The sequence below is a fragment of the Callospermophilus lateralis genome, chromosome 2 (genome assembly GCF_048772815.1).
Source record: "Callospermophilus lateralis isolate mCalLat2 chromosome 2, mCalLat2.hap1, whole genome shotgun sequence".
In the NCBI taxonomy this organism is placed as follows: Eukaryota; Metazoa; Chordata; class Mammalia; order Rodentia; family Sciuridae; genus Callospermophilus; species Callospermophilus lateralis.
In genome coordinates this window covers 97714981-97787069 of record NC_135306.1, presented here as the reverse complement: position 1 = coordinate 97787069, position 72089 = coordinate 97714981, and the positions used below count along the sequence as shown (strand labels likewise).

The 72089-nt window shown below is 39.5% G+C and overlaps 2 protein-coding genes across 4 annotated transcripts; one reads left to right on the top strand and one right to left on the bottom strand.

Annotated features, from left to right (window-relative positions):
* Nucleotides 1-26877: 26877 nt before the first annotated feature.
* Nucleotides 26878-34436, top strand: Tmem45b (transmembrane protein 45B). Its single transcript, XM_076841584.1, has 5 exons — nt 26878-27058; nt 31158-31364; nt 32593-32777; nt 33175-33320; nt 34322-34436. Exons 1-5 carry the CDS (start codon nt 26878-26880, stop codon nt 34434-34436), a joined length of 834 nt encoding a protein of 277 aa, XP_076697699.1.
* Nucleotides 34437-37981: 3545 nt separating this feature from the next.
* Nucleotides 37982-71384, bottom strand: Nfrkb (nuclear factor related to kappaB binding protein). 3 transcript variants are annotated; one of them, XM_076846174.2, is made up of 26 exons: nt 71315-71384; nt 68863-69036; nt 66950-67151; nt 64134-64261; nt 62895-63069; nt 62230-62367; nt 61528-61601; nt 60672-60756; nt 60146-60326; nt 59796-59904; nt 59336-59462; nt 59021-59086; nt 53161-53240; nt 53008-53054; nt 51697-51757; nt 50982-51156; nt 49865-49971; nt 48876-48999; nt 48573-48652; nt 48200-48420; nt 47629-47899; nt 46752-46964; nt 43389-44156; nt 40195-40301; nt 39044-39179; nt 37982-38932 (listed from the first exon to the last, which is right to left on the bottom strand). In XM_076846174.2, exons 2-26 carry the CDS (start codon nt 68995-68997, stop codon nt 38807-38809), a joined length of 3936 nt encoding a protein of 1311 aa, XP_076702289.2. In that variant the 5' UTR covers nt 68998-69036; nt 71315-71384; the 3' UTR covers nt 37982-38806. The 3 variants fall into 3 exon arrangements, with proteins under 3 accessions (XP_076702289.2, XP_076702291.2, XP_076702290.2); XM_076846176.2 differs by having other exon boundaries at nt 62230-62331; XM_076846175.2 differs by having other exon boundaries at nt 68863-69018; nt 71315-71359.
* Between the last annotated feature and the right edge of the window lie 705 nt (nt 71385-72089).

Below are 72089 nucleotides of genomic sequence, written 5' to 3'. Positions count from 1 at the left end.
TGTGTAAAAATTAGATAGCCACAAGGCCCATTATTGGGGAGGCTAGAAAGTCAAAAGATCTATCAGCCACATATTGAGGCCACAATCTTTCCCTTGCTAGAATCTAGATGTTATAAGCCATTATCAGTATCTTTCTGGTAGTCAAATCATAATGAGGCTTTCAGTATGCAAAGTGATTTCTATAAGCAGCCCTGTAAGTTAAGAGCAAACAGAGGCATTGTGTATGTGGCCCAGGGCTTTCCAGTTATTAAATAGCTAAGCCAGGACCCCAACCAGAATTTCTTCCAGAATACCACTGCTCTCACTAGGGTATTTTTGTTGTCAGTGTTTGCTGTTTGTCTAATTTTGTGATGGGGATTTGTGATTTGTTTCTCCTCAACATTTAATATATTCTCTGACGTGAATTTAGAGCCTAAATTTAGAGACACTTTGGTCCATTTCATGCCCATCTTTGTTCAATGTAATCACAAAATATCTTAGAACTAGGTATACTTAAAGACTATCAAGTCAATCTTTTTTTTTTTTTTAAAGGTGATTCCGGAAAAATTAGGTAGTACTCCATGTTGCTTTGTTATAGGGACAAAGGAGGCAAGGCCCCGAAGCTAGCAGGAAACAGTTTTATTTGGCTGCAGCCAGGTTCATAGCTTTTGCTGTAATCAATTAATCCCCTGAACCCTGAGTTCAGGTAGTTTTGGAGTTTTATACCCAGCATGTGAGGGGAGGGGCTCAGAAGTTCACAGTCTGCAGAAGTTCACATAAAAACAGCTTTTTCTTTCACTGTTTTGGGCAAGTTAACACTTCAAGGACAACACCTGAGAAGGGGAGAGCTTCTTCTCCCCTTTCTTTTTGCCCCCTGCCAGCTGTTACCATGGAGCCCAATTATAACTTATCTTAAAAATATAGACATCTCTGTGAAGCCCCAGCTCAAGGCCAGAGGCCTTGTTTGCACATTTCTACAAACTACTATACTGGATGTTTGTGAAAAACTAGTAAGGGGTGTCCAGCACCTGGAGTGCTGGTATCTTCTCGGCCAGTGGCCAAGTAAAACAGGGCAACACAAAAATAGGAAGTTTATCTACACTGAACTCTTTTGCAGAGACTCTTTTGCTGACAGTCCTAAAATCAGTCTGGGTGAAGATTTCTGGAGAAGCCCAATTAAGTCTTTTTTGTGGAGAAAGGGGGTACCACTTCAGCTTTCCCAAATCTATTTCGCTAAAAAGTTACAGGTAAAATCTAGGTCTCCCAGAATTCATATTATTCCTCTTTCTGGCATGTGGTCCCTTGGGAATATAAACCAAGTAACTATTTTGATTCACTCTATTGATTTAAAGTCTATTGGTTTGAGCCATAGTCTTCCTGAACCCCAGTCTCGATGTTCCTTGACTTATGATGGAGTTATGTCATCATGAACATCTTGTAAATTGAAAAATATCATGAGTCCAAAATGTGTTTACTGGGCTGGGGATATAGCTCAGTTGGCAGAATGCTTGCCTTGCATGCACAAAGCCCTGGGTTCAATCCCTAGCACCATATACACACACAAAAAAATTTTAAACGCATTTACTACACATAACCTACAAACATCCTAGTTTAGCAACACAGAACAATGTAGAGCATGGTTGTTTCCCTTTGTAATCGTGTGGCTGACAGGGAGCTGTGATTGGCTGCCACTGCCCAGCATCAAACAAGAAGATCATATTGTATATGACTAGTCCAGGGGCAGATTAAATTAAAGACCTGAAGTATGGTTTTTACTGAATGTGTCTGACTTTTGCTCCATCATAAAGCTAAAAAAAATACTAAATTAAACTATCCTAAATCAGGGACATTCCCTACCTGTAGATCCTTCCAACTGTTTTGTGTTCTGTGAAGTAAAGCACCTTGTCTGTGTGGCCTCCTAAGTGATTCCTAGCAGTGTCCACTAATAGGCACTCAATAAAACATGTTGAATACATGTAAAATAAACATTTGACTAAGTATGAGATGGCACTAGAATTTCATTTAGTTATAAGTAATAGAAAATCCTTCTACAACTGGCTTAAACAAGCAAAGAGGTTTTTTTTTTTTTTTCCCCTCATATAACTAGAGATCTGGAAGTGAGAAGTTGGGAGCTAGAAAAGATATTCCAGAATGTCATCCAGAACAGGCTCTTTCTTTATTCCTGAACCACTGTTCTTTGTATGTAGCTTTCATGCTTGTCTCATTGGAGAGCTTAGCCTGCATAACAGCAGAAAGAAGGGCAGAAAGCAATGCACCAGCTGAGTTGGTCCTTTTTTATATTAATTATTGTTATTAATTAATATCTTTCCTGGAAACTCCACCCAGTAGAATTCTTATATTTCATAGACTGGAACTATGTCACATAGCCATTCCAACTAGAAAGGAAGCTGGGAAAATCTACTGTTTGGCTTGGATGTGTCATCAGTACAGCAAAACTGGAATTCTGTCAATAAAGAAGAGGGTAAAATACATATTGGGAGTGAACAACTAGCAGTATCACCATAATATACTTTATGAGTCAGAGACTCCTTGTTTCTAAATGAGTCATTTGGTTGGTTTGGTTTTTGTTTGTTTGTTTTATAAAAAAGCAATAGATAATGCAGTGAGACGAGGGGAACTTTTTAAAATTGTAGAATCTGAGGTCTACCCCCAAGAAATGCTGACTACAGTCAGACCTCCATTTCCGGGGTTCCCTATGTACAGATAAAACCAACCACAGATAAAAGGTATTGTAAATATACAGCAGGGTGGGGGTAGAGTTCTCCTGTAATCCCAGTCTCTCCTCAGGCTGAGACAGGAAGATTGCAAGTTAGAAACCAACTTGGGCAATTTAATGAGATCCTGTCTCAAAATGAAAAGGACTGAGGACGTAACTCAGTGGTAAAGCACCCCTGGATTCAATCCCCAGCACTTCCAAAAAATTATGTATATATTATATATTTTTCTATATATTTATACAATTTTAAAAAGTTCCCCTAATATTATATTATATATATAATATTATATATAGTATCATATGTACACACACACACACACACACATAGTATTATACATATTGAACATGTACTTTTTCCATGTCATTTTTCCCTGAACAAAACAGTATAACAATTATGTTCATACTATTTGTATTGTATTCGGTTTTTAAGTAGTCTAAATATACAGGAAGATGTGTATAGGTTAGACACTGCATAATTTTATTTTTATTTTTGTTTTTTTTAGTTGTAGATGGGCACAATACCTTTATTTTGTTTGTTTATTTTTATGTGGTGCTGAGGATTCAACTCAATGCCTCACATGTGTGAGGCAAGTGCTCTACTGCTGAGCCACAACTCCACCCCAACTGCATAATTTTATATAAGGGACTTGAGTATTGCAGGTTTGGGGATTCTGGAACTTATGGAACATGCATACTGAGGGAAGGCTGTATTTAGGTCTGCCATATGAGTCTATAAACCTAAATCACATAGTGGTAACTCCAGATTCTCTGAATAAGGGTGCTAGAAGGACCACAATTTAAGAGACACTAAATTTGCAGAAGTTTAGCAGAGTTTCCTTTATTTTATTTCCATCAGCTTTCTCCTTCAGTCCTCTAGAGAATATTGCTTTCTTTTTTAATTTTCTACTTGGGTCAACATAAATCAGTGTACAGTTTCAGAAGTCATTAGTTTTAAAAGATTTTCCCTGAGTTTATACTGAATTGCTTCTCCTAGCAATGCTTTTGGCTATGTTTTTCTGATATTTACCACCATGTTTCTAAATAACCTGATAATACTGTTTTCTCCTTTCCAGTTCTAGACAGCATCTATTGACATCCTTCCTTGAAAGATGAGGCTTTAGCTATTTCATACCCCATCATTCCATCTCACAATCTTTTCCCTTTCTCATAAGTTCCCAATATAATTATGTCCTGTGGGAGCTGGGTGGTGCACACCTGTAAACCCAGCAACTCAGGAGACTGAGGCAGAAGTATCTCAAGTTTGAGACCAGACTCAGCAACAGAGCAAGACCCTGTCGGGAAGGGAAGGGAAGAGGAGGGGAGGGGAGGGGAGGGGAGGGGAGGGGATAGTTAAATGGTAGAGTGTTCAAACCCCAGTACAGGAAAAAAAAAATACATATCCTAATGTCAGTAGCTAGTGTTTACAATGACTGAGTAAATATTATTCCCAATGAAGACATGTGATATACACTAACTTTTGCCCTTCCTGTCTTCACCAAACTTTTTTTTTCCTCCTGGAGTTAGTAATTGCTACATTTTCTTCAGTTGCATCACCAATTCCTGCTTAAAGTTTGACAGAATAAATAACTCTCCAATAAACATCAAGTAATCAAAGTAATCAATCACTCTGATTTTTTCTCTTGAAAACATCCCCAGTCAGTCCTCTATTCTCAGAGACTGGTTATTCTCGGGCTCCTAGTTACACTGCACTTCCCCTCACTGCCACGCTGGGAATCATGCTGAATTCCCATTTCTTAGATACCATATCCTCCAGTTCCTTGGTTTTACTGGAACATAGCTTTCTGAGAACAGCATATGGAGGCAGAGGCACATTTACCAAGGAACTGAGGAAGCTCATGGAGCTGCTACGAGTACCATGAATTGCTTCTAGTTGCCCAGTGAAAGAGAAAACCAGGTTGACATAAAGAAGCGTTTTAGATAAATTTTCTAAAGAGATATTAAAAAGAAAGATCCTTCCATGGTCCTAGCTTGTTGTGATTTCTTTTCTCATTCTAAATAAATATTCACTTTTATTCCTAATTTTTACTTTTGTTTGTAATTTTACTTTCACTTTTATTTGTAATTTTAAGTCTTTTTTTAAAGAGGGCTCCCAAAATCATATAAGTCTCAGTCTCCCAAAGACCCAGCTGCTTTTTGAGACCTTGCACATTTAAGATGCCACTTTGCTTCCTTCACACCGGATTAATGGTTTGGGATATTAATTGGAAACAATTCTCTTTCCAAATTTTCAACACATTTCTCCATTTTCTTCTACTTTATTGGGATGCTATTGAGAAATTGATGCCATTCTAATTCTGGATCCCTTGGATTTTGTTTGAATTCTGGAATTTTGTAGGATTTCCTTTTCTTTATTCCTATATTCTGGTATTTAGTGATGTTGTTATTTGGTGTTGGGGATTTTTTTTCCACTGGTCTAGTTACTTTCTAAGCCTTTTCTCTTAAAATTATATTCTTCAGTCCTGAGTGGTTTTTTCTCTCTTATATAATTTTTTCTGTTATCTCTTTCTGAAGCTTACATTACTTAGATATTGGATCTTTGGTATCTTCTATTTTTAAAAATATATCTTATATTTCACTTCTAATAAAACTTCTAGTCTATTAAACTTTACTTTCCTACCATGATATTTTTTAATTCCCAAGAGCTTTCATTGGTGGGGGAGGAGAGTACTCAATTTTCTTTTTATAGCATCCTGTTCTCATTTCACAAATATAGTATCATCTCTTTTTTATGAGAATTTTAGCTCTGTATTTTTTCAACATTTTAAGAGATTTTTTTTTCAGTTGCCTACAAAGTGTGTGTTTTCTTTCAAATACTTTTTTGGACATCGGTAGACCTTTATTTTATTTATTTATTTATATGCAGTGCTGAGAATCGAACCCAGTGCCTCATACATGCAAGTGCTCTACCATTGAACCACAACCCCAACCCCATGTGTGTTTATTTTTAAAGTGATCTTTTCTATAATTTTTGGTTCTTCATTTCACATTGCAAGCTTTATTAAAATGTTCATGGTTGAGAATAATGTACATGGTCTATGAACTTGGCTTGTAGATTGGTGGGTTTCATGTGGTATAATTAGACACAGCAGGGTTTTGGATGGCTTATCACTAAATGTCTCTAGCAACTCTTTAATGTAATCAGTTTTCAGTAGAAAAATCCCATCTCTAGCAGTCATTCCTGTTTGAGAAAAGGCCATTAATAACTTAAATTTATTTATTATGTAATCTACTTAATAGTAGAAGATCTTCTGAGGTGTTACCTTACTATAGCAAATGTCTGAGATAATCAACTTGGGATAAGTTTATCTTGGCTCACAGATTCAGAGGTTTCATTCTGCTTAGTTGCTTTGGGCCTGTGGCAGCAAATCATGGTCAGAGCAAAACTACTCTCTTAATAGCTAAGATGTGACAGGGGCTGGGCTTCCACAATCCTCCTCAAGGGCACACCTCCAGTAACCTAAAGACCTCCCACTAGGCCCCCGCTCTTAGGTTCTACTACCTTCAGTAGCACCAAGTTGGGGACCAAGCCTTGAACACACAGGCATTAGGGAGCATTCCAGACCCAAACTACAGCAAGTGAATAAGTAGTACTGGAGTACTCCAGTACTCAAAACTGAAGTTTTGTCTTAACTCTTTTTCCACTTTAATGTTACTATGAACCCAGGGTTGTTTTACCACCAAAGTACATCCCCATCCCTTTTTATTCTTTATTTTAAGAATAAAAGTTGCTGAAGCTTGCCTTGAATTTGCCTCAGTCACATGAGTCGTTGGGATTACAGGCATGTGTATTTTCTTTCTATTGAAAAATACAAATAAAAAGCCCAAGATTTTAAGGCAACGAGAGCTCTTTGAACACATGTACAACTGATTATTTTGCAATAACCACTTACAAGATATTCACTACCCACTTACAATGATGTACTTATGAATCCTGAATAAATTAGGGCCTTCAGGGATACTCTTCATCATGTCAAGCTGTTTAGAAGAAAATTCAATTAAGATGGAAATGTATAATATCACTGAATTTCTCTCTAAGAGATTATATTGGGAAAAAATACTTTCCTAATACTTCTAGAGAATGTCTTGGCAATAGAATTTAGGAAAGAATTTCTGCACTTTCTGAAGGTAAATGTAACTCTCCAAATCTGTACCACTTCTTTCTCTGTGAATTCTGACATGTGATCATTAATTATAGAACTGCTATATCACTGTTTATGCTGATAAAGTTTTCAGCCTGTGAAGGGATCAGATAATATGTACTATGGGAACAATTCCTCGCTTTGCTTTCAAAGACCTCTTAATTGGAAAGCATGTCATTAGTCACTAGATTTTCTACTATGGATTTTACCTTCTTGGGCATCTTCAAAGAGGACTATAAACTCCTGGAAATCCCAGCCCCTGGTCTTGTTATCTCTGTTCCCCAACTGTGTACAATAAAGCCATATGCGTAACAGGCACTCAATAAATACTAAACTAAAATGACCATATTATTCATTTTAAACTAGCCATTCCTACTTGTCCCTTGCTATTTCCTGTGTCTTTTATATCTTTTTACTTCACATCCCCTCACTTGCTGCCTTATCTCAAATTTGATGGCATGTAACAGCCACAATAGACTTGGAAGATCTTAAGCTAGTAGGACTCTAAGTAGAATTTCTAGGGATGAAACTGTCATCACCTTACTGAATTGATAATTATTTCTCAGGTTCTCACCAAACATGTTCCTTCATTAAGCACAATTCTATTGAGATTCTTTTCTTTCCTCAGCTTACAAGCCTTAACTATGATATTTCCTTCCACTCTCTTTGATTCAAACTGTCTCTTTGATCTGTCATACTATTATTTTTCTGTCTCCTCCCCTACTTTTACCTGCCATCTTGTTTATCTCGTACAAAGCACAATATTGTTCTAATTTCAGAATAGCTACCCTGCTAATCATGAAAACACCTTTTCAGATCTAACTCAGACTCAGGATGAAAGTCCACTCTTCTGAATATTCCTGAGACCATTTCTGCTTTGGTCTCACTTGGGTTGTTTAATTTATAATGGTCTGGGTATAGTGCTTCTCAGTCATTGCCACTAAGAACTGTGGACATGGAGGCTTGACTGAGAACAGCCTGGCATAAACCAAAATACCTCTCTTCTTCTCTCCACTCCTCCCCTTCCCTTTCCTCCCCTCCCCTCCCCTCTCCTCTCCTCTTCTTTCCTCTCCCTCCCTCTCTGTTACTTAAGATTGACTCTAGAGATACTTTACCACTGAGCTACATCTTTGAGATAGGGTCTTGCTTTTAAGTTGGGGGGAGAGGGGCTAACCTATACACGAGTCTATGGAGGAATAGTACTAAATGATCAAAGGATTCATCTAGCTCTACAAATTATGTAAGTTAAAATTCTCAGATAAAAAAAGAGATGATACTGTATTTGTGAAATAAGAACAGGATGCTGTAAGAAGAGAAAATTTAGAATTCAGTACTCTCCTCCCACCAATTAAAGCTCTTGGGAATTAAAAATATGATGGTAGAAAAGTAAAAGTTTAATAGAAAGACGAAGTATTAGAAGTATCAGAAGTGAAATATAAGATACATTTTTAAAAATAGAGAATATCTGAGATCTGATATCTAAGTAATATAAGCTTCAGAAAGAGATAACAGAGGAAGTTATCAGAGATAACAGAGAAAGAGGGAAAAAACACTCAGGACTGAAGAATATAATCTTAAGATAAAAAATGCTTATAAAAGTAACTAGAACATTGAAAAAAAAAGCCCCAACACCAAATAACAACATCATGAAATACCAGAATATGAAGAATAAAGAAAAATAAATCCTACAAAATACATAATTTTAATATGACATTTGTCTGTCTTCCATTACTACAACAAAATAGCTGAAGCTGGGAAAGAAAATAGGTCTAAGAGTTGGGAATATAGCTTATCTGGTAGAACACTGTCCTAGCATATGCAAGGCCCTGGATTCAATTCTCAGCACCACAAAAAGTAAAGAGGTCTATTTAGCCCCAAATTCTGGAGGTTAAGGTCATGGTGCCAGCTTGGCTCTAGTCAGGACTCCAATGACAGGACAGGAAACCAGAGCGTGAGAAGGGCCCAGTAACAACAACCCACTGGGCCCAACCCCTGAAAGTTCTCACCACTCTTAACATGGCCACACTGAGGACCAATCTCCCAATATGTGAACCCTTGAGGGACACCAAAACCCTTGGGGGACCCAAACCATATCCATGACATAATACATAGAAAGTGATAAAAATCAAGGTATGTACAAGGTACAGAGGTGGGGCATATGCCAAGTCTGGAGGTCCACAGAGGACTTTCTAGGGGAGATAAAGCCTAAGTACTGGAAACTGGATGAAAGTACATCAGGTCGACAGAAATAAAAAAAAGGTAAATAAGGTGGAGGAAAGACATGAGCAGAGGTACCCTGTAAGGTTCATGATGGGGAGAAATGGGAGTTGAGGCTGAGGAAGAGTCCTGGACATATGCAATGCAAAGGGATGTGGGCTGCCTCCTGAGGTGGTTAGACAATGGAAGATTTTACATTCTATAGTAGTAAATTCACATTGTAGATGATCACTGACAACAGGGTGGAAGGAGGACTCCGGGACAATAAGACCAGAGGCATTGTAGTAGTTCAGGCAAAAGACAGGAGAGCCTAAATTAGATAATTGTTGTAGAAATAAAAAGGAAAAAGAGAATACTGGAGTATTTGGAGAAATGAAATAAGCAGAATTTTGAGTGTATGGGGAACTGGGACCCTGTGGGGAATAGTGAGGGAAGAAGAGGAGACCAGGATGATTCTCAGAAATGTGGTTTTATGTGATGTTAAGCCATCCTGAGTTTGGGATATGGGAAGAGAAGCCAATTAATGGGGAAGGAAGATGGTAAGTTCAGTTTGGGCCCTGTTGACTTTGAAGGGTCTAAGAAACATCTATGTGTTAGTGTCTGTCTATAAGCAGGTAGTTGGATATATAAGTTTGAAAATTAGGGATGAAGTCAGGTCTAGAGATACAGTTATGGGAGACACTGGTGTGCAAGTGGTACTTAATCTACGGCTATGAGTTCTTGCATGGAGAAGAGGAAATGGAAGTAAGATAATGCACATGATAAGAAAAATTGCTGGGTAAAGTAGCAGGCCTAGCTAGCACCCACCTTGTTTACTAATGTAAGTGCTAAACCAGTTCACTGATAATAGATGTAAAAGGAAGGAAAAGAGAGAGGGGAAGAAAAGGGGGAAAGGAGGGGAGGAGGAAGGAAGGAGTGAATATGCCTGAACTCTTTTCTAAGAATTGAAGAAGGCAGAGAGCCCCATTCTTAGAGATATGTTTCTCAATGGCCTGGCATCTTAGAAATTTTACTCAAGGACTTCGGAGAGATCTTTGATTAGCATTGCTCTTAAGTCTCCAGAAAAAGAATTCTAAACTAAATGTATCTTTGGCTAAGCCAAGTGAGAGATACTGTTAATTACTAAAAAATATGTAACTTTTTCTGATTGTTTTAAAACAAGCAACTGGTCAGTCTCCGAGAAAGGAAACCCTTTTCACTCTAATGTACACTACTGACATGTAAACTGCAATGCAGTGTGGTAGGTGATATCTATAACCTGCACTTGACTCTCCCCTCGTCACAGCTGAACTTGCTCTAATTCCTACACTTCATTTTTGTGATATATTAATAAGGGGACTTTAGAACTAGAAAGGGCCATGGAAATTTTTTCTTCCAAACTACCCATTTTAAAAAATAATAATTATGCTGCAAAGGCTGTGTCTCACTAAAGGTCAAAAAGAGTTCACAATAGAACTTGGGCTAGAAACCAGATCTTATTACCAGAAGGCAGTGTTCTTTTTAGATGATGACAAACAATGGAATTTAGCCCAGCTTTGTTTTTCAGTCCATAATTTAGGATTCCAATAAGATTGCTTAATTTTCACAACAATTTGAAAGCAGCAAGGAATGGCCCAGATCAAGCACCACCCTCTTTATGAGGCCTTCAGTTTCTCCTATGAGTTATGCATTCTATTCTATGTGCCCAAGGATTGCTATAAGTAAATCTCACGACATGCCCAAGGATTGCTATAAGTAAATCTCACGACATTCAATCTCTGACAATTATACAGTTCTCTACTAGATCATGAAAAACTTTTTTTTTTTTGTACCAGGAATTGAACTCAGTGCCACTTCACCACTGAGCCATATCCCTAGCCATTTTTATTTTGAGATAAGGTCTCCATAAGTTGCTTAGGGCCTTGCTAATTTGCTGAGGCTGGCCTTGAACTTCCAATCCTCCTGCCTCAGCCTTCCAGTTCACTGAGATTGCAGATGTGCACTACTGAGCCCGTTTTATAAACTTCTTGAGGGTAGGGTTACTTCTTATTCATTATTTTCTTGCAACCAGTATAATCAGGTATTTAATTAGAGAGAGAAAGAGAACAGGGCTGAGGCTATCTTGTACTTAGATAACAACTGTTGCTCATGGTAGTTTTATTCCATATCATAGTGAAGTCATGCCCAAGCAAGGTTCAACCTTTTATTCTGGTCTTAGTCCTTCTGTGTTGTTCCTAAGAACCACCTACAGAGAAAATGGAAATGATGGTAGTAGCTGTCTCATTTTAAAGACCTACTTAAGCTACTGAACAGGGCTATCTATGCCTTAGATGAAGTTCAGGACCATGACCACAGTCACATCATCCTCTTAGCAAGAGAAGACTTTCAACACTAAACTTAGACTTCCCCTGCATTCTGTTACTAAGCAGCTAGTAGAACAGGAAAAGGTATTCACCTTACTATTTTCAAGGTAACAAAAAGCTGAGTCAGGTGAGGTTGACTGTGTTCCAAAGTAAACTCAAACAGAAATCATCTGAGTGTTCCTGCTAGAAAGGACAGACTTGGAAAGTATAAAAACCATACTCTGCAGCAAAGTAATATGCTATGATTGCCACATAACCTGCTTTAGCACTAACCAACACATATCCCATTCCTACTAAAAAAACCCTGCCCCCTCAAGGATTAGGTGATGTCAAATAGTCATTTTTTACTCTCCTGAGGTCAGTGACTAAAAAGCAAAGGACAGTAGTCTAACTTAAACAAGTATACTTCTCTGAGAATTCCAGGTTTCTTCCCCATAAACACCAGGACTAGGTACAGAGCACTAGATTTGGAAAAGAAATTCCCACTTATAAAACACTCAGGTCAGCTGTTAGATATTTTCAGTTAATCCTTACATGATCCCCTGAAGGTAGGTATTAATGTCCTTTTTTTAGAAAAACAAGTATGAGATTCAGGGAGGTTAGGGAACCAAGATTTTACCAGCAGAAATGACAAAACTAGAATTAAATTTAGGTCTGACACTCCATGGGTTGATATTCTATTATATGACTATATTCCCCCCTAAAGGAAAATTTAGGAACCCAGCTTCCTTTAGGAAAATCTAGGAAACAGAATGCACCTGTACTAAAATAATACTTGACTTAACTCTTTTCTAACTCAGCCTTCCATGGGTCCAGGTGTGAATTGGTTATATCTTTCTCCAGAGACTCTTAAGCACATAGGACCCTAAGATATGATAGATTTGACTTTTAAGTATACTCTTTTGGTCAGTCCTAATCCAACACAATTTTAAGACATAACATATGGGTAGGCCCATGGAGGATGATACAAGGTTTTTCTCAGTAAGGAAAGCAAAATGTTACGTAAAGAAAACAGGTAATATTATCTACCCAACTCTACCGCAATTGTCTCTTGCCTTTATATATGTTATTTGCTCTTCCTGGCACTCCACCCACACTGCCTAACTACACTTGCTTGTTTTTCAAGGAAGCTTTCATGACACTTTCCTGTAATCTTTGTGCTAGTTCTCCCAACTGAATAGAAACCCTCCCTCTGTTTTCATAACATTCAACAGACTCTACTAAAGTATTCATTATATATGTCATAATAGTTTATTAATTTAAGCAGGTTAAAGACAAGTTCCTTCTTTGAAGATTTGTGAAATCTACTTTCAAGAGTAGAAGGGTAGATAAAAGAACAGTCTTTCAACAAATGGGTGAGACACTTGATATTCATCAGTAAAAGAATGAAGTTTAATCCCTACCTCACATTGTATATAAAAGTTCATTCAAAATGGATCATTGACATAAATATAAGAGAGCTAGGGCTGGGGTTGAAGCTCAGTGGTAGAGTGCTTGCCTCGCATGCCTGAAGCACTGGGTTAAATCCTCAGCACCACATAAAAATAAATAAATAAAATAAAGATACTGTGTCCATCTACAACTGAAAAAATATTTTTAAAAATATATAAGAGAGATAAAACTATAAACTCTTAGAAGAAAACATGGGAATAAATCTTCATGACCTTTGGTTAAGTAATGGTTTCTTGGATGTAATACCAAAAGCACAAACAAAAGAAAAAAAAACAGATAAATTGAATTTCATCAAAATTAAACATTTCTGTGCTTCAGGGAACTATCAAGAAAGTAAAAGGACAATTGATGCTGGAGGTGGTTATCCACACCTGTAATCCCAGCAGCTCAGGAGGCTGAGGCAGGAGGATTATGAGTTCAAAGCCAGCCTCAGCAATGATGAGGCACTAAGCAACTCAGTGAGACCCTGTCTCTACGTAAAATACAAAATAGGCTCAGTGGCCGAGTGCCTCTGAGTTCAATCCTCAGTACCCCCCGCAAAAAAAAAAAAAAAAAAAAAGACAATTCATGCAATGAGAAAATATTTTGCAAATAATTTATCTGATAAGGGACTTGAATATGTAGAGAACTATTACAACTTAACAAGAAGACAAATGACTCAATTTAAAATGGGGGTATATGGGGTAAAAATGGGAGCGCATATCCCACTTGAATCAAAGTGTGAAATATGATATATCAAGAACTATGTAATGTTTTGAACAACCTACAATAAAAATTAATAAAAAAAAATTTAAAATGGGGGCAATAGACCTAAATAGGTATTTCTCCAAAGAAGATATGGAAAAGCTCTATAAGCACACTTAAAGGATGACCAACATCACTAATCATTAGGGAAACAAAACAATCAGATTCAAATTCATACCCTCTAGGATAATTAAGATTAAAAAAAAATACAAGACATAAATGCTGGCCAAGAATGTAGAGAAAACATCATACGTTGCGGTGTGTAAAATGGGATTGGAAAATGGTATAGCCACTCTGGAAAAGTCTGGCAGTTCCTCAAAATATTAAACTCTGAGTTACCATTGGCCTAATAGTACTAGGTAGATACCCATGAGAAATAAAACACATGAATACACATGTGAAATATGCACATAACATCATTATTCATAACATATGTTCACATATAAAGAGGTTCCTATTCAGCTAGGGAAAAATGGGACAAAGATTATAGGAAAATGTCATGAAAGCTTCCTTGAAAAACAAGCAAGTGTAGTTAGGCAGTGTGGGTAGAGTGCCAGGAAGAGCAAATAACACATATAAAGGCTGTTCACATATAAATATGCACATATCATTATTTATAACAACCCAAATATTCATCAACAGATAAATGGATAATTATGATATATCCATACAATGCATTATTATTAATAAAAAGAAATAAATCATTGATGCACACTAAAATATGGATGAACCACATAAGAAGTATGTTGAATAAAAGACACTACATGTTATGTGATTCCATATGATTGCATTTATATGAGATGTCTAGAATGGGCAAATCCACAGAGACAGTAAGCATACTAGTGATTTTCAAAGGCTGGAGGGTTGGTAGGAATGGGAAAATGACTGCTAATGTGTAAGAGATTTCTTTTTGTTTTGGCAAAAAATGTCCTAAATTGTTTTGTTGAAATCTTAGTTTAAAATTAGATAATGGTAATGATTGTACAACTGTGACTATACTGAAAATACTAAACTGTACACCTAAAAGATTGAATTTTATGGCATATGAATTATATGTCAATAAGAGTGATACTTTGCACTTATGAATATTATCAATGTCATTACTGCAAGAGTAGGTTTATTATCAAGGGAATGGGTTCTTTATAAAAGGATGACTCTAGTGTCCTCTTGCTTGCTCCTTTTTTCTTTCACCTTGTCTTTGTCCTTCCACTTTTCTGTCATAGGATAACACAGCAACAATGCCTTTGCCAAATGCCAGCACTTTGATACTGAACTTCCCATCCTTCAAGAGTGGGAACCAAAAATTTCTGTTCATTGGGTAATTTTTAATGTCTTGCCTCAGGTGTTCTGTATAGCAACACAAAATGGACTAAGATAATTATGGACAGAATGTTGGCAGAAATATGAATGTTAAAGGTACTTCTACTGATATCTTGGATAGAAATGAGTAACGTATTATTGGAAACTGGACTAAAGGTGAGCCTTGTTTAAAGTGTCAAAGAATTTGGTTGAATTACAGTCTAGTGTCGTAGAAAGTAGAACTCATATGTAACAAACCTGAATTATTTAGCAAACAAGATATCCAAGCTAAGTGTTGAAGATAATGGTCTGCTTTCTCTTAGCTGTTTATAGTAAAATGTAAGAGGAGAAAGATAAGCTGAAGAAGGAATTTTTAATGAAAAATGAACCAAAATTTGAAGATTTGGAAAATTCTCAGCCTATTCATATGGCAAATTATATATATATCTATATATATATATATATATATATATATATATATATAGAGAGAGAGAGAGAGAGAGAGAGAGAGAGAGAGAGCGAGAAGGGGGAGAGAGCAAGAGAGAGCAAATTCTGAAGAGAATATCAAGGGTGTGGCTGGATATCTAAAAAGATTGCCAATGTGATCCATGGTTACAATCAACTTTGTCAGCAAAAATCAATTGCCGGGTATGTGGAAGACCCTCTTATCTAATTCTAATGGGTTAGATCCCTGTACATTGTATGGGAGGATGGGTTAGTTCATTTTCTATTGCTATAATGGAATACCTGAGTTTGGGTAATTTATAAAGAAGAGGTTTATTTTGGTTCAAAGTTCTGAAGGCTGGGAAGCCCAAGATTAGGTAGCCACATGTGGTGAGAGCATGATGTGGCTTCACAGCTTTGGTAGAAAAGTAGAAGGGCAAGCAGGTACATTAAAGGGGTAATAACCCATTCATGAAAACGGGTCAAGTCCCTCAAGAACAGGTTGCTATAAAGCAAGTCTGCCCCTTGTGCTTTCAAGCTTGCACTCACTTTTCCTTTCTGCCTTCCACTATGGGATGATGCAGCACAAAGACTGTCATCACATGCTAATGTCTTGAGATTGACTTTCCCAGCCTCCAGAACCCTGAGCCAAATAAATTTGTATTGTTCATAAATTATCCAGTCTGTGGTATTGTTATAGCAAAGGAAAACAGATTAAGACCTGCAGATTTTAATTTAATTGTATCTTGAAAGATACTACATAAATTCAGTCACATTTGGGGTACCAGGAGTTAGGAACTCAATATCTGAATATGGATTATAATTTCTGTCATTCTTATGACACCATAAGAAGTGTTTTGGTTCATTTTTCATTAAAAATTTCCTCTTCACTTTATTAAATCCATTGCCTCTGGATTTAATAAAGATTTTCCGTACTTTTTTTCCATACCTTTTTTTCTTAACTACATAAGCTTGAGTATTTTACCCCATAACATGTTAACCTAGTACATAACTATAATTCAGAATGTTAGGTTATGCTGGATCAAAAGTAGCCCACAGTTTTCTAGCTCATTATAACTTTTGTTTCTCTCATGCCATGTATTCATCATGGTTTCCTTGGGGGTTCTGCTCCATGTTTTGTCCCTCTGGAATGTGGACTGTATGAGCAGCTACCCTAGTGAACACTGACAATCAGTGTGGTAGAGAGAAGAGTGTTCCAGGGAGTCTTGAATTGACAATTGCATGCTTCAGTCCAAGATAACATGTGACAGGTCTACTGAAAGCTCAGTGGCCATACTTAAGGCCCAACACCCCCACTGACCAACCATAAGGGGCCAGAAAGTACAATCATACCAAATCCTGGAAGACAAGAAAACTCAAGTACCATTAAATACCTCTATACTCTTCCATATTACTTTCTTGCTCATATAATCTCTCTCACACACACACCCTATATATACATATATAGGGTGTGCCATAATGTCATATCTATATATATCTATATATATATACACACACACACACACATATATACGTATATACACATATGTAATACATATATATGTAATGTTATACATAAATATATATAAATATGTACTTAATATTATGTATATATGAAGCACTGTTGTTTCATAAAATAGGATCAACAGTATTTTTTTTTTTGTATTGGGGATTAAATCCAGAGGTGCTTTACACTGAGCATATCCCAGCGATTTTTTACTTTTTATTTTTATTCTTGCTAAGTTGCTTAGGGCCTAAGTTGTTGAGACTGGCCTTGAACTTGTAATCCTCATGAATCAGCCTCCCAAGTTGCTAGAATTACAGGCACTAACCACTGAATGAGGCTACAGTAGTCCTTTTTATCTTGCTTGTCTCAGCCAAGAATACCTTGTGGGAAACTGTCTAAGACAGGTATACCTCTAACTTACTCTTTTCAATGGTTATATAATATTACATGATGATGATGATAATAATATATAATTTATTCAGTCAAAAGTATGTTTAGAACCAAGTAGTTGTCCAGACTCTTTGTGATATTTGATAGTCTATACATTTTGTACTCTGTCACCATAAATTGAAATAATTTGGCTTCACCTGTTTCCCTTGCAATGCAAGTCAAGTCCCTAGTTCTCAAGTGCACTTCTTCCCTTTTTCTAATACTCCACTCATATAAACACATCTCTTCCTACTGTCCTCCTCTAAAATAAGCATAAAATCCTGCTTTACTTCTTTAAAGCACTATATCAACATGTTTTATTTTCAAATAATAGGAAAATGGCAACATTTTCCTATTATTTGAAACCATAACTTCTCCTTTCCTCCATATACCATTTCCTCTTCTATGCTTCTCCTTCCCAGTTTTTTATTTGTTCTTTCTAGATATATACAACAGTAGAGTGTATTTTGACATATCATACATACATAGAATAAGGATAGCTTGTTCCAATTGGGATCCCATTATTGTGGTTGTGTATGACGTGGGGTTATGTTGGTCATGTATTTATATATAAGGATAGGAAAGATATGTCTCATTCATTCTAATGTCCTTTCTATTCCCATCCCTTCTCCCTTCCCTTCATTCCCCTTTGATAGTCCAGTGAACTTCTAATTTTCCCCTCCCTTGTTGTGGGTTAACATCCACATATCAAAGAGAATTCCTCCCTTTGGTTTTTTGGGACTGGCTTCCTTCACTTGGCATGATATTCTCCAGTTCCATCCATTTACCAGCAAATGCCATAATTTCATTCTCCTTTATGGCTGAATAATATTCCATTGTGTATATATACCAGTTTCTTTATACATTCATCTGTTGTAGGGCACCTAGGTTGCTTTCATAGCTTGGATATTGTGAAGTGAGTCGTTCTAAACATTGAAGTGGCCGCATCAATGTAGTATGCTGATTTTAAGTCCTATGGTATAAATGGAGGAGTGGGATAACTCCATTTAACAAGGGTCAAATGGTGGTTTCATTCCAAGTTTTCTAAGGAATCTCCATACTGCTTTCCAGATTAGTTGTACCAATTTGCAGTCCCAGCAGCAATGTATAAGTGAAACTTCCTCCAGCCCCACATCCTCGCCAACATTTACTGTTACTTGTATTCTTGATAATTGCCATTTAGACTGGGGTGAAATGGAATCTCAGTGTAGTTTTGATTTGTATTTCTCTAATTGCTAGAGATGTTAAACACTTTTTTAAAAAAATATTTTTGACCATTTATTTTTCTGTGAGATACCTGTCCAATTCCTTAGCCCATTTTTTTCTGTGAAATGCCTGTCCAATTCCTTAGCCCATTTATTGATTGGGTTACTTGTTGTTGTCTTTTTGTGCTGTTTGTTTGGTGTTAAGTTTTTTTGAGTTCTTTTGTTTATCCTGGGTATTACTGCTCTGAGGTGCTAGTGGTAAAGATCTTCTCCCATTTTGCAGGCTCTCTACTCATGTTTTTGATTGTGTCCTTTCCTGTGAAGAAACTTTTTTAGTTTGATAGCATCCCATTTATTGATTCTAGATTTTACTTCTTGCACTTGAGGACGTAAGTTCCTAACCTGACATGGTGAAGAGTTGGACTTACATTTCCTTCTATGAGGTGCAGAGTCTCTGATCTAATGCTTGGGTTCTTGGTCCACTTTTGAGTTTTATGCAGGGTGAAAGATAGAGGTGCAATTTCATTCTACTACATATGGATTTCCAGCATTCCCAGCACCATTTGTTGAAGAGGCTATTTTTTCTTTACTAGTCTTTATCTAGTATGAGGTAACTGTATTTATATTGGTATGACTCTGTGTCTTCTATTCTGTTCCATTGGTCTCCATGTCTATTTTTGTAACTACAGTCTTGTAGTACAATTTAAGTTCTGGTATTATGATGCTTCCTGAGTCACCTTCCTCACTAAAAATTGCTCTGGCTATTCTGAGCCTCTTATTTTTCCAAATGAATTTCATGACTGCTTTTTTTTTTCTTTGTAGAAAAGAACTTCATTGGAGTTTTAATAGGAATTGCACTAATCTGTAAAGCACTTTTGGTAGTATGGCCATTTTGACAATATTAATCCAAGAACATGGGAGATCTTTCCATCTTCTACAGTCTTCTTCAATTTCTTTCTTTAGTGTTTTGTAGTTTTCATTATAGAGGTGTTTCACTTCTTTTGTAAGATCATTTCTTTGTTCCCCACCTCTTTTTCTCTGACCTTCAGCCTTTTCTTCCATTCTACTTTTCACAAATAAGAGAGAATGTAGATTGGGAAAGGGGTTAAAAACAAAGAAAATCAGGTCAAAATCTCTTAATAAAATCATAGTCTTGGGCTGGGGTTATGGTTCAGTAGTAGAGTGCTTGCCTCACATGTGTGAGGCACTGGGTTCGATCCCTGGCACCACATAAAAATTAAAAAATAATAAAATAATAAAGGTATAAAAAAGTGTTATTGACATTTTAAAAAATCATAGTCTTTTTCCAATGATCTTCCTAGATACATAATGAAAAGAAATAATTGGCCAAACCCTCCAGCTTTCTGGGCTGCCAGATTTACCTCCAAGCTGCTACCTCTCCAAAACATTTTACTTTCCTTTTACACCTCCATCATAACTCATACAAATATCAAAAAAGAATAAATATATTGAAATTAGAAATTTGGGGGAACTGTCTTTGTTAAAGTATTTTATGACTTTTTTTCCTGTTTATGACTTTATTATGAGAGTGGAAGATTTTTTTAAATTTTTTAATATTCATTTTTTAGTTTTCGGCGGACACATCTTTGTTTGTATGTGGTGCTGAGGATCGAACCCAGGCCGCATGCATGCCAGGCGAGCGCGCTACCGCTTGAGCCACATCCCCAGCCCGAGAGTGGAAGATTTTATTGTGTATCTGTATATTTGCACATCATGAAGCATTTGCCATTTTTGAATATTGATTTTAAATAAATATTTTAATTATTTTTAAAGTTAGAACTTCTCAGGGCTTGCCCTGTTTAGTTATCCAAAGTATTAGAAGTCTAAATTTTTCTTGTTCTATTTGAAGTTAGTTATTCCCTGTTTTTCCTGGGAGGAAAAATGAACCATCACTGGGCGCAGTGGCATATGCCTGTAATCCCAGCAGCTCCAGAGGCTGAGGCAGGAGGATCACATGTTCAAAGCCAGACACAGCAAGAGCGAGGCACAAAGCAACTCAGTGAGACCTGTCTCTAACTAAATACAAAATAGGTCAGGGATGTGTCTCACTGGCTGAGTGCCCCTGAGTTCAATCCCCAATATCCCCCCCCCCAAAAAAATAAAACTGAACCATCCCATCTCTCTATCACCTGGTCCACAATATGGCTAATCTAATGAATTAATTTGTGAAGGGAGGACATCTACCTCCCCTACCTTGTCTCCCCAGAAAATCAGGGTACTTAGTCTTCCATGAGTTCAATCCCCAATCCCAGGGACAAAAGAAAATGTCTTTGAACTTTGTTATAGTTAGTAAAAAATACATTTGGATTTATTTTTTCTGGTTGGTCTGACACAAATATTTATCTTTATATTTTGCTCTGCTATAAAAAGGAATGCTATGGCCTAAATGTTTCTGTCTCTCTCATTTCAAAATCCTAACCCCCAAGATTATTAGGCCTCACTCCAAGACAGGGGGATTTTGAGGCAGGTGATAAGATCACATGGATAGAACCCTTCTAAATAGTATCAGTGCCCTTCTAAAATGGTCTCAAGGGAGCTAATTCACCTTCCACCATGTGAGGACAGAAGGAAAAGGCACCACCTATGAACTGGCGAGCAGTCCTCACCAAACATTGAATCTCCTGGTGCTTTGATCTTGGATCTTCCATCTCCCAGAACTGTGACAAAAGAAAAAGAAAAACTCCCAGCCAAGAATAACTTACCAGGCAAAGATGGCCTTCAAAAATAATGGAGAGATAAAGATTTCTCAAGCAAAAGATGAGAGAGCTTATTGCCTCTAGAACTACTTCATAAGAAATGCTAATAGGAGCTCCAAGGTCCACCTTCAGGCTAAAACAAAAGGTTGATAATAAGTAACACAAAAACATATGAAAGTATAAAACTCTCAGGTAAAAGTAAATATGTAATCAAATGCAGAGTATTCTAATATTGTGATAGTGAACTATCACTTGTATCTCTAATAAAATGATTAAAGACAAAAATATTTAAAATAACTATAGCAAAATAATTAGTTAATGGAAATACATAGTAAGCTGTAACATTCAAAACAAAAAGTGGGAAATAAATATAGAATTTTCATCTGAGATGAAAGATAAATTGTTATCAGCTTAAAATGAGCTGATTTGTAAACCTCATGGTAATGACAAAGCAAAAACCTATGGTAGATACACAAAAGGTAAGCATATAATCAAAGAATACCATTATAGAAAGCCATCAAGCCACAAAGGGATGAATAAAGGAACAAATAATCATTAAAACAGCCAGAAAACAATGAGCAAAATAGCAATAGGAAGTCCATACCTTTCACTAATTACCTTAAATGTAAATGGATTAAATTCTTCAATCAAAAAACACAAAGTAGCTGAATTAGTTTTTTAAAAAAAAATTAAAAAACAAGAGACTCTCTTCAGCTTTAAGGACATACATAAAATGAAAATGAAGATATTCTATACAAACAGAAACCAAAAGAAAGCAGGGTAGCTATAGTTACATCAGACAAAATAGACATTAAGTAAAAACCAAACAAAAAAAATATAAAAAGTGTCAAAGAAAGGCATCATATAATGATAAATGGGTTAATTCATCAAGATAATATACTAATTATAAATAAGTATGCATACAATATTGGAGCACCTAAAAATATAAAACAAATAATAATAGATATAATAGTGAAAAAAGACAGTGATATAATAACAGGGGACTTCAATACCCCACATTCAATAATGGATGAATTATTCATACAGGTAAGCAATAAAGAAGCACTGGACTTGAACTACACTTTAGACCAAATGGACCTAACACAGAAATTCCATTAACAGTAGAACACACATTCTTCTCAAGTACACAAGGAACATTCTCCAAGATAGTTAGCTCTCTTTATCTATGGGTTCTGTATTAGTGAATTCATTGAATTATGGGTTAACAACCTTTGGAAAAAAATTGTGTTTGTCCTGAACATGTAGATTTTTTTCTCTCGTCAGTACTCCCAATACAGTAATAACAACTATTTACTCAACATTTACATTATGTTAGGTAATACAGGCATTCTAGAGATGATTTAAACTATTCAGGAGGATGTGTATAGTTACTATGCCATTTTATATAAGGGACTTAAACATCCACATATTTTGCTATATGCAGTGGGTGCAAAGGCACAATTATAAAATATACTAATGGATAGCCTTTGTGTTGAAAAATGATAAAATTATAGACTTATTCAAATGGCTAGGAAGGGATGAAGAGCACTGGAAATGGCAAATATGTGATTAAATATGAAAGAATACACAGACATCCTCTGACATAACAAAGGCTCAGTTTAGGATTTTTCAAATTTATAATGGTGTGAAAGTTATATGCACTCAGTAGAAACCACATTTCAAATTCTGAATTTTGATGCTTTTCCTCGACAGTGTTATGTGGTGATGCTGCAGCAGCAAGCCACAACCAGCCAGCCACAAAATCCTGGGGTCACCAACCAATATCCATACTCTGAATGTGCTGTGTTCAGTAAATTTCAAGAGATATGCAACATTTTCTTATAAAATAGGCTCTGTTAGGTGACTTTGCCAACTGTAGACTAATGTAATTGTTCTGAATGTGTTTAAAGGAGGCTACATCACAGATTGTTTAGTACTTAGATGTATTAAATGCATTTTGAACTTACAATTTTTCATTTGTGAGAGCTTTTTGGTACGTAATTCAATTGTAAGTCTAGGAGCATTTGTATATTCATTCTTTGAAAAATACAAAATTATTTCACAGTAATAATTGCAACACTGTTGGACTGTATGTGTGTGTAAGAAACTCCCTTTTCATTGGAACAGTTTAGTCCGTTCACATTAATGGTTCGTGTGTGTCTTTGTGTGTGTGTGTGTGTGTGTGTTTATATTTATGGTATAATTAGTTCATTACATATATGTATGTATGTGTGTGTAAGAATATATATAGGCATGAAGGGAGGGTAGAAAATGAAGCCATGTTGGAACAAAGTTGCAATTTTTTATCAAAATTTAGTATTAAATAGAGTAGAATATAATAAAGATTTTTACTATAATCCCTGGAACAAGCACTAGAAAAAAATTAAATATCGCTCCAAAGAGAGGAATTTAATGGCATGTTATTATTAAATTATTTATATATTAACTCTCAAAAGACAGCAAGAAATGAGGAACAGAGGAATAAGAAATTCCAGATTGGACTGGAGATGTGGCTCAAGCGGTAGCGCGCTCGCCTGGCATGCGTGCGGCCCGGGTTTGATCCTCAGCACCACATACAGACAAAGATGCTGTGTCCGCCAAATACTAGAAAATAAATATTTTTAAAAAATTATAAAAAGAAATTCCAGACATTCTAACATCAGGAAAAAAGCATTGAGAGACATAGAAAATAAAATGACAGATGTGATATAACCACCTCAATAATTACATTAAATATGAACGGACTAAAAAAAAGACAGAGATTGTTAACCAAACCATGCAAATTCTCAAAAAAAAATCTCCCTTTTATCTGTGTACATTTTTGAAGAATAGTAGATAAATATTAATGGAGGTAAATCAAAAAAGGAAAGTAAATGACATCCAAGAAACAAGAGAGCCAAAATAGAACAAAGCAAAGAGAATGTGAAAGATGGTGCTGGATACTCTAGAATAGTAATCAGCTCAGTTCTGGAGAACTTTGTCTCTAGGAATAAAAGAGAGCTGATAATGTCTAAAACTTTATTTGACAGACATTTGATAGATCTGTTAGTTCTATGGATAAACAAAGTGAAAAGGATGTGGGAAACTAAACAAATAAAAAACAAGGCAACTATTAACTCTGGAAAATAAAAGGTGAAGAAAACAACCCTTGATATGCTAATTGGTTAAGCAGCCATTCATTTCATGATCACTTACTGAGTGCTCCCTGTTGCCTGGCCATGTTGTAGGCACTGGTCTGACAGCAATAACAAAATAGATCAAACTCCTTCTAAGTGACTTACATTTTAGTAAATGGACACAGATGCTTGAAAAGAAACCTGTCTGTAATATAAGTGATTCATAGGTTAAGGAAAATCTGCAAGTATATATGAATTGAAAAGTGGGACATACCTGCTATTTTCCACAGAATAGCCAGGGAATAAAGTGACACTTGAACTAAGATCCATGTAAAATGAAGGAGAACCGCTGGTAGAATACCATTTTAGAAAGAACAGACAGTTCAAGGGCCTAACACAGGAATGGACTGTATTGAACTGTTTGAAAGAATAGAGGGATGAAGGGTGGCAGAAGATAGCTGGGTATAATCAAAAAGTTAACCCAGGGCCTTCCTGGCCCTGATAAGGACTTTGGATTTACAGAGCCATAATGAAACTAATGATTCAAATAACATGTATGTTGTAACCAGTATGAAAATAAAAGGATAAAAAGAGGGAGGAAGTTGTAGGAGAGCACTAGGAAATTGGTAGATAATACTAGCAGTGATAAATTACTAATTGCAACATGCACACAATAGCTAGATCTATGGATGTAAAACCAGAAGAAAATGCTGAAAAAGTTAAAAGTGGCTTCACTAGAGAGGCAAGGAGGGATGGAGCATGAAACTGCTACTCGTCATCTAAGTTTCTCATAATGCTTGATATTTTTAAAACTATATGCATTTTTTTTAATTGTGAAAGAGCTTAATGACAGGGCAGGGGAGATCCCTTAATTGTCAATGTGGAATATGTGAAAAGGTCCTGAAAATCTAGTGGGTGATAAAGGATGGGTCAACAGCTAGGGCTAGAATGGTTATTGTGTTAGTCAGCTTTCTGGTGCTGAGACAAAGACATCTAAAATAATCAACTTAAGGGTGAAAAGATTTATTTTGGCTCCCAGTTTTGGAAGTTCTAGCTCATGGCTGGTTAGCTTGTTGCTTTTGAACCTATAGCAAAACAGTACATCACTGCAGAGAACACATAGTATAGCGAAGCTGCTCACAGAATGACAGCAAAGAGGAGGAAGAGGCTGGGATCCCAATATTCCCCTACAGTGCACTCCCAGAATGACCTAACTTCGTCCCACTAAGCCCCACCTCCTGAAGGTTCCACCACTTCCCAATGGTGCCAAGTTGGTGACCAAGCCTTCTGCTCATGGGACTTTGTAGGATATTCCAGATGCAAAGTATAAAAGCTGTGTAGATGACGGGCACTTTATGTTCCTAGGGAATCTTTTTTTTCTGTCAGTCTTGGCCTATCTTCTACTCCTATAACATAATACCACAAACTGGGTAATGCAGAACTTTTTTTTCTTATAGTTCTGGAAGCTAAGAAGTCTAAAGATCAAGGCCCCAGCATATAGTGTCTGGTGAGGGCTGCATCCTCACATGGCAGAATGGCAAAAAGAGGGACCAATCCCATTCATCAAAATCCTTTACAAGTGTACCTAATCCCATTCACGATGGAGGAACCATCATTGCCTAATCACCTCTTAAAGGCCCCAACTCTTAATATACCATGCTAGCAAACACCTGAATTTTGGAGGGCACACTTTCAAACTATAGTAGTCACCAAAACTGTTATTCTTCTCTTAAGTTACATATTTTTTATGCCCCAGGGAAAAATAAACATTTTTCTTCTTAATAAATTCTAGCTAACACTCCTAATTTCTATCCTATAGTCTCATGCTACTGTAAAAGAGATACAAGCAAATCATGCCTGAAGTCTTTTTTAGAATGAGGTGATGTTTATATAATTACTTTGATGTATATAAATTTGAATCATATTGACCATATTCTTCAAATGTCCAAAATCTTGTTTTCCAAATTATTTTCAAATTAGATGAAAAATGGCATTGTGATGCCATATACATATCTAATTGAGATTTGTCATCAATTTGTATTTTATGAATCTATTCATATCTTTTGTTCATTCATCTTTTTTATTAAAGTTCTCTAGTACAATAGCCATAGAGCTGTTACAAACCATATATACCTTATACCTGCTACAAATACCATACAGCTGCTACAAACTTTTTTTAAACTGTCTTTTTGATACATAAAATTCTTATACAACTAAATTTTTTTATTTCCCTCCTTTGTTTGATTTCTTTACCCTGAGACCAATGAATATTTACCCATCCCCCACTGCAGTTTTTACAACCTTAGGGTTAGTAATGATCTCTTCATCACATAACTCACCTTATGAACAAGACTTCAGTGACAGAACATAAAAGCTTATTTGATAAGAAACAGCTGACCCTTCTTGATGTGGCTCATGATTTGGACTCCTTAGGCATGTAATTTATTTCTTACCAAAATATACATTTATATGTCTTCTCGAATGATCACTAACAGCTGTTCCTAATCTTTTAGGTGTCCTAGAACACTGATGGCAAACTTCAAGGGCCATGCTCTCCCAGGGAGCTTCTTCTTGATAGTTGGACTGTGGTGGTCAGTGAAGTACCCACTGAAGTACTTTCACCAGAAGGGGAAGAACAGCAGGCTCAACCATTATTACCAGCGTCTAGAGGTCATCGAGGCTGCAGTCAAGATTCTGTTTTCAGTCATTGGTAAGAGCAGGGTCATTTGATCCGGGGAATCTTCACATCATACCAGAACCTTTAATCCATTTTCTGGGCTCTGTGAAATAGATGTTTCACTGGCAGAGACAATACAACAAGGATTTTCAAATAGCCACTAGGTTGTTTTATCATAATACCTACTGGGTATATTGTTAACAGAGTCTTAACATTGTATATAGACTATGAAAAACTACCAAATAAACTATACTCTTTGTCCTAAAAGGACACTGGTTTAGGAGGTTGTTGAAGCAAAACACATACTGTATGAAAAAGATATAAAAAAATAGCCAAGAACTACATTAAAGCAGAGTAAACTTATGTACATGAATTAGAAAGTACTAAATGGAGTTTACAGTTAGTTTAGGAAAAATCATTTTTCCTCATTTGTCTTTCCCTCTAGAATCTCAGGGTAGTTAACTACCATCTGGTTGGCAAGCCTTCCCTCCTCAAATCACAAGCAACTATAGAGGGGGGAAGTTTGCACGGGGGGCTAGTAAGGTAAACAGTGGAACAGACTGAAAAAAGCCAACAAGGAATGAGCACTGACCACAGTAAGGGTTCCTCCTCAGAATCAGCCCTGCACTGCATAAGTTAATTAAGGCTCTTATTCTGCAATTGTGCTTGGCTACTTGCCATCCTTGGCCTAGTTTTCCAGGAGGGAATGAAGCAGACAATAACTTCCCTTGGAGTAAGCAAAGCTCACCCAGCTTTGTTTGCTTACCTAGCTGAGATTTCCTGTTCTCAGTTCAGATATCAGAGATCTTTCTGGAGTTGAGAAATGACTGGGACCATAATGATTTACATAGAAGAGATAGCCTCAATTTTGCCTAAATAAAGCTAGAAAAATTGTATTTGGCATCTCAGCTGGGTGAAAGTGACACTTGTTCAACAACTATCTCTTGAGTTCTAACCATGTATGAATGTTAGGAACACAATAAGGAACCATATTCCTCTCACAAGGCTTCTATTCTGCTGTCACTGCTACTTCACGTAGGTCATTTTCACCAACTTCCTGAACAGTTATAAATTAGTTCAGAAAGGGACTGTTTTGAGGAACAAAGTTTTGGGGAACAGCATCCAGAAATGTTGTGATGGAGGACTCCCAGGCTTCCACCAGAACATTTTGAGTATAAGACAAATCTTCTAAGAGGTGGTAAAAGTACATGGGACAGACAGGTACTGAGAGCTGTGCTGGGTTACAGCAGCAAAAACTTCTGGCCCTGCTTACTTCTTGGATACAGTATGGCAAAAAACAAACAAACAAAAAAAAAAAAAAAAAAACTGTAGCACCTTCACCCTGTCCAGGGCTGGAGGAGCCTGCAGGTTACAGAGCTTGCTTGGTGCTGATACGGGAGCTGCTGCCCTCAGGTAGGTTTGTACAAGGATCTTCATCACAGTGTGTCTTTGCTCAGAGTCTAGTTCAGCCTGATTCTTTGGGGATATCTTTCACTGCTGACTTGGCAGAGGAGCCCAAAGATTAGTGATCAGCTACATTCTCACTTAAGTGGTCTGGCCTTGTGTTCACCCTGGCTTGGAACAAATACACTGGAGGCCTGTGTATGGATGCATTTCTATTGCTTATCCTTCCAGACCCACAACTCCCAAAAAGGAGAAACAAAGGCCAGTTACCCACACAGATTACTCAACCAATCTTATTTTATGCTGAAGGAGCTACATCCAAGGCAGCAAAGCATAGGCAACCCTCACCTACATCTAGACTTGGTTCATGCCTGTTATGATTTGGATGTGAGGTGTCCCCCAAAGGCTCCTGTGTGAGATGCAAGAAAGTTCAGAGAAGAAATGATTGGGTTGTGAGAGCCTTAACCCAATCAGTGAATTAATTCCCTGATGGGATTATCTGGTGACTGGAGGAGGTTGGCATTGGGGGCATGGCTTGGAGTATATATTTTATATCTGGAGAGTGAAATCTGCTTCTCTGTTTTCTGATTATCATGGGAGCTGGTTCCCTCTGCCACACTCTTCCAACCATGATGTCCAGCCTCACCTCATCCCCCAAGGAATGGAGCCTACTATCTGTAAAAATTGAGACCTCTGAAACAGTGAGCCCCTAAATAAACTTTTCTTCCTCTACAGTTGTTCGTGTCAGGTCTTTCAATCACAGCAGTGAAAAAGATAACACAGAAATTGGTAACAGGAGTGGGGTTCTTGCTGTGCCTAACCTAATCATGTGGTTCAGAAGCTTTTTGGAATTTGTGGGTGGAATTTTGAGATGTTTAGCAGTGCAAGATGGAAATGTTTTAAACTGTTGTAAACGAAGATTAATGGCCAATTCTGGTGGGAGCTCAGAAGACCAGAATGCCAACAGGAGGGTGGACAGTGAAGACAGGGCTCAAGAGGGTTTAGAAGAAAAGGAGGACACTATCGGTAATTGGACTAGAGGCCATCCCTGTAACTGTTCTGGCTGAGAAGTTGTCTGCATATTGTCTATGTCCTGAGACTTTCTTTGAGGCTGATTTTAAAAGTGATGGAGTTCTTAATCTAGCCGAAGAAACATCTAGGCAACACAGCATTCAGGAAGTCTCATGGGTGTTAATGGTAGCTTTTAGCCAAGTTTATTATGATATTTGGGAGTAGAAATGTTTGAAGAACTTGAAACGCAGGAGTAAAACTGGGGCTAAGGAAGTTGCAATTGACACTAAAGAAATGCTGAAGACTATCCAGAGGCAATAAGAAAGATGGCTTGAGGTTATCTCAGGAGCTGGCAAGCCCACACCCACCTCAAACTCAAGGAACTAAAAGTAAAAATTCTCTTGAGACCAGTAGGGCACCCTTCTTGCACAAGGGGGCCTAGGAAGTTTTTTCAACATGTTCAGCAACGCAGACATTCACATGCTGCTTCAGCAAGGGTCCTTGCAGTCTTGGCTACTGCTCAAGATGGCGACAGTCTTGGTGTCAACCATGTGGTGCTGGTTCTGCAGGAATTCAGAATGCTGGAGTTAGGGGGTCATGGAGGCTTCCACCAAGATTTCAAAGGAAGGTCTTGGAAACCAGGCAAAGTGCAGCAGGGTCAGAGTCCCTGTGGGCATGCCCTGAGAAGATAAGGTGTGGAGATTTGAGGAGGAAGCCAAAGCTGCAGTGGAGACCCCCAAGATTAAGAAATGCCAGTAACATGGGACATCAACCTAGAAAAGCTGCAGGAATTGAGCAGAGACAAGCCAACACAAAGGCCACTTGGGCTGCAACCAACAAGGCCACAGGGGTGTAGCTACACAAGACCTTTGGAGAGGACATTATGCCATGTGCTCCAGAAGCTGGACACATAACTATAGGCGCTGTTTGCCCAGCTGGATTTCACTCTTGCTTTGGTCCCATTACTTTTTTTCTATGCCCTTATTTTTGTAAATGGAAATGTTTACTCAGTATCTTTATACAATGGATACCTGTAAATTGCTTTTAACTTTAGAAGCTCACAATGCCAGATTGCCTTGAGCCTCAGAGAAGACTTTGGACTTGAACTTTGAGCAATCTTGGAACTGTTGAGACTATAAGGACTCTTGGGAATGGACTAAACATAATTTGCATTGTCTGATGAATGTGAGCTTTTGGAGGCCAGAGGTGGAATGTTATGGTTTGGATATGAGAAGTCCCCCCAAAAAGCCTTATACATGAGCAATGCAAGAAAGTTCAAAGAAGAAATGATTGGGTCATGACAGCATTAACCCAATCAGTGAATTAATCCTCCTGATGAAATTAACTGAGTGGTAACTGAAGTGGTAGGGTGTGACTGGAGGAGGTGGGAATTGGGGTGGTGACTTGGGAGTATATATTTGTATCTGGCAAGTGAAGGCCTCTCTGCTTTCTGATCACCATTTGAGCTGCTTCCCTCTGCCACACCATGATGTCCTGGCTCAACTTGAGCCCCCAGGAATGAAGCCTGCTGTCTGTGGATTGAGACCTCTGAAATCATGAGCCCCTAAATTCTTCCTCCTCTACAGTTGTTCTGGTTGGGTCTTGTAGTCACAGCAGTGACAAAGCTAACTAAAACAATGCCTTTCAGCTATTTTTTATTATTTAAATTGTCTTGGAGCTACTCTCTCTACTCACTTTCCACTCTCATTTCTGGCAGGGATCCTGGCAGAGCAGTTTGTTCCTGATGGGCCCCACCTACACCTCTACCATGAAAACCACTGGATGAAGCTAATGAACTGGCAGCACTGCACCATGTATCTATTCTTTGCAGTCTCAGGAATCATTGACATGCTCACCTACCTTGCCTCCCATGTCCCCTTGGGGGTAGACAGATTGGTTTTGGCTATGGCAGTATTCACTGAAGGTAACTTAGTAAAATGGATGGAGAAAAGGGAGGAAAGTCAGACAAGTTAAATTTATGAGATCAAAACATAAATGACCAAAAATATTGCAAATTCAACTCAGGACTCCCAAATCTTGAATAGGACTTTGTCCTATGCTCTGGATGATCCTGACTGCATATTCCATAAAGCATCTCATGAAAGCTTAAGGCCTTAAGACAGTTCTCAAAGGTTTTGGCTAACACTGCACAGAGCCTCCCTGCCTTCCCACTGCCACGAATACTGCACTCATACATGTGCATACTCCTATGCACGGGTGCACACATGCACATATATTCACATAGATACAATGCTTCAGGACTGACTGCTACTATATATGGGGTAAATCCTTTTGGATAAGGAAGAGACATTGCACCCCACTCCACCACTTGGGGTGTTATTGTGTTGGCCTCCATTACAAGTCTCAAGAGACCCACTACATTAGTCAACTTTCTACCACTATTATTAAACACCTGACATAAGCTACTTAATGAAGGTCAGTTGGGCTGTTTTGAAGTTTCAAGTCCAAGACTGAGCGGCCCTGTCTGACTTCAAATCATGAAGACTGCATATCAAAGCAAGAGCATATGTAAGAGCAAAATGGTCACATTTTGAACCAGGAACAAAAAGGAGAGATTGGGTTTCCCCTTGAAAAGCAACCCTTCCCCATGACCTAAAAAGACCTCCAACTAAGCCCCTCCTCTTAAAAGATCCACAGCAACTCCCTATACCAGCACCCTGAGCGCCAAGCCTTTACATATTGACCTTTGAGAGACAAACATAGCACCCACCCAACTGCTCACGGGAAAGTGGTAGAATCCCAATATACTTCACATTAACTGAAGCATGAAGAAAGCATTTTGTAAACTAATCACTTCTACCTCAGCAGAGTTGAAACAGAAGGTTGAAGGAGGGAAAAACTGAATTTCAAGTATACATATTCACAGCTTGTTATAAAGCAGCACCACGTATCACTCATCCATTCTGTATAGAACCTTACTGTGGATTCTGGAGAGTTATCTTTTTAATACATCTTTCTTGACACTCTTACCATACCTATGAAATTAACTTAATCTGCACCTGTTTGTTGTCCTGGAACACTTCCTAAAAGACAGATCTAAGAGAAAATTCCAGTAACAGGAAAAGCCCAGGGTGAATTCTCTGAAGTATTAATAAGCAAGTCTCTGATGGCTGTCATTTGGTTTGTGGCAGGTTTTCTCTTCTACTACCATGTTCATAACCGATCTCCACTGGACCAGCATATCCACTCACTCCTGCTGTATGCTTTGTTTGGAGGGAGTATCAGTATCTCCCTGGAGGTGATCTTTCGGGACAATATTGTGCTGGAACTTTTCCGAACCAGTCTGGTTATTCTTCAGGGAACTTGGTTCTGGCAGGTGATTATTCACACCAACATTCTTTATATGGTCTAGATTGAGGAGTCCCCTCAAGTGTGCCCAAGAGAAATCCTGAAGCAAAATGTCTGAAAACGCAGCATACACCCCACAGGAATGTTTTCAGATGGCCCCTTTCTCCCTAGGCCCACAGCCTGACCTATGTGATTTTTCTGTTACTATCCTGTTGCTGCAATAATCTGTGGCAAGACTTCCCTAGTACAGGCAGGCACTGGTACCTTCTACAAGTCCCACTTCCTAACTTTCCCACAATTAACATTCCTGTATGAAAAGGCCTGAGATAGTGGGTAGCTTAAGCAAACCTGGTGGCCACTGGAGAAGGCTGGCTTCTCAGGACAACTAATCAAAAAACCAATTTCTTCTTCATCTAACCCACCAGATTGGGTTTGTGCTGTTCCCACCTTTTGGGACACCTGCATGGGACCAGAATGATGAGGCCAACATCATGTTCATCACCATGTGCTTCTGCTGGCACTACTTGGTTGCCCTCTGCATTGTGGCCATCAACTACTCTCTTGTTTACTGGTATGTTCTCTTAGAAGTAAACTTTTTTGACAAGTGCTAATCCCTAGGCAGTGCTGATTAACTTCTACTTCTGTTAATAAGTGCCAACTATATGCTAAATCCTAGGTAAGGCACTCGATACTTCAGAGTAGGTATTACAACTCTCATTTTACCAATGAGGATGATAAGGCTTTTTGATGTTAAATGACCTGACTAGGTCATAGTACCCTGATAGACCAAAGTCTCACATACAGCTCTGATATTAAGGCTGTAGTACAATGGGGAAAACTCTGATCAGTACTGGGTTGTAGACCCTGCTGTTACTGGTTCATCTGGGACCCCTCTTCTATTTCTGGTCTTGTTTTGCCTACTTGCCAGAAATGACTATCAAAACATACGCCGAGGCAGAAAGTGCTCTCTAGAGTGCTTCTTAGCAGTATACAGACTATAATAGCTATTAACTCCCACGTACTCACTGTGTCACAGGCATGGATAACTCTCAACACTGTATTACCCCACTTTGCTCTATAGCTTTATGATGAACTGTTAATGTTTTACAGATGGGGAAATCAAAGTTTCAAGACTGAGTAACTTGACCAAGGTCATCCAACCAGTAAATGTCGGTGCCTTGCAGTACAAGGATGACTTACAGCATATGGTTTTACAGTTCTATGGCTGTTGTAGCTGCCCCTCCTTTTTTCCTAGGTGCTTATTTCCCTAGACCCAAAGCAAACACACTACACCCAGAAGAGTCCATAACAGACCAAACAGAAAGGAGTTATAGTCATGGTTACCATCAGTCTACTCCCTGGTCAGTGAAAAAGCTGAATCTGAGCTCAATTATGACATTTCAGTCACACTGAGTATTATCTGAGGTGTCAGATACATAAACACATATCACAATATTTAATAGAGATGTGAAGAAAATGCTTTAAGAACCAATAGGTGTTTTTAAATCCTCAGATGAGGAAGGATCTTTTTCTGCCTAATCTGATTGGACCTCATTGTTTTTTCTATTACAGCCTTCTGACACGGATAAAGAAACATGGAGGAGAAATTATTGGGATTCAGACACTGAAGTCCAATCACACTTACCAGACTGCACTTTTGAGTGGCTCAGATGAGGAACGAGATTAGGTCATGGACTTTAGGAGACCTCCTATCCCTTTGAGCCCCCAAGGAGTGAATATAGCTTATTCCCTCATTTTGAGGCTTACCTTGGTCTGCTCCTAAGGCTCCATATATTTGTACCTCCTCATTTAATACAAGGCTGGAGGCTCTAGTACAGGAAATTAGGCCTCTGATGTTTTGTGTATTTTGCTGTTTGGATTCTTAAACATAAGGCAACTTAGTCTGTGTTAGTGTAATATCCTTCATAAATAGAAATGAGGTAATACCTGTAAGTAACAAGCCTGTGCATCTGTATAGAGAAATCAAAGACTGAAAACCTAAAACAGGAAATGACCTTGTGAATGAAATAATATGAGTCCAGCAAGACATCATGCTGCTTTTCCTTCAAGAAAACAGTATTTTCTTATTGGAAAAACATCAGGACACATGTGAATGACAGTGCTTTCACTTTAAAGCTATAATTCTAACTTGTATTTTTTTTTTAAGTAAAGCAATTTACAAGCAAATTTTAAATATTTTAAATATTACTTGTTAAACATTTTCTAACTAATCTTAACAGAGCACTGCAATGCCTCCATTGATAAGGGACAAAATTAGGCCAAAGATATATATATATATATATATATATTTTTTTTTTTTTTTTTTTTAAACAGGAAGTTAATTAGTAGACCAGCCAGGCTTGTGGAACTCAGCTGTTTTGACTTCTAAAGTCACCCAAAAGAGGGTGCCAAAAGGAAATCTGTACAGTGAGGTGCAGAGAAAAACATCAGGTTATGGAACGCCTTGAATTTCAACATAGCTGAAAGCAAAAGACATGAATTCTGAATTAGTAATATAAAATCTTGATATTATATAATCTTGGTTCCAGATCTTTTTTTCCTTTAAAAAAAAAAAATCTTTCAACAGAAATTTATTAAATGTCTACTTTGCACCAGATCTGAAATGGTTGTCCCAAGTAATAAAATATGTGTTCAGCAAGGAGCTGACAGTCTAGTGTTAGCGGGAGACAGTGTAGGCAAGTGCGGTTGGGCTTTGAGAGGTAAACACGAACCATGATAGAGGAAGCAAGAGAGCTGTTTCTATAGGGAGTCTGTCCTACAAAGAGCTTACTCCAAGTACAGAAAACAGTGCAAAGGCAATGAAGAGGAAAAAACATAGATAATTAAGTATATGAAGTTGTACAGGCAGATAAAAGTGAACTAGCATAAAGCTGAAGGGTCTTAAGAGACCACCTAACACCTTTTATTTGTACAGCATTTTCTGGATGAGATGCATTCTCTCATTTGGTTCTCACAGCTGTCTTTCAAACTTGACGCCAAAACTTAGGGATTAAAAATGAGCTACTAAAAACATTGATTTAGTTATTATGGAGAGCTGGATCCCCTTTTACCATCTACCCTTGGTGTTGCCAGCTGAATGGGAACTCAAACATTCAACAAACAGTGCCAGGCACAGTGGTGCAAGTCTGTAATCCCAGTAGCTCTGGAGGCTGAGGCAGGAGGATTATAAGTTTGAGACCAGCCCCAGCAACTTAGTGAGGCCCTAAGCAACTTAGTAAGATCCTGTCTCAGAATAAAATATAAAAAAGGACTGGGGATATTGCTCAATGGTAAAGCACCTCTGGTAACCCCCATCAAAAAACAAAGTATTGAAGGACTCATTATTAGCAATTAATGTAAAATATGCATTTTTCATAGGGACTGGAGGTGGGAAGAACTGTTTCTGTTTTATTTTCACAGGAAAGATATACATTTAGGGTTTTGTTGTTGTTGTTTTAAGGGTAGACAAAGAAATGTAATACTCTCTAGAGTGAATAGTTGAGGTGTGAAAATCGGATATGAGATATTAAAATTTATTTTGATGCAAGCCACACATCATGGTTTGGAACACCTTAATGGAAGTGATCAACCCTGGCATAAACATTCTTAGATATGATACTAAAGTACAAATGGATCATGATGTTGTTCATCAACTCCTCTCTTGGATATGTTGCTGAATAATTTTACCAATCTGTCAACCAGCTTAATGGCTGTCACCAGATTTCAAGAACTGTTCCCCACCAGAGCTGCTATATGAAATTGTAAAACCACTGGGTAACCAACAAGTCACTCTAATCTTTTTCTCTTTCTTAGCACCTGGAGTCCTGAAGCCTACATGTGAAGGAAGCATATATGGTACAAATACTGGTGCTATCACCATGAACAACTCTCACTCTATGCTATTCCACCATCAGGCTGAATAGTGCCAATATTAGATCTCCCAGGGAGTCAAGCCACACTGACATCCTGAAACAGGCCTGTATTTCCCATCCCTGCTCTCTAGAACATACACATCTGTAGCACAAAGCAGTTAGATAACTTCAGTAGATTAACATGTAGGATAGGGCTTTGGCTGAATGCCAGCGCTACTTTTATGGCATCATTTGTTAAGTAAATTCAGAAGAGGTTGGTTTTTAACCAGCAATAAATATCTCACACAGAATATCTCAAATTTCTATCTTTTTCTCTTTCGTGCCACATGTCACATGGCTTCCTATGTGAAAAGTGACTCTTAGAAATAATGATCTCTATATTATAAAATACAGATGAACTCTCCTTCACTCAAGTACCCTGTTGTTCCCTCCCTCTAGTCTCTACCTCTCACCATTTCCAGTCTTATTTCTGTGCCAGTCTTCCATACACCCATCAAGATTTCTATCTTACCTGTCTCCTCTGTCCTCTGGAATTTAGGTTTCCCACCTTCCAACTCTGATTGTGACCAACGCCCATCATGATACATCCTAGCCATCCTCCCCTTAAGAATGCAGCAGAAAAGGAATCTTAAGATCAGAAGTCTGAGTTTTCACCTTGGTTCTGTTTTTAATCTTCAGTCATACTCATCTTCTCACAGCTAAAAGGGGGCTGATACACCTATTTTACAAAACTGCTATATGAAATTGTAAAACCACTGGGTAACCAACAAGTCACTCTAACCTTTTTCTCTTTCTCAGCACCTTGCCTAATGCCCACCTGCTACCATCTAAACCAGGCCACTTCCATTCTGTGTCCTCCAGCTCTACTTCCCCACCCAGATCCTATATAAGACCATCACTGACAGTCCACAGGTTCAAGATAAATTTTTTAATAATATGAATAACTTCTAAGAGAGATAGGGAAGCCCTATCACTGCAAAAAAGCATTCATACCACCCCTGCCCCATGATAGGTGAGGCATATGTTATAAATGACCAGTTCCTTAAGTACTTAGGACATTTTAAAATACCATTCTGAGTTCCACTTATAGCTGAAAGTGGCCGAGGACTGAAATAACCAGGAATAAATAAATTGAAATCCAGACTAACCTCTTCTGAAGCTGGTAGTGCCCAACCCTGCACACTGCCAACTTTCTACCTGCTGTTTCTCCTGCTAGAGATCAACATACTTTGATCTTCTTAAAGGGTTATAAAAGTATCACTTCAGGCTTGAGGGCCATACAGTCTCTATGACATCTACTCAATTCTGCCTGCTAACTTGAAAGCAGCCATAGATACTACATAAACAAATAGGCGTGGGCTATGTTCCAATAAAACTTTATTTACAAAAACTGGTGGTTGGGCCCAAGAGCCTGGGGTTTGTGACTCCAGCTCTAGAACAAAACAGAACGCACAATCTCTGAAATGCAACAAAGTCTCTGTCACTGTACTCTGCCCACTGGGCAGATGAAGGTATGGACCACAATCAAGACCCCAACAAAGAGGTGATGCCAGAACAATCCCATTTTGGGGAATCCACACTACCTAACTTCTGTGTTTTTTTCCATCTCATAGACTCTCAACTACAATGTAGTTATCAAATGAGCCACCAACTGGCTAGGATTCTCATTCTGGTCAAAAAAACAAGTGGTCATTTTAGAGGGGAGCTAAAGCCCACATTTCTATTTGATGAAGAGTGCAATAGGCTCTTTAAAAAAATAAGTTACACAAAATTTTCAGAACACAAAACTCATATCTAGACCACAAGTCACAAAGAAAACCAGAAACTAAAAAATACAACCCTTAGAACAAGGCTTACACACTGCCTGCCCACTCTAAATAGTAAGCCTTCCCTGGGCGTCCTACTCTCAGGAGAGAACTTTGGCTTGAATGATGGAACCATGACCTTCCACGACTGTTGACAGAATCTTCTCCTAGATTGGTAGAGAGCAGACTCAGGAACCTGGAGTAAACCATTCTTAGGGCTCCAGTATGGTGTATGGCAGCAGAATCAAGGCCGTTTCTATCCTCCCCACTAGCCTGCCTTTAACAGACAAGCTTGGAGGAATAACGAAACCTCCGTGCTCCCTTTCTTTGAGCCAGGGCAGACCAGGAGTGATCTTTTATGGAAGCCACCTCTGTCACAATCACTGCTGTTCAGGTGCCTGTTTAGGAGATGGAGCTGTGGTCACAACAACAGTGGAGACTGCTTTGGAGGAACCAGAAGCTGTGCCCTGCTGGAGACGAGATGCGGGGACAGTCTGGATGCGCACCTGTTTGCAAAGAGAAGGTCTGGTCAGTGAACTACAAGTAGGTGCATCAGTTAAGAACAGTAAAGGAAACAGAAAAGTCTGATGTGGCCAAGAGTCTGCCTTGGACCTTACCTGTGTGGCCTGACCTTGCTGCTGAAGTTGCTGCAACTGCTGGGCAGTGAGGAAACTAACAGGCTTATTGCCAGCAATGAGCTTAGTACCTGCTGGCATGGTGGTGAGGATGATATTGCGGCCCAACCCACTCAGGCTGTGGAGGGAAAGCAGGAGTAAGGTATAACCATATCATGGGATAGTGTCTCTGCCCTGGATTTAGGCTGTGCACTGAAGGAAAACAGGCAGGTCTGGTGTTTAGTCAAAACTCCAGCATTCCTAGACTCTATATCTATACCCTAACCAGGAGGAAGACACAGCCCAGAAGGGTGTGTGCTCCTGGCAAAAATACCTCCTGAGCCAGATGTGGTGTTGTGCACCACAGTCCCAGCTATTCAGGAGGCTGAGACAGGAGGACCACTTAAATCCAGAAGTTCAGAGTCAGCCAGGGCAACATAGCGAAACCTCAACTCTTAAAACAAGAAAACGAGCTGGGCATGGTGGCACACGCCTGTAATCCCAACAGCTTGGGAGGGTGAGGCAGAACTGCAGGTTCAATACCAGACTCAGCAACTTAGTGAGGCTGTAAGCAACCTAGTGAGACACTACCTCAAAATAAAAATAAAAATAAAAAGGGCTGGGGATGTGGCTCAGTGATAAAATGCCCCTGGGTTCAATCCCTGGTTCCCAGAAAAAAAAGGAAAAAAAAACAGAAAAAGAAAATGAAGCCCTCCCTCAAACAGCCATGTCACATAAGCTGGTTTGATAGTGGTAGACTTGATTTCATCCTGCCCTTCATCTTGATTAAGTCAGGGCCACAGGAAGTCATCATCCACCAAACTGTCCTAGGTTCAGAGCTCAAACGTCAAAGGCAGGTGCCTCACACTCCTCTTTTATCACTTGATGCATTAGGTTTTTTTAAAATTATTCCTCACCTCATTCTGCAATCTATGTTTGAAAACAGTACAGATTTTTGTCTATTTTAATTAGAGTACCTAAAACAGTACTACATGTTCAATAAATATTGTTGATGAGCATGGCAATTATTGATGAGCATTGGTATGGGGGACACAGAAATACCAGCTGCCATCCCATTCTGTGACAAGGACTCATATTATATTCCATCCCCACCTCCACCCCTGAGGATGCTCCTTCACTACAAACAGACTCACTTGGCTCCCAGGTTGCCTTTGATGATAGGGGCTGTGACCACACTCTTGCCCTTCATTGGCTGGCTAATCACAGACAGTGGAACTGTGATCCGTGTAGGTAGCTTCCCCTGCAGAGAAAAACAAATTGGCTTTTGAGGAATAGAAGAAAGGAAGACCACCAAGCATCATTACAGGGAAAAAGAAGTGAGGAGCACTTTCAGTTCCTATTTTTTACCACAATCCAAATATTCTGAGGTCAGGGCCCAGGCAACCCTACATAAAAGGGTTCACACTGGTAGTAAGGTGTCACCTGGCCTGTTATCATCTTATAATCTTCTTTCATGGGTATAAAACCTTTACCTGAACTACATAGTAAAGTGTGTGTTCACTCACTACAGTCCTAGGTTTTGAGCCCCTAGGAGGAGAGGCTTAAGCATCTCAGTATCCCCCAACATATGGTACAGTGCTGGGGACCCAGTAACTATGAGATGGAACACACATGAGAAAGGAGCGAGAAGTCCAAGAGTTAACAGAGAAAAGACACAGCTATCCCCTCACTGGAATGCAGGCTCACTGAGGGGGAACAAACAGTCAGGCATGCAGGATAAAGAACAAGTCACATTCTCCAAGTGCTTTCTGTTTTCCCAAGATAAGAGAGGTCAGTTAGGGGACACCAATAATAAACTCAACCAAGTGAAAAGTCCACTAAACTTACCAACTAAATCCCAAGAAGAACCTAGATGAAAAAAAGGGTAAAGGCCAATATATTAAGGGTTCTGGGAGGGATTAATGGTCACCGGTTCCCAAACTGCCTGGTTTCTAATGCATGTTTAATAATACAATTTATTTTGGGCAGTGCTGGGGATGAAACCCAAGGCCTCATGCACATCCCACTGAGCTATACTCCCCAGCCCAGTAACACAATTTCTACGTAGTAAAATCTTAGGTAAATTAAATCTAATTTTTTTTAAAAATTCAAGAGGGGTGGTTGAGTCAGGAGTGGTGGTGCACACCTGTAATCCCAGCAACTCCAGAGACTGAGGCAGGAAGATACCAGGTTCAAGGCCAGCCTGGGCAACTTAGCAATTTATTTCAAAATAAAACACAAAAAGGACCAGGGATGTAGTTCAGTGGTAGAACAATGCCCTCGGTTCAATCTCCAGAACCACCACCACCAAAAAAAAAAAAAAAAAAAAAAAGGGGGGGGGACAGTTGATAAGAAGCTAAGCAAAGACATAGATGGGCATGCATATAATTCTAACTATTTCGGTAGCTAAGGCTGGATTAAATTTACCTGGACAAATTTACCTAGACTGAATGTCTGAGTGACACAGGGAGATACCACTGGGTAGGACCTTTTGGTGTCAGGAGGAAGATTCAAGAGGGCAGAAGTAGATTGGATAAGCACGGTTTCCTCACTTCCTTAACTTTATCCTTTGTGATTTGGAAACTTATATAATTATTTTCCCTTAACCATATTATGTAAGGTTTTTTTGGTGTTGTTAAGAACATGTATATCTGTCTTCCTTCATCACCCTGGCTTTTATCCCAAATCATTGAACTTTTCCTATGTAGCTTGCTTAGAAAAATAAAAACATGTTTTATATCCTCCACACACTAGAACGGTGCTCCTTACTCCAAGATCAAAGAAAACACACATCTAGAAACACGTTGAGGTTGATATGGGGCGTTAGTTCATAATAAACAAATCACTTCAAGTTGGTGAGAAAAGGATAAACTGGTTGATGATTTGGGGATAATTTGAAAATATGAAATGAGATCCCTACTTCATGATATAGAATTATGTTTTAAATGGACAATCACTTATAGATACTTTTTTAAACTCATAATTTTATAAAAATTCTTAGTTATCTTTATAACCCTGGAGAAAGGTAGGCACAGGCACAAAACCTAGAATATATAAAATGTTAATAAGATTTAATCAATAATATTGTAAATACCTATAAAGTGAGAGGTACCAAATGTAAGGATGAAAGATGACAGACTGAAATATATTCTATACACATAAAAAGGGCCACCTCAAACAATATAAAAAAAAGTCAAATACCTCCCTTCCCTCAAAAACAAGCAAAAATTTCTTTTCCACTAAAGAGCACATGCCAATCTCTATATGATGTATGCTCAATCTCACTCATGATCAGGGAAACAAAACTGAAAAGGAACGCCCTTTCCACTAGTAAGACAGGAACATAAAGTTAAACAGCCTTCTAACTTGAACCAGCCAGCTCTGGTTAGGGTTGGAGACTTGCTGATGAGAACGATTGTGTGGCCTTTCTGACAGCACAACTAGAGTACCAAAGCCTCCAATTGTGCCTCATTGTGCCTCCTCCTCACAATCTCCACCCTAAATACAAACAACCCAGAAATACATACATATTCAAACACACACACCACAACATTCACAGTGGTACTGGGAAAGTGGAAACTGTATTCTTTTTTTTGGTACTGGGGATTGCATCAACCACTGAGCACTCAACTGAGGGGCACTGAGGGGCACTTAACCACTGAGCCACATCCCCAGTCCCTTTTTATATTTTACTTACAGAAAGGGTCTCACTGAGTTGCTAAACACCCCACTAAGTTGGTGAGACTGACTGAACTCGGGATCCTCTTGCCTCAGGCTTCTGAGCCACTGGGATTACAGGTGTGTGCCACATCGTCTGGTTTAGATATATATTAACACAATCCCTTCTATGAATCGCTACATCATCAGAAAGGATGTAGCCAGTATCTCTCTCTGTGGTGGAGGATCCCTAAGACTTCTTTAAAAAAAAAAAAAAAAAGAGTAAGGGCTCTTGTGGATTTTTTTTTTTCCTTAAATTATATGTATATATATGAAAATGCACAGGAAAAGGACTCATAGGATAAATGCTGTGTTACTACTAATAATTAGCAGTTATAAACGAAGAACTGGTAGGGGGATGAAAGAAATTTTACATTTTACTCTATACTGTTAGCACCATTCTTACAATTTTGTGTAAGAACGTATGCATGAACTATACCATTATAAAATGTGGTTCATAAAAATACATAAATCCATTTGGATCAAAGAAAAGAATACAGACAAGATTTCTAATTTCCACACCCACAAAGACATTTCTTTGGTCCTAGTGAGTCTCCTGAGGGATGGGGAGCTAACAACCTTAAGAGATTTCCTGAAGAGAGGGATACTCTTTACCACTGATATTACTCACAGCCTGGGACGTGGACACAACCGTGGTGCTGACGGGGACCTGCCGCACAGTGGGGGCTCCTGTCCCGATGCTGATGGGCGTGTTTGCAGCCCCAGAAGCTACAGCCACAGTCTTGGACACAGCAGCATTCATACTGGGCAAGGATACTGCTGAAGAATGGACAGTTCCAGACCCACTGGCCACTGAGGCCCCCTGCTTGGCATGGGCTGCAACAGTGATGGTCTGGCCTGCTTTGGGAGGCATTACTCCCAGGCCCTGCACGATGCGAATTGTGGCAGCTGGCTTCGCTTCTGAAGAGGCCACTGTATTTTTTCCCTTCTGATCTGCCACACTCACACCAAGGGCTGGCATCAAGCGAAAAGCTGAACTGGAGGGCTCTGCTGGCTTGAGGTCGGGAGTCACTTTGACCACAGTGGTGCCTGCTGGAGCAGATGAAGGAGCACTGGCTGAACTGGCCTTGGCAGGGCTATCAGTTGCATGGACTGGATTGGAAGTGACATGTAAGGTGGCAGAGATGCCTTTGCCTGCAGTACCACCTCCTGTCCCGAAGAGGTCCTGAGTCAATTTTACTGTCGTAACCTGGGACTTAGCCAATGTGGCCATCATGTCCGGTGTGATTCGAAGAACTGTCTGGCCCTTGGCATCTGTGGTGATGGAAGAGGGCGGCAGTCGCAGTACATCCTTACCCTGAATTCGGAAGTTTGTGGCTGTGAGTGGGATGCTGTTGCCTGTCTGGGGCTTCACACCAAGCTGCCCAGTGATGGCCACCTGTATGGGGGAGACACAGCATTAATGAAGGGGTTCATGATGCTGACTGATCATACAATAAACTTAAGCAAACCTCTATTTCATGTATGTTTCATATATCTTTACCTTTTTATTTTGAAAATAATAAACAGGCACAAAAGTAGAGAAGAGCACAACACACACCCTTCTCCCACCTTCATAAGTAATCACTTTGTATCCTTTCCCACCTTGGGGAGAGAAGGGTAGAAGAGAGGAACTGTAATTTTTTTTTTGGGGGGGGGGGGGGGAGTAGACATTGGGGTTTAAACCCAGGGCCTTATCACTAAGCACACTTACATCCTCAGCCCCTAGGAACTGGAATATTTTAAAGTCTATCCAAGATTGATCATTTTACTAATCAAGACTTATCTATAGGGCGGGGGTTGTGGTTCAGTGGTACAGTGCTTGCCTGGCATGTGTGAGGCACTGGGTTCAATTCTCAGCATCACATATAAATAAATAAACTAAATAACAGTTCAACAACAACTAAATATACTAAAACAAAGAAACAAAAAAAGACTTATCTATACAGAAGTTCAATAGATTAGACCAAGAGGAATGAAGGGAAGGAAGGGAGAATAGGGAAGACAGTGGAATGAATCTGACATAATTTCCTGTATACATACATATATTATTTATATATATATATGAATACACCACAGTGAATCTCAATATTGTGTATATCCACAAGATTGGGATCCTAATTAGAGTAAGATATATTCCATGTTTGTATAAATATATCAAAATAGATTCTATTGTCATATATAACTAAAAAGAACAAATAAAAAATTTTAAAAAGACTTATCTATATATCCCTAACCTAGGAAAGGACTTTTTAAAATAAAAAAAAAAAAAAAATCACAATGTTATCATTACTATTCAACATAATTACATCTGTATATAACAGTATTTCCCCATCAATCTCAAGTACATTTTATTCTATTTATGGTTGGATCACCTTTATTTTGAGAGTAGTAGTGTGGCGAGGTATCTGCAGCACAGGCTCTAGAGCCAGACTCCGTGGGTTCATACCAACTCAAAGAGAAAGTCAAATGCTCCATGTGTAACAGATCAACCCCTTTAGCCTGCTCAGAACCTTCCTCTCTATGGCCCCTCTACTGGACCACTGCCACACAGACATGCCGTGACACTGGACATCCTAAATACAAACAACCCTGGCTCTGCTCCATACTGCCCTCCTTGCTTCACTCAATTCCCCTTCATATTCCACTCCAGCCCAGTTCTCAGAAAAGCAAAATTCCTCTAAAAATTACTTATACTCACTAACTCTGCTTCATCATCTTACACTCTTTTGAAGCCATTCCCAAAAAGCCCCTGGAACTCGTCGCATTTATTCAACTATATACAATGAGTCTCTTCTTACACTCTTCACCACACCCAATATAAGCACTGCTTTCTCCTGCATGAGCACACGTTTTTGTCTGCCTTGCAGTCCCTACACCTCAATTTTCTTGCATCTTGGTAAATGAGACCACTATCTATCCAGTCACTGCAACCAAAGCCCATGGGGGCCATTTTCAACTCCCTTTTCTTGAGCCACCATGCTTGAGCCATATGTTCATGCTTGCTCACTTGTAAACCAGTTACAATGGCTTTCCTGCTGTTTCTCAAATGTATTCACTTTCCATGCCTAAGCCTGGAATGCTTTATCTCCTAGTCATCATCGTAACCATAGCACACCAACTTCATTTGTCTCGCTCAAATTTCATCTCCTCATAGAGGCCAACTCCCATCGTCGTGGATGAAATTAGCACACCACCATTCTCCAACACTGCCCTGTCTACTGAGCCTCACAGCATCTCTCTTTTGTGTGTTTGTGTGTGTGCGTGTGTATGATGCTGGGGATTGAACCCATGGCTTTGTGCTACCAACTGAGCTATATCCCAAGCCCCTCACAGCATCTCTTATTCTCTGACACTGATGTACTTATCTGTCTCCTTGCCCTCCAAGAACACAAATTCCACAAAGGCAGGGCTCAGTCTACTTAACAGACTACTAAATCCCCAATCCTTCACATAGTGCCTGCCACAAGAGACAGTGAACAACTGCTGAATGAAAAGGCTACTTCATTGTTATATAACTCCACTTCATTTATAAAATGAGAATAACAGAAGTGTCTATCACCCTCCAGTGCTTGAGAAACAGACCCCTAACATCTATAAAATGCAAGGCATGGTACAGATACACAGGAAGCACTCCTGTCAATATTTCTTCTAGTTTGCCAATACAAATGTATTCTACCATTACTGGTGTAAACTGAAAAGCCAATTAGAATATGGCCATGGGAGTTTAAATAAGTCCTTGGAGAGTCTCACTAAATCCATAAACTACTACCAAATGCTAAATTATATGGAAAGAAATGGAAGACATCCCTTGAGCATCCACAGAAATTGCAACTGTCTTGAATGGAAACATACCTGAAGAACCTATAAACAAAGAGCCCAAGATGACAAATCTTTTTTCCACAGATATCTGTCTGTTCAGGACCTCCAGCCTGAGGTTTTTGTTTTGGGACAAAAAAAATAAAAAGAGAACCACCTGGAGAATTCTACATACCTGCTTGATAATGTTCTGTCCTGTAACATTTTGAATGACTGCAGTTGTAGAGGCACTTGGAGCCGAGCTCCCGGGGGAACTTGTGGCTGGCTTGCTCACAGGGCTGGCTGCAGCAGGGAGACTTGTCACCGTAAGCCCTGTCTGCATGGGTCCAGGCCGCTGTACACTGGGTGCCCCAGTTTGCGCTTTGATTGGAACAGTGGCCATGACTGCCTGTTCAAGGTGTGAGGCAGAGAGGTCAATTAGACCCTGAGATGGAAATCAGCACTCCAAGGCAGGATCTCCCCATGTGTCACCACCCAAGAATATTCTTCTAAAAATACTACTACTCTCTCAATGGTCAAGGCTCATCACTCTCTGAAACAGACACTGCAAATTTCCCGTACTTGTATAAAACACTTTAATTTTCAGAACATCTTTACATTTAGCATCTGGTTATTCCTACGTATTCAGGGCATATATTCTCCTTTTATATACAATAAGAGAAAAATGAAGTAAAGAGGATAAAAATCTTCTGTACAATCATACAGATAGTCATTGGGATATCCAAGACACACGGCTAAGGCACAATGGAAGGAGCCTGAGATTTAAACTAAAAGGTTTATTAGATTTATATCCCACTCTACAAGGGTACTATTGTTTGAATGATGGGAAAATTACTGAACTTCTCTGAAGGTCTGATTTCCAACATGTAAAACAGTATCTAAAAATGCTTACATGGCTTTAAACATAAAATGAGTTATCTTAGTAAACTTTATCCTCAGGAACAACAATCTATGATTCCCTGGTCCTTCCCCAGACTTTGACCATTTGACTCATCAGCCTACCTCAGTCAGTCCACAGTCCTGTTTCCCAGTGACCTACAGTTTCCATTTACCTGGGGTACTACTTTGGTCTGTGTGGCAGTGGCTGGCACCCGGATCTGTGGTCCTGGTGGCATCTGTGGCAGTGTCTGTGCTGGTCCTGCTGACTGCTGTGGGACAGCAGGAAGGCTAGGTTGAGCCACCACCCGCACCTGGGGCAGTCCAGCTGAGCCAGAGTGGCTTACAACGCGGGCAGCAGCCTGTGAACTGGGTGGAGTCTGGCTGGAAGCTGGGGATAGCATTGTTCCTAGCTGTGGCATTGTTGGTGAGGACACCAGAAGAACCCTATGAGGAACATCAGGGAAACAAAAATAAAAACTTAAGTGGTGGCACACACCTGTGATTCCAGTTACTCAGGAGGCTGAGACAGGAGGATGAAAAGTTTGAGTCTAGCATGGGCAACTCAGCAATACCCTACCTCAAAAACAAAAGTTTTCAAAAAGGGATGGGGATATAGCTCATATAATGCTCCTGAATTCCATCTCCAATAGCCCCAAACACACACACACAAAGAAAACAACCTTAGGACATGCATACAAGAGGATTTGGGAGGGGGAAATATAGAAACAAAACAGAGGCACTTACCCTGAACTAGACTTAGCTGGTTCTGAGACAGAAGTAGAGCCACTTTTGTTCACTGATGACACAGGCGGAGGGGAAATCGGGGTGGTAGGCAATGCTGGTGTGGTGGGGGTTACAGGAGTTACTGGGGTGGGTGGCATACTAGAGTCACTGAGGCTCATTTGGCTTTGCTCAGAAGGTCCACTGCTGAGGACTTTTAATGAAGTCTCCTTGCTATTGGACTTCTAGAAAAGATGAGAAAGGGAAATTTACCACAGGTGTCATAAAGGCTCCAGAAAGGAAGGCGTGGGTGGACTCTTCGGCTCCTGAAGCACAGTGTTAAGTACCTAGACCTAGCCCCAGGATTCTCAAGAGGGTTCTTCATGAGATCACTTACCACCTTGGATGGGGGCTTGGGTTTTTGCTGAAGGGCTTTTCTGGCTTTAGCTGCAGCTGCTTGTGCTTGGTGAATCCGCTCTATAAACAAAAGTGGGAAGCTTCAGCAAGAGTTGGATCTTAGTATATTAAGGGGGTGGGAGCGGGGGGCAGTTTGCTAAAACCCAAGGCCTTGCTGGTGGTAAGACCCTGCCTCCATAATCCTATTCTACCTGAATGCCAATGGAAAGAATGATGGAACTGGGACAGAAAGTCAGAATCATCACTGGTCTACTTGGACACACTCCCCAGAAGCCTCACACACCAAACTCTTCTTCGCTCCGGTCACGATGCAGATAGATCCACAGCTTCCGTCCAATGTCATATTTCACACAAGGATCTTTTTCATAATGTAGTCGATCCAGGGCACCACTCACTACTGTGTTGACCTGAAGAAAAGGGAAGTAAGGGTCAGGCCAGACCCAGATAATAGAAGCTGTTTGGAACCCAGAGAAAAATCCCTAGATGATTCATGGCTGACAATATAACAGACTATATCTCAGTCTAGCTATGTCTTCTTAGTGGCTCACCAAATCACCTGGCAAAACAAAAAATGCTATAAATTCCTGAGACAGTGATGTTTTCACTGTAAGAATATTTTGAATTCTGACTATAGCAACTTTTCTTTTACTATAAGCTAAAGGAAAACCTAGAGCTGCTTTTGTGCTTCACTGACAGGGGTTTTGGTCATCACTGTTGCACTTTTCAAGCTCTTTTTTTCCTTTCTTCATTTAGTTGTGTTTTTGCTTTTGAGACAGGTTCTCATTGTGTTGTCCAGGCTGGCCTCAAACTCACAATCCTCCTGCCTCAGTCTCGTGATTAGCTGGGATTATAGGTACACCACTGCACCTGTTTTTCTTCATTTTTCGGTGGGGGCGGGGGAAGTAATAATCAGAGATTGAACCCAGAGGTGCTTAACCACTGAACCACACCCCCAGCCCATTTTTATTTTTTACTTTGAGATAGGGTCTCACTAAGTTGCTTAGGGCCTCTCTGAGTTGCTGAGGCTGGCTCTGAACTTAGTGATCCTCCTATGTTTCCTAATAAGTTTTCCTTCTTTTTTTTTTTTTTTAATATTTTTTAGTTATAGATGGACACAATAGCTTTGTTTATTAATTTATTTTCATGTGGTGCTAAGGATAGAACCCAGTGCCTCACACGTGCTGAGGCAAATGATCTACCACTGAGTCACAACCCCAGCCCTCTAACAAGTTTTCTGAAAGAAAGCAAAGCAAAGTTGTTTCTCCAACTTACCTGAGTGCTGGTAACATCTGGTGCAAGAAACTGGGAGTCCTTGAGCAGTTCGCAGATCTCTGCCCGTGTGCCTTCTCCATTAGGCAGCCGAGCTGCTGCATCCCGAACTGATAACATTAGGAAATGCAAAGCCCAAGAGTCAAGCAATATCCCCCTACTTGCTCTAGTGGGGTGATGCTCCCTGCAGTTAGTGCTCTTCAGCCTCCCAACTCAGCATCGGGCACACTGACCCCTAGTGGCGGAAAGCTCTGCCATTGGTGTTTCCTACACACTTTCACAGAGGCAAGAATAAAGTCCACAGATACCTTAGAATTCAGTGGGTCCATGAATTCAGGTAAGAAAAATTTATCTTTCACTGAAATTTAGAATCTCCTTTGATTATAAACACAAGGTAATAAATCATGTATTGGCAGTGCTGCGATGTTGTAAGAGAAATCAAATATTTTCATATTATAAATGTCAAACACATATCCCTATCTGGAAGTTACAGATATTTATAAGACCTGTTGCTAGATCCTGTCAATTAAAATAAAAACTCATATTTCTACACATTGTTTTAATAACTATTTCAATATGATTGGCTTCTTTATAACTCTAAGCATTTAATGTATATTTAGAATTAGCATAACTATGGGAAGGGAACCATGAGTTTCACCAGACTGCCAAAGGGATTCATGGCACAACAAAACCTTTTTTTTTTTTTTTTTTAAAAGAGAATTTAATATTATTTTTCAGTTTTTGGCGGACACATCGTTGTTTGTATGTGGTGCTGAGGACTGAACCCGGGCCGCACACATGCCAGGCGAGTGCGCTACCGCTTGAGCCACATCCCCAGCCCACAACAAAACCTTTAAGGAAGCAAAGTGCTAGTTAAACCTATTCAGCTGGCCTGTGAGCACTTCCTAAATGAACATAAATAACGGCACACCTTCAGAAAAGAACAGTGATTCTTGCCACCAATCTCTAAGAGCAGAATCCCCCCTTCATTTCCCAATCCAAAGCTTCCAAATGCTATGCCTGACTCACCCCAGGGTGGAGGAGGCGGGTGGGGGGTATGCAGGGAGGACAGAGATGACTTGAGGAAAGATTCAGAGTGAAAAAATAAATCACCACATACCAAGAGACAGGATGGTGACATAGGCAGGCCGGTCAGAGCGCAGAAGGGAATGTTCCCGAGCTTTGTTGAGGGAAGTCTCCTTGTCAAACACACCCTTCACTGGCCCCACCACAGACTCAAAGCCATGCATGCGAAAGGTGAATGCCTTATGGGGTTGGCTGTATCTGTAACGCTCCTACACAGAGAAAAGAGAGAAGGCTTCTGAGTCAGAATCAGTGGAGTTCACTCTAGATCCACATGGGGAGATTAAAATGGGAATGGAATGAAAAATTCCCCCATAGATGACGAGCCAACTACAGTGAGAAAAGGATGGTCCTCAGAACTGGTTACTAAGCAAAGGATGAAGAAATAAAATGCATTTTGCTAAAAAAATCATCAAAGTAGTTTCTCTCTCTCTCTCTCTCTCTTTCTATATATACATATATATATATATATATATATATTTTTTTGCCCTCCTTAGGTATATTAGGCAGGTGAGAATCAGCAAATTCTTATGATCTCTCAGGCCCATTACAGCTCTAACAGATTAAAACTTTCCCCACATCACTTCTGCACCACCCACGCCCCCCCTGCCGTAATCAATCCCAACCAACAGAATATCCACAGTGAAGGTATGAATTTCCTCCATGAAGGTAGACTCAAGAGTCAGGCTCAGCACTTCAATCTACAGGGCCTCACAGAGACAGACTTTCTCTATCTTCTCCATATTTCTTACCTGCTCCTGAAAAACCCGTTTCTCTTCCCCAGTGCTGGGCCGCACCACGTAGTCAGTTCTTCTGAAACATAAAGAATTTTGTTTTAACTCTGACTTACTAGCAGATGGGTCACAGATCCATCTCCTTTCTTTAACACCCAGAACCATTCTCTTTGCAACACACAAAAAAAATGTCCCTTCAGAAATGTCCCTTTAGATGTACTCAACTCTTAAAAACTCCACTTTCCAGCTCCTACCAAGTAACTCTTGATGGTATTTCCAAAAATTACTTGATACTTAGAAATCCAGAAAAGTACTGAGCAGGTGGAAATTAAGCTGATATCTTGCTGCTAAATCCAATTTAATGGCAACGAAAAATGTTAGATAGCAAGGGTATATTTCCTGGCTCACAGGAAACTTATAAATGCTTGTACTACCCCCACTTCTACTAAATGCACAGGCTTAGGGTGCAGCTCATGGGGAGTGTACTGGCCTAAGATGCGTGACGCCCTGGGTTCAATCCTCCATGCTGCAAAAAAAAAAAAAAAAAAAAAGAAAAAAAAAAAATCTAACTGCAGAACCACACCACACAGGAAAGAGCAATATGAGAGGGGTCACTCATGGGATCTAAATTCTAGTGAATTCCTGTCACTAACCCTCAACAAATAATGTAACCTCATAACCCAACTTCTTTACATAAATGAGGAGGTTGGGGGGCTGGGGTTGTGGCTCAATGGTAGAATGCTCGCCTAGCATGCTTGTAGGACTGGGTTTGATTCTTAGCACCACATCAATGTAAAATAAAAGATATTGTGTCCACCTAAAACTAAAAACTAAATATTAAAAAAAAAAAAAAGAAATAAGGAGGTTGGGTTAGATAACTCATTCTCAAATGGGAAACCCAGGAGGACAACATGTGGAAAATAGTATGTTCCGCTATAAGGTAGATCACATCCCCTCAGACTCTACTGCACATCCCCTTCTAGCATCAAGAACTTCTGGGCTGAGGTTGGGGCTCGGTGATAGAGTATTTGCCTAGCACATGTGAGGCACTGGGTTCAATCCTCAGCACCACATAAAAATAAATAAATAAAACAAAGGTCTTATATCCCTCTACAACTAAAATAAACATTTAAAAAGAAAGAACTCCTTCCGCAGGGAGCCATTCATATCAATGGATATATATTGCCCTCCTTAGGTATATTAGGCAGGTGAGAATCAGCAAATTCTTATGATCTCTCAGGCCCATTATAGCTCTAACAGACTAAGACATGTAAGTACCAGGAATCATGGTTTCATGGGACACCACCACCATTAGAGTGCTATACTCACACCCGAGGGACAGGTGTTGTAGCATCTGAGCTGTCTTCATTTTCTTGCTGGAGAAAAGGAAAACATTAACAGGTAAATGGACTGGAGAATTTTCACTAATTTCAGAGTTCTAGAAACCAAAAGGGGAAGAGTTGGTATTTTGAAAAATGATACCTTACAAAAGGCCTGGTCTTTGGTCTCCAGCCACAGCTGGAAGAGCGCAGCTAATTCCTTTTCATTATCTTGAGACTGGCCTATAAGAAAGGGGGGAAAAGAAGACAAAATCTAAGGTGTGACTCAGAATCCCCCTTTCTCTTTACCTTCTTAACCTATGACAAAGAGAGAATACATCAGGACTGAAGCCAAGATCCTTAGCACTACCTTTCCCTTCACAGACTATACCATCATTGATGCATGTCACCTCCTTAGACAATTCACTCAACAGGTATTTGTTGAGTAACCACTGTGTGCCACGTACTACCTGTGGAGAAGCTGGGGTCATCCAGTGAATTCAGTCTCTGCCCTCAAGAAGTTTATAGTAAAGTGAGAAAAGAGCATATATTAAATAAGCCCAATATGGAAAGTGGTAGGCGTCACATGTTATGAAAACTTACAACAGGGAATGGCTAGTGAGCCACAAAGGCATTATACACACTGGCACAGCAATCAGAAGCCTAAGGCAGGGGAAGAAAAAAAGAAAGGACTCCTCCTGGTCTGCCTAGAAAAGAAAATCACTCTGTCAGTGCCCTTCTCTCATTTGTTCAGAGTCCTCCTGAAGCTCCTGACACATAATGTACCTAAATCTCTTAACCAGGCTAGACTAGAAGTCACCATTAATCAGCATCATCCAGGTCTGCTTGTGAGAGAATGTTCCTGTGCTTCCCAAAAAGGTCACATTCACCAAGACGCTTCTCTTTGATTCAGTAGCTGGCATACAATACCACCAATACCCATCTCCAGGAACATTTGTGCTTCCAGAAATGCTACTTCAAAACCAGGTAGTTCTATCGCCTATCTTTTTCTCCTGTTTGGTTGTTCTTATATATTTTAGATATTAGCCCTTTATCACATATATGGTTTTCAGGTATTTTCTGAGAGAAAATTGGTTCTCCCTTGATTCTTAACTATAGGGAGGCTGACTGCTCATTCTCTCATAGCCATGTCCTTCAATGCAGTCAGAAGGCAGAGATGAGACTCTTCAAAGATTTCAGACATTTCTCATAGTTGTTTTTTTTTTTAATTTTTTTTTTAGTTGTAGATGGACACAATATCTTTCATTTTATTTATTTATTTTTATGTGATGCTGAGGATCGAACACAGGGTTTTGTACATGCTAGGCGAGCAAGCCCTCTCCTAGTTCTTTTAGAAAAATAAGAACAAAAGCCTGTTCCTAAAACACAGAACCCAGAAATAAACCCACACATACAGTCAATTCATTTTTGGCCAAGGTGTAAGAACATTCAATGAGGTAAAGACAGTCTGCAAAAAGCAGTGTTGGGGAAACTGGATATCCACATTTAAAAGAAAGAAATTAGATTCTTCCATCATACTATATGTAAAAACCAATGGTTTAATCATTTAAACATGTGGCCTGAAACTATAAAACTCCTATGAGAAAACAGCAGAAAGCTCCATGAGATTAGTCTTGACCTTTTTGATATGATACCAAAAGTATAGGCAACAAAAGCAAAAACAAGTAAACGGGATTACAGGAAACTATAAAGCTTCTGCATAGCATAGAAATAATCAACAGAGGGGAAAAGCCAAGCTACAGAATAGAAGGGAATAACTACAAACGATATATGTGATAAAGGGCTAAAACATCTAAATTATATAAGGAATACCTACAAATCAATAAGAAAATCACCAACATGATTTAAAAAGGAACAAAGAACCTGAATAGACAATTCTTATACTTCTATTCCAAAGAAGAAATATGAATGGCCAACAGGTACATGAAAAGGTGCTCAATATCACTAATCATCAAGGAACTTCAAATCAAAAGTACTACTGAGATAACACCTCACACTTATTAGGATGGCTACTGTTAAAAAACACAAGAAAAGAAAAGAAAAAGATAAAATAGAGGGAAGAATATGGAGAAAAGAGAAACCTTATGCACTGTTGGTAGGAATGTAAAATGGTGCAGTAACCATGAAAAATAGTATAGAAGCTCCTCAAAAAAATTAAAAACAGACCTACCATATGGTCAAGCAATCCCATTTCTAATTATAAGGGGGGAAAAAAAAACCTGAAATCAGGATCTCAAACACATATCTGCACTCTAATGTTCACTGCAGCATTATTCACAATAGCCAAGATATGAAAACAACCCAAATGTCCATCAGTGGATGAATGAATAAAGAAAATATGCTATAACATAAAATGGAGTATTATTCAGTCTTAGAAAATAGGAAATCCTGCCATTTGCAACATGGATAAACCTAATGGACACTATGTTAAGTGAAATAAATTAAAGGACAAATTTATTTCACTTAATACTTATACAGGGTGCCTCAAATGCTCAAAGTCACAGAAACAGAGAACAGAATTGATAGTTACCAGGAGCAGGAGTAGTAAAATCAAAGTAGGGGAATAGCTGCTCCAAAGGTATGAAGTTTCCATTATGAAATGTCAAGATGAATAAGTTCTAGAGACCTGCTGTAGGACTTAGTTGTGTACTTAATGAAACTGTACTGTGCCACTTCAAAATTTATTAAGAAGATGAATGTCATGTTAATGTTCTTGCCAGAAAAAGGGGGAAGGGAGATACAGAAGTTTGAAAGGTCTATCTTGACTGTGGGGATGGCTCCCAGGTGTATGCGTGTATGTCCAAACTCATCAAATTACATACATCAAATAAGCAGTTTTTAATATATCAATTACACATCAATAAAGCTGGGGGGAAGCCTGTTCCCTGAGGCTTTTGTTCTCTACCTGTACACCCCAATCCCCACTCCTGCAGTTTTGCATCTAGTCCTTTCTCCTCACAGGAACTGGCTCACCCTCTCTCACTACTCCACACCCTGCCACTATGAGGAAGACCCACATCCACATGAGCAGTACATCCAATATCCTAACCTCTCAGGTGGTGAAAACTCCTCCTCTACCATAACCTCCTCCCTCCACTCCACTCCACTCAATCATTCCCACAAGCACAACTGGATTCTGCCAGTTCCAAAAGCTGCTCTATTTTCAAAATGCCTACTTCAGTGTTTCTCAACTGGGGTTGCATTTTGAAGAATTACCTGGAAACTTTTGAAAACATCAAAGTTCAGACCCCATTCCAACCATTTAATCAGAATCTCTGTGGTAAGGTCCAGGAATAGGTATTTTTTAAAAAAATTCCACTGACCATAGTACACAGCCAGTCAGGATGAAGAACCCACACTCTGCTTTCTAAACATAATGGCCTAGATTTCACCTTGCCCGTTTACTCCCATGAAAGCTTCACTTGGACCCAGGATAGTTCCCAATGACACCTCTACTTCTCAGCTGCCACTGGCCCAGATCCATCTCTCTTTTCTCTCCAATCAGTGCAGATTCCTGGTCCACTGTTTCAGTAATATGCTTCCCAACAGAGTAATACCTTTACCTCTGCCCTTTGATTTTCTGCATCATTCCAATCTAGCAAAATTCAAATTCTGAACTATCCACATTCTCCATGCTTCAAATTAAGCAGCTGAGGACTGCTAGAGGAAAAAGTGCACAAACAGGCAGAAGAAGGCCAAAGAGGTGAACAATGAGCAGCCTCCCCTGGCAGCACTCATGACTTCCTAGCTATCCTATGTCATCTGTGGTCACACTGCTTCACACAATGACCATCTCCTACTCTCCTCAGACTTCCCTTCTCATCAGCAACAGACAATCTCACCTCTCTCACCTTCTACTTTACACTGAAAATGTCAACAGACCAAACTTCCTACAAAGACCAATCAGCCCACTGCTATGTATCCATTATTTCCTTCTTTCCTTCTGCTAGATAGGAAGAAATGTGCTAGCTCCTGCCATACAGAGCTCACCCTCTTCCCACTTCCCAAGAACATACGTGATGCATTTTCCCTTCTCTCCTTCATGTTCAATCTTCTCCTCAAGGTCCACAGTACCCTTCCCATCAACATTTAAACTTACTCAAGGTTTCTCCCATTTAAAATTCCTCTATTGGCCACAAATCTCCCTTACTATCCTGCCCTTGCCCAACTAAATCTCTAGAAATTCACTGGCTCTTTGATCAGTGATGTGCTGGTAAATTTTTAACTGGTTATAGGAAAGGGGGCCCTGAATGGTCACATTTACAGATTCCCATGGTGTACACCAATACATGGCAAACTAGCCACCTGCTTTTGTGAATATATTTTTGTAGAAAACATCCCCACCTGTTCATTCCCCTACTGTCTGGAAGCTGAGCATTATAATGGCAGAGTTGAGGGGTAATAACAGAAAGCATCTATTCCACAAGCTTAAAGTACTTATTATCTGGTCTTATAAGGACAGTTTGCAGAGCCAGTGTAAATATTATCACTATGGTTGACTCCGGCCACCAACCTGAAGACCATAGGCACAGCAGCACCATGAATCACCTTCAACTCACACTGTCCCCAACCCTCATCCTTTCACTAAAGATTCACTATTCACTAAAAATTTTGCAATCTGTTCCACATTTAGAATCTCTTATATTTACCCTACTGAATCTTTTAATCACTTGGCTCCCAAGAGTCAACAATCTCAGAATTTTCTTCCTGTCTGTAGCCATGTCCTCTCTACATGAGCTGCATTCAGCTGTCCCTACTGTGGAGTTTCTCAAGGCTTAGTCCTCAACCCTCTTTTTTCCTCACTTGACACTTCCTCCCTAGATGACAGCCTCATCTGTGCCCTTCTGACATAGACAGCAAACCCTCTGGGAATTTCAGTAGAAAACCAATACTGAATTAAATTATTCTCTTATCACCATCACCAGGTAACAGCCAATAGAGTAAGTAGAACTTTATAAATTTAAAATAAAAGGACACTGTTCTTTAGAAACTGCTTTACTTGGGGCAGTCCTATATCTCACTGCACATCATCCTTAATAAAAAAGCCCATTTTTAATAAATAAAAATAACTATAGTACAAATGAATCCCACACATTGGTATGCTTAATATAAATGCTGATGCTACTATAAAATACAACGGCAGATTTGAATGTCACCATCCACAGGCTAGATCATAATAAAAAGACTATTCCATATTACTCAGCAATAAAAGAGAATAAACTCACGGCATTTGCAGGTAAATGGATGGAGTTAGAGAAGATAATGCTAAGTGAAGTTAGCCAATCCCAAAAAACCAAACGCCAAATGTTTTCTTTGATATAAGGAGGCTGATTCACAATGGGATAGGGAGCGGGAGCATGGGAGAAATAGACAAACTCTAGATAGAGTAGACAGGTTGGAGGGGGAGGGGGGATGGGGTAATTAATAATGGTGGAATGTGATGATCATTATTATCCAAAATACAGGTATGAAGACACGAATTGGTGTGAATATACTATGTATACAACCAGAAATATGAAAAATTATGCCCTATATTTGTAATAAGAATTAATGCATTTTGCTGTCATATATAAATAAAAATAATAATAATAAAAAAAATAAAAAAACTATTCCATTTCAGCTTTGGGAGCAAAGTCCAAATCGGGGTGGAGATGAAACCTATACTTTAAGAGTACAGGGGTGGGCTGGGGATGTGGCTCAGGCGGTAGCGCGCTCGCCTGGCATGCGTGCGGCCTGGGTTCGATCCTCAGCACCACATACAAACAAAGATGTTGTGCCTGCCAAAAACTAAAAAGTAAATATTAAAAAAAAAAAAAAATTCTCTCTCTCACTCTCTCTTAAAAAAAAAAAAAAAAAAAAGAGTACAGGGGTCTTAAAGAATTCCTTCACAGACAAAAATAAAGTTGAATATTGCCCTTTTGCCAATCTCCTGCACTATATTGACTAGAATACATAAGAAGCTGGGGAGGACAGGAGAAAGGTAGGTAATACAAATTACTTACCAAGCAATTTCCACTGCTGGGTTTTCTCTTTGAATTCAACAAATGGAGAGAAACTGGAAGGAACAGCTGCAAGAAATAAATACATGAACCAACCACACAAGTGATAGAATGTGTTAAACTCAGGACAACAGGCTACATATCCCTGAGCTCTGAGAGATTCTGAGAACTTTATGGTGTAGCAAAAGACATGGTATGATGCAAAGGCAAAATAGACCAAACAAGCCCAAGAATTTAGACAAAAATTTCTCTACGAATTTGTCTAAGAATTTAGACAAAAAAAGAAAAACAGTGATCCTTCAAAAAAAATGACCTTACCTCGGCTTTCTCCAGCAAGATACTGGAGGGCAGGCAATACCAACTCAGCCCAGTTGGGGGCTGCAGAGAACCAGCTGTTGAGGGAGCTGGCTGGAGATGACTGCCAATCCAAAACTCTTTCCTCCAGCTGGCGGGGAGAAAAGGCAGACAGAAGCCAGTTAAATTCTCTCTATATCAGCAATTCAAGTTGTGCCAGTGCAAGCTGGGTCAGTTTGCTCAAGTTAACCAAGTCCCAGAGCAACCTGGCTGCAGAGCTTTGGAAGGAATCCCCTCAAGCTAGGGATTCCAATAATTTCAAAACTTTAGTGTATAGGACTGGGATAATGGCTCAGTGGTAGAGCACTTGCCTAGCACGTGTGAGGCACTGGGTTCAATCCTCAGCACCACATAAAAATAAATAAATGAAATAAAGGTATTTTGTCCATCTTTGATGTACATCTGACTTTTCCAAAACTCTTACCATAGGAAGACTAGCTTGATTCTCCAGAAGCAAGATCTCTAATAGAAGAGAGAAAAAACTGGAAGAAATCTCATTGATTCCAAGGCAAGGCTTGAGGTCTTCCAGGGGCCTAATGAGAGATGAAAAATATAAGAACCACCACAAAGACCAAAAACACATTCTAAATTTGTTCAAGTCCCCCAAACTTCCTAGCAGTTACAAAAGCTCAAGAAAGGGACACGCAATACAATTTCCTAACAGGATCCCTGACACTCAGAGCCAACTCACACATGCCTCAAAGGAATGGTTATAGCCTCCAGCTTAATCTCCAAACTTAAACCTTAACACCATGTAATCTTTTGCTCACTTACTCTTCCTTGATGGAAGGTATTGCCAGTGGAGATGGGGCCTGTGAGAGAGGTGGGACCCCTTCAGTGTTGCTCAGAGTTTCAGCCAGATCCTCTGCCTCTGATTTGATCAGCTTTATTTTCTTCTTTTTCTTTTCCTCTTTTTCCTTCACCTTTTTTTTAAGGACAGCCAAGTCATATAAGGCTGGGAAGAATAAGAAACATAAGTCACTGAACTGCTTCTTCTATATTAAGAAATTAGGGGTCTTTATCTGCGTATTTCCTCAAACCCAACAAAGAAAAGACTTAGTAATTTACTAAGATATTTAGATGTTTTTAAGACAAAATGGAATGAGTGATTTACAGCTTAATTTTAACATCTAATGATACTTTGTATTAATTTTGAATTCCTAAGGGCAGTAACAAAGCAAAAGGTGTCAGCATGAAAGATGTGGATACATTTATTTTTGCCACATGTAGACAGACTCATACAATTTAACACCAAAGTCAGGTGAAAATCATCCGGAGGAAGAGACCTATAGTCCTTTACCTGCTAGTGAGCCCTTCCTGCCAGCATTTACTCGAGTCATGATGTCACTGAGGGTCAGGTCCCCTGTCAAAAGGTCCGGGTGATCCTAGATGTGATATTCAGAGATTTGGTTATGGCCCAGAAAGGAAGCAAAAACTGATGGTAACTGTGCCAATTTACCTAACAACCAGATGTCCCAGACACCTGAGGAAATCATGTTGAATTAAAACTACACAGAGATAAAAACAATTGCTCTTCATAATAGTACACAGGGGAAACTTTGGTGTTCTGTTGCATGGCATTTACAATTCATACAGCTCTTCTGCATTCCTTATCTCATATGCTCTTCAAGCCGTCTTCCTAATATTGTTAGAGTTTAAAAAGTCTGAAAAAAGCGTTCAGAGGAGTTAAGGGATCTGCTCAATGCTGACTTCCAATGTGGGACTCTTCTTATCTCACTGCTCTGCCCAGACTACTCTCTTTTCTCCAACGTACTCTCTGGCTTGATTTAGTTGAATGGAACAACAGAAATAGTAAAAAGTGCAGAGAGAAAAGGGTCTGGCTCTCAGCTCTAGCACTTACTGGCTGTTTGACTGAAGACAAACTCCTTAACCTTGCTGAGCGCTGAAGATATGGAGACAATTCATTCACAAACCAAACAATGCCGTGGCAAAGCTTGAAGCTTGCCTTATAAAGCCAAAACACCTGTCATCACCTCTTCTCTCTGATGCTAATTAGCCTCTCTAATTGCTCCCATCCTCTAACAATTACAGAGAAGCACAAAAGAGGTGGTGACTACCAGTATCCTCCTCGGGATAACCATGCCAAAGAGAGTCAACTGAAAAACCACAACTGGCCACATCCATCCCAATCTTACTGGTTGATGTTTCCGCTTCTCATGGTGCTTCTTTAACATTATCTTCAGGTCACTGTCCCCCAGTTCTATTTTATCTGAGAGAAAATGAACCAAACCACATGGACTAGGTCATTCACTACAACAGTGCTCTAATTTAAATCTTCCTGGTCACTTGTGACATTCAAAAGTAAGATAATCCTCTGAGTTTCCCTTTTGATTCCTGTGTACTACAAGTACAAAAACCTTTATTCAGTCACCGTTAGCACTTCTCCTTTCCTTTTTTTAAAAATGATTTTGTTACCTGGCTGGTCTAAAAGCACATTGAAGCTTCATAACATTTTTGATTCCTATTCCAAATTCAAATTCTTCTCCAATTTCAGAGACATTCAAAGGAATTGCTAAAGCTCTAATTATCTCTTTTGTGTATGACTGAATTATTATTTCAAAATTCTGCTTTCTATATCCCAAAACACTAGCTGATCAGCTCTGGACAATTATTTTTTGTTTTCTGTTTTTTTTTTTTTTTTTTTTTTAATGAAAGAAGGTCTACCTCTAGATATAAAAAAAAGCAGAATGGTACAAAAACTTATCCCCATCACCTTCATTTAAGGAGCACTGCTTGTTTTGGGGAAGGCAGGAATCTAGACACTACCTCCCTTTAAGGAGTTCTCATTTCTGCACTGTGAATTCCTAGGACAGCAATGGCATCAGCTCAGTTCTCACCTGTAGTTTTCATATCCGTGGTGGAAAGCGTGGGCACCACCCTCAGGGGCACCGCAGGGCTAGGAGAACGCGCTGGAGAGCTCGGAAGCCATGAGCTGAGATCTTCAAAAGAAAATTTTTCTTGTAAATCCAACGTGGCTGTGGACTCCAATAGGGGAGATTGGGTAAGTGGCCATTTGGGTTCAACAGGGCTAAGCCAACAACATGGAGGCCAGGGTTCCACATTCCTTTCTGACCCTTCCCCAGATGAGCTGGAGCACACTTAGGTCATTTAAACGGCTCTTCCAGGAAGAGAGACTTCAACAGAGTGATGGGGTCGCATTGCAGCAGGCCAACAGTCACTACTACTCTCCTGTAAGGGGAAAAGCAGTTCTCTCAAGTGGCACAATGGCACCAGAAGGCCTACTGTGGAGAGACCCTGCCCTGCAGGGATTAATCCAAGAGGTTCTCACTAACTCAAGTGCCACATAAGCACAGAGTAAAAAGGGCATGGAGTCACTCCCACCTGATAGCAGTGTCTCAGTGCCTCAAAGACCAAGGGCTAATGAGTCCCACTATCCACCCCCCCAGACAAGACAACTCATAAAGGACTTCTTTACCAAGGGGATAAATGGCTACCACTGGCTCCAATGCCCCAGCTAATCCAAGTGCCCAAAGACACTCACCCTCTTCATCAGAGGATGGGGCAGTGTCGCCACACTCCTCCTTCACTTCCCTCAAGACCTTCAAGTAGCGCTGCTGGGTCCGCCACTCCCGCTCCTCAGGGCTTCGGGATGGTGAAGGACGCTTCTGCCTGAAGGGAAGGGTTGGGCCACTCCTTCGGGCCATCTCCAATAAGTCCTAGACAAAAAATCAAATGGGAATACATGTGATCATCAAATCTTTAACATACACTGTATACTCCCTAAGGCTACATTTAAAGTTTAATTCCCCACTCCATCATAGAGAAAGATGCAGATACATGAACATGTTCAAATAAAAATGACCCATATTAATTACAGGTTGAGTATTCCTAATCCAAAATCCATAATCCAAAGTGCTCCAAAATCCAAAACTTTAGGAGTGCATGACACTACAAGTGGAAAATTTTATACCTGACCTCATATAACAGGCTGAAGTCAAAACAAAAGTGTACTAAAAATAGTATATAAATTACCTTTAAGCTATGTACATAAGGTATATTTGAAATGGATGAATTCATGTTTAGACTTGGGTCCCATACCCAAGTCAATATGTGTATGCAAATATTCCAAAATCCAAAAAAAGTAAATAAAATCTGAAATCCAAAACACATCTAGTTCCAAGGACTTCAGATAAGGATTACTCAACCTATATTAGATAATGAAAAAATCCCAAATCTGAACACTGAATTGCTCCACAGAAAATGAATACTTATGCTACATCCAAATATTTCTATACTTAAGTTCAAAAAACCACTTAAAGAACTCAGAACAACTTTGCCTCTGAGAATTACCTGGCTGGAAAAGACCAGAGGCCACTGAGCTTTATGTTCTACAGGTCCATCACAGCAGAGGCCTTGTGTACACTTGCACATCAATTCCAGAGCATCCTAGTTTTCCTCAATAACCCATGATGAATCTGAAATCCATTTGTTTATCTTAGTAAATATGGAAGCTACTATATTTCATTAATTTTAGGAAGCACTTACTGTTTGATGTTTTAACATCTCTGAAATCAAAACACATTATAATACTGATAAGGAAAAAAAAGACATAGCTGGGAAGGGAAAAGGGAAAATAAAAAGACACAACTTAAATGTATTGTAGCTTAATTGGTAGCATTTTTTTCTTAGTGGTTATCATCTGTGTTTTGCCTCTGAACCACTTCTTGATACCTGTGCATATACTGCCCATATTTTATATTCAGTTCCCAGCATTACTTACACTCCGGGAAGCAAGAATCTGCTTTAGCAGTCGATGGAAATACTGCTGCTGAGAGTTGAGATATCGCTTGTACTGTGACTTGAAGCATAGCTGTCGATACTTGACCACCTCAGGGTTAAAGTGTCCATCTTAAAAAAATAGAGATACAACTATATACATACCAGTCAACACATTTAATGGGTGTTTAAGATGTAGTTGTAGCACAGAACTAAAGGGCATTCAAGAGAATCAGACAAGAGAATGAGAAGTAAAAGAATGCTGAAAACGATAGCTCAGTTAAGACTGATAATCACAAAAACCATGCAACACAACTGATATCAGCAAAACCAGCACTGAAACATGTCACTACTTAAGACTAAAATATAGAGAAATGTCTGCCCTGACATCCCTGTGTCCTTACCAGACTACCACACTATTTGGAGGAAGCATGTCATCCTTATATAACCTCTCTAAATCTGCCAAGTTTCTCTTCCTCTATTCTACAGGAGAGGACAATGTACTTCTACTTGAGACTCCAGCTTCAGTAAAGAAAAAAACCTCTGCCACCCACAGAGGGGAAATCCTTTCTAAGTTAATAATGTGATGGGAGGGAATATGCCCAGGAGTGAAGTATGCCTATGGTCCCAGCTACCTGGGAGACTAAGATGAGAGGATCACCTGAGCGCAGAAGTTCTGGGCCAGTTTGGGCAACACAGCAAGCAAGATTCTGTCTCAAAAAATAATAGGGGTCTGGGGGTATGCCTCAGAAGTAGAGCACTTGCCTAGCACATGTGAGGCCTTGGATTCAATCCCTGACACCATAAAAACAAACAAGATGAGGAAATGCTAATTTTAAATCCTTAAAATAATGAAATATTTGAAATTATAAGCCTATTCTCTGTAGTTTTAGCAACTGTCAAGTTGACAATTTAACACAACTCAGGGAGATCTGCTGCCCTTTCAGGGCATCCTGCCAAAACAAAATCACCCCATAAATGAAGGGGGAGTTTCTTTTGCTCCTCTCCATAGACCACAGGGCAAACTGTGACTTAAGTATGGCCCCCATTTTGAAAACCTCTGAAGTAATAGTTTACTTGGTCAAGAATCAGAAATGAAATAAATAGTAGGTAAAAGAAAGGCTTTAAAGATATAAGATTATCATATGATCCCAAAATACCACCCCACACAAGGCCTTTTAATTACAAAGGATAAAAAGTGCCTTTATAATCAGAGGCTGGACAGACACCACTTAACAAAGTGACCATACATCGCACTACCAACAATGAAAAAGTAACACCAATGTGCCTCCTGAGATGATGCAATAGGAAGGACATTTCCCATACAGGGTTTCTATCAAAAGCATTTGACACAAATCTAATCTTGAAGTAACAAGATGACAAATTCCCAGAGAGCAGGACTTTCACAATCCAAGTGTCCCAGGTCCTTCAAAAATGCCAATGTCACTGGATGTGGTACACATTTCTGTAATCCCAGCAACTCAGGAGGGTAAGAAAGATAGCAAATTTCAAGGGTAGCCTTGGCAATTTAGTGAGGCCTGAGGCAACTTAGTGAGGCCCTGTCTCAAAAATAAAAAAATAAAAAAGTTGGGGATGTGGCTCAGGAGTCAAAAAACAAACAAATACCAATGTCTTACAAAGACAACAAAAAAGGGCAAAGAATTTTCAAGTCAAAGAACTGAAGTGACACAAGACCCAAAAGCATGAACCCTGAACGGATCCTGGATTTAAACAGCAACTTACAGAAGACATTTAAGGACAATTTTTAAAAATCTGAACATGCACTATTCTATACTATTTGCTCAATATAAAATTTCTTGGGTCAGATAACAGGACTATGATTATGTGGGAAAAAGTCCATGTTAAGAGAGATACATGATAAAGTGCTTAGTGATGAAACGTCACATTTTCTAAGGGAATAAAAAGCAAATGGCAAATTTGGGGGGGTGGGGGTAACCAGGGATTGAACTGAAAACTCAACCACTGAGCCAAATCTCCAGCCCTATTTTGTATTTTATTTAGAGCTGGGTCTCACAGAGTTGCTCAGTGCCTCACTGTTGCAAAGGCTGGCTTTGAACTTATAGTCCTCCTGTCTCAGCCTCCAGAGCTGCTGGGATTACAGGCATGTGCCACTATGCCTGGCTGACAAATTGTTTCTTAAAAAAAATTTAAAGCCTGGTCATAGAGAGCATCTCTGGGATGCTGGTAATATTTCTTTTTTTTTTTTTTTGTAGAATTTTTTTAATTATACATGGGTACAATATCTTTATTTTGTTTATTTTTATGTGGTGCTGAGGATTGAACCCAGTGTCTCACATATGCGAGGCAAGTGCTCGTCACTGAGCCACAACCCCAGCCCTTTATTTCTTGTTCTGGGTGGTGGTTACAGAGCTAAATTCCTATTTGTATTTCCTGTATGTGTCAATAAAATTTTATTTTAAAAATATAGCACAGGCAGCACACTATTACACAATGCAATTCTCCATTGGGTCATTTCCAATAAATTAAAATAAACAGAATAAACCAAAGACAGAGCAGGGTGTAGTGGTACACACCTGTATACCCCATCTGCTCAGGAGGCTGAAGCAGGAGGATCACAAATTTAAGGCCAGCCTAGGCAACTTTGCAAGACCCTGTCTCAAAATAAAAATAAAAAGGGATAGTATATAGCACAGTAGCAGAGTACTTGCTTAATACAAGTAGGAATATGGATTTAATCTTTGTTACTGGAGGGAGGGGGGAAATGAAGGCATAACTGCAAAAGTGAACAACCCGTCCCCCTACTCCACCCTATCAAAAATAGAATGCTGAGTTACAGACCTCGGAAAAGCTTCTGAGCAATGTGCAAAGGGTTTCCAAAGCGAAAGTTCTCCCCACTGAACAGAGCTAGGATGAGTTCATTCTGCTGCTCCACACTGTCTGCAGGAAAATGAGGCAGAAACTGCTGGAGGTGTTCCCGCTGAGAGTCGCTTAATACTTCCTGCCATGTTGAGAGACTGACGACATCAAAGAATATCTCAGGCTAGGAGAATTTAGGGGAAAAGTAAACAACAAAAAAATAAGCTTATGTGTACGTAGTAAAATAAATGTAACATGAAACATCATTTTTTAGTGTACAGTGTAATGGTTTTAAGTACACTCACATTTGACTCTGGGATTTTAATTTTTATTTTCTCTCTTGTTTTGGTTTTCTCTTTATTCTAGTTCATTCACAATTGTTATGCAACCATCATTACCATCCAAGTTTTTTGTTTTGGTTTGGTTTTTGGTGGTACTGGGGTTTAAACCCAGGGCCTCTTGAATTAGGCAAGTATATTACCATTGAGTTATATCCCCAGCAATTTAATTTTATTTTGAGATAGGTTCTCACTAAGTTGTCCACTGTGGCCTCTAATTTTTGAGTTCAAGTCATCTCCCGCTTCAGCCTACCGAGTAGCTGAACTACAAGCATGAGCCATCACACCTGGCTTATAGCATGTTTTATTACTGCTTAACTGTATTTTACATACTCTTCTTATATGTGATGCATTTCATCTTTTTTAAATTAATTTTTTTTTCAGGCAATGTCTAGCTAAAGTAAGGATGAGGAAGGTGGGGAAGGAAATAGAAGACAGAAGTAAATAACTTATAAACCTATTAGGTAGTTACGACTTTATTCCAAGGACAAAAAATAGCCATGTAGGGTTTAAGGAAGAGACAACCAAGCAAACCAACTATATACCAGGCATTTTTGTTCAAATGTATCAAAAGCATCTCAGACTTGATGTTGAAGATCTTTCCCTTCTGCATACCATTTTATTTCAAGCACCTAACTCAGTGTCTGGCCCAGAGCAGGTACTAATAAAATAATTGTTTGCTGAATCAATAACACAAAGAGATTGCCTTGAAAGAGTACATAAAGAAAATATAGATGTGACTGGGCAACATACTCAGACCTCATTTTTAAAAAAAAGAAGTATGGGAATTATACCAACTTCAATACAATTGCTACTGCAAGTAGAAAGGAGGATCAGAAAAGAGCACAATAATGGTTCTCATTTTCTCTACAATGTCTGAATATTAATAAAGAAAAATATGGAACAAATACAACTAAATGAAATGATGTTCTAAAACTGACGCACAGGTACATATTTGCATATATGCTTATTATACTACACATCTACATGTTCAAAATGTTTAAATGAATGTCTTCACATACATAGGTCTTGCACATAAGCACTTTATAAATGGTGACCACATTAATGATAATGATAATGATACATCTTACCTGTGAAAGTGATTAAGGGTACGCTGACATCCTATCCCAGGACATGTACTCTTACTTGACTAGAGGATTAGCATATAGACAGAGATAATATGTCTGGGTTTTGTTTAGTGATTCCCAACACAATAACCATTTTAATGTAAGCACATATACAATTCTGCTCTTAAAATATAAACCTTTATTAATTAACGAAAATTATCTTATTTAAAATAAGGCTTATACTACCAAATTATTCTGACGTTATTAAGCACACAGAATGTATATAATCTTCCTTAATCGGCATACTAAATAGACTTCACATTAAAAAAAAAAAAAAAAAAAAAAAGCACAGAGATCACTCTGTCTGCAATGTAGAAAATAAAATGAATGGGAACACAAAAACCGAAAACTTAGGAATAGAAAATGTTCAGAATAGCTGCTATGGGGAAGCTGATAAGAGGGGAATGCTTACAATGATGTTACTACTTACATCCTCCAAAAGGTCCTCAGGTAGACTAACCCTGGTGCCTCCCAAGAGGCAGTCTTCCATAATTCGTGTACCATGGCCATCTCCACATGGACCTAGTTCCAGGGGATCTGTCAGCATATGGTCCAAGGAATCCATTGTTTCTTCTCCACAAGTATTCTAGGCAAATAGATGCCTCTTAAGGAAGAAAAACAGAAAGCCCAGGAATCTAACCCTCTTCCAGAAAATATTTATTCTCAATTCTGTTTTTACATGTTGTCCTTACCCCCTAATTACAGCTAAACAGCTATTCTCCCTCCCTTCCATCACAGTATTCCCACTGGAATTTTCATGTGCTACGAGGTAGGACTCCCTGTTCAAAATGCTTCTACAGTAATTACTAAATTCACAAGTTTCTTATACTTTCATTTTATAAAAGAATAAAATGATTCAGAGATTAAATGATAATAAGATCCACAATTTAGAGTTCCCAGGTTAACAATCTAATACAACATAATTTAATAATTATTTAACAATTAATTCTTCTGCTGCTAGAAAATTCACAGGAAAGCCACATACACTAGGAAAGCTGAGACACTAACAATAAGTTATTTCATGATGGCCTATTAAGTGCCAGACCTTTCACACATCTAATTCTTACAACTGTGCTTATTACAGCTGCTCTGCAGAAATTAAAATTGGGGATCAAAATAAGTAACTTTCCCAATTCTTAATGCAGTACTGAAATTCTGCATGCCTGCAAATCCATATTCCTTTTTTTTTTTTTTTTTTTGTGGTGCTGGGGATTGAATCCAGGGCCTTGGCACGGTAAGCAAGCACTCTACCAACTGAGCTATATCCCCAGTTCCCCCATGTTCTTAATACTATAAACAATTCCTCTTCCATAAACTCTCAACTTAAATCATGAAAAGAAAGCTTTCTGATATGATTTTATTGGTCTCCATCAACTCCTGCAGCTCCAAGCACCTGACCATGATAACCAGTTAAGTAGGTGGCCAATCGACTTTTATTTGGTCCATCTGATCTTTATACCACATAAATTAATGCTACTTTTTCTCCTTCCTACAATAACTGAACCTTGCTGACCATCTTTGGAAAAGTACATACCAAAACATTTTCAGAGCATCTCACAAAGCTGATGGCTGGAATCATGAATAAAGTTAAGGCCACAGGGACCACAGGGAGTTTGAACTCACTCTACATTGACTAAATCCATTCTCTCTAGCTCCTACCCTACCAAATGGACTAACAAGTACACTAAAATGGAAAGAAAAAATGGACTTAGTCAAAAGATTTCTAGCTTAGATCTACCACTAATTCTCAGTGACATCCCACAACTCTTACCTCACCAGGTGTCAATTTCCTAATCAATAAAATAAAGAAGAGTTGGACCAGATCTTACCTACTGTTACTTCCAATCTTGGAATCTTTCAATGAATGATCTCCAGCTAAGTAAGTTTATATCACTAATGTAGGGACTGCTCATTTCCAAAACTCTTATATGATAAAGGGCAGACCTGTAATTCTACATATAAAACAATGCACCTTCCCACTAGATTATCTCAAGTTCTCCTGAAGTAATTTCAGATTATGTAAAGATACAGCATTAAGATTCGTGTTAGCAAGGCAGCTGGGTGGTCCCCAAGCAATTGTGCCCCCACACCCCCTCACCCTTCAACACAATTTGAAAGTAAGACATCCTGAACATACCTGGTGCTTAAGTAACTGAGGCAGGTAAGAAAGAAAGCCCATGGCACATTGTTGAACAAAATTTTAAAATAAAGGGAAAATGTAAAAGCAACCTGATGCTTACAATAAATCCTCTTAACATAACTGGCACACAACAGTCACAAATGCAAAGTCAGTATCCTGGCTGACATTTATATACTTACTTACAAAACTTGCTTACAAGTTTCTTCAATTATGGTGGATATTTAGCTAAATTTTATATATTCCAGTGACAACCTTTGCCTCGTCACTATTCCGAACAGGATCTCAAAACATAAAAAGCAGCAGCTACAGGAGAGGTGAAATCCCGGAAGCCATCGATTTCTGACTTGGGAGAGCCCCGGACTTCTTCACTAGACCAAAAGGCCTCTCCTCTGCACCTGAGCTAACCTTCCCTCCTAGACCCTCCCCAAGCAGAAGTTAAACCCTTCGCTCCTTCCGGAGCAACGGCCAGTTCCAAATCCGCGGACCCCAACAGCAAACCGCACCCTACCCAAACCTACCCAAGGCCAAGACCCAAGTCCCGCCAGTCTAAACTGCGGTCCTCGCCCCCCTACCCCTCCCCCACACCGTGCCTAACCCTAACCCTCACTCACCCGGGCCGCCTCGCTCCCCACGCCTGGCTGCCTCGCCCCAACCCACGGATAAGACGACCTCAGAAACCCAACTCCTTCCTCCGCCCGCCGGCTACACTTCAACCCTCTCGCAGCCCCCAACCCGTCCTCACCTGAACTGCAGGCACAGGTCTCCCAGCCTGTGGCCTTCCTCCAGCCCCGGACTCCCGAACGCGCTCGCTCCCGCAAAGCGTCTGGGTGCGTGCACGCTCCAGGACCCAGCGGCGGAAGGGGCGGGCCTTGTGGGGCGGGGGCCGGGGAGGGCGGGGCGGGGGCCGGGGAGGGCGGGGCGGGGGCCGGGGAGGGCGGGGCGGGGGCCGGGGAGGGCGGGGCGGGGGCCGGGGAGGGCGGGGCGAGGCCTGGAGCCGCGCTAAAGACCGCGCAGGCCTGGCTGGATTTCACCGCCTGTGGCAGTCTTCCAGTCTTCGGGTTGCTAGTTTCAGACTGCGTGTGAGACTCACCGGTTTCGGAGCTTCCGGAGGGCTGAGACTGTATGGGTTGTTTTTGATTTGTTTTTTTTTTTTGTTTTTTTGTCTGGCCACAAATCAAGACTTTGGAAGCTAATGTATGAAAAGCATACCCTGCTCCCTCCACCGCACTATGCTAACCACTTCCCAACTACTATCTCTGTACTGAAACAGTAAGCTCTATACACTAATAGTGCCCGTTTCTCCAGGTTCAATGAGAATGCGGACCTCGGCCTTTGCCTCCGGGCAGTCCCCGGGCTCCCAGCTTCCGGAAAATAAAAACATCGAAAAAATACCTTTCAAATTAAGGTCTATAATGCTCTTCTTATTTAAATATGGAGGCTCTTTCCCTTTTATTAACTGGATTTTATTTAGAACGACTTCAAATTACTTATTCCACAGCTACTCTCACTAGTTCCTG

Bases quoted from the DNA above. Each gene is read 5' to 3' on its own strand.
- Nfrkb (XM_076846174.2), bottom strand. From the start codon at position 68,997: ATGGATTCCTTGGACCATATGCTGACAGATCCCCTGGAACTAGGTCCA. The intron at 61,602-62,229 runs GTGAGAACTGAG...ATTTTCTCTCAG, and splicing joins CACGGATATGAAAACTACAG to ATAAAATAGAACTGGGGGAC. The intron at 59,463-59,795 runs GTAAGAGTTTTG...TCTCCCCGCCAG, and splicing joins ATCAAGCTAGTCTTCCTATG to CTGGAGGAAAGAGTTTTGGA.
- Tmem45b (XM_076841584.1), top strand. From the start codon at position 26,878: ATGGCAAACTTCAAGGGCCATGCTCTCCCAGGGAGCTTCTTCTTGATA. The intron at 31,365-32,592 runs GTAACTTAGTAA...GGTTTGTGGCAG, and splicing joins TATGGCAGTATTCACTGAAG to GTTTTCTCTTCTACTACCAT. The intron at 32,778-33,174 runs GTGATTATTCAC...CTAACCCACCAG, and splicing joins AGGGAACTTGGTTCTGGCAG to ATTGGGTTTGTGCTGTTCCC.